Below are 60,948 nucleotides of genomic sequence, written 5' to 3' on the forward strand. Positions count from 1 at the left end.
GCAGGTATGATATCTGATCAACAGATTACTTTCAGACTAGTTTTCTGTGTCCTGGCTTTTGCTAACACTACAATTTTATCATCGTCCGTTTGGTCAATACGCATGCCGCTGTTTCGAAACCTTGGAAACAATCCTAGAGTCTACAGGGATTTTTTCTGGTGAATTATGTGTGTCCAACTGGGTCAGTTTCTCAACCTACATCAAACTGATCCATGCGTGTCAGAAGAAATATGAGTAAATATTGCTCTCCTCTATTTTTCTTGTATGAAGGTACTATCAGTAAATCGAAATGGCCAGTCAATAGGGATAATGAATTGTAAGCAGCTGCAAAAGCATCAGCTGCAGCCACTACATCAACGAAGGCTCTTGAATCTATTCTTGAATTCTAGTTTGAATTTAAGTTCCACTCCACCCTACTCTTCGACTAGATTGCCATCAGAAGAGAGAATTTGAATGATCAGATCTCCTAGGATCCGATCTTGGCAGTTATGAGGGTCGAGGCTTGATTGGAGGTATGAGCGACTTGACTGCATTATATGGGTCAAGCTGGAGCATGGTTTTCGTGGGTATGTGTATTAGTGCAATTGCATTACAATCCCGTATGAGTGAGTTTCTCTCAGGTTCTGTTTCCTTAAAGCATTATTTCAATGCCTATGAATAAACAGAATGGTGGAAACTGGAATGCTGTCAGTAATGGACACTCATCAACAGCAATCCACTCTTTCCTGTAAAGAACAGCAGCTCAAGTTGCAGCCAGAAGAAATGCCTTGGGATATCTATAAAATGTTTCTAATTTTGATGGTTGTTTGCAAATCTAGATGTGGAGAATGCATAACACTATCCCTTGGCTATTTGGAAGGTAATTACATGCGAACACCTTTCCTATTAAGTTCTTGAAAGTATATTTTGGCTGAACAGGTTTTTGCTGTGGCCATTCATCCAGGTTAGTATATTTATATTGTTGGCGTGGATTTTACTGCTCATCAGCATACTGACGGAGTTTTTGATAGCGTATTCGTAAAGTGAAGCTTAGCTGTCTGAGTTCTCAAATGAGGCGGAAGTTAAAGCAATAAAACTCCATAATTGTGTAACATTTTCGTAAGTCCTATCTTGTTGACTTCTGCATATTCAGAAGTAACTAAGTTTAGTGTACATCGATCCATCCAACTTTGACAGGTTTATATTAGACGCTTAGATTTTCTTAATCATGGTAGGGGATTAGTAATTGGAAAGATCGCTGTTTTTGGCGATTATATGTCGATGCTACAGGTATTTGAAATGGTCCCTCTTCTTAATAAAAATTGGTAACGGCATATTGAAAAAGAAAAAGATCTGTCTTTGAACAATTAGTTAGTTTGTATCTCGCTCTTAGAAAGAGTACAATGCTTACATTGGACAAACCCTTCGCTTAGGTGTGCAAATTTTTGTTCTACAGCTGTTTTAGATCTTCTGAAGTGGGTGAGATGTCAACGATTTTTATGGATGCTCGGTATTGCTGTGTGCTTTGTATGCTATGAACTTGTCTCAAGCTCGTAGGGAACATTGGTAATGGCAACGTTTTTGACAGCGTGTCACAATTGGAGCAACAGGTAAAGATGCAGAAAACCGACATCCTAAGATACAAGAGGGAGTACTTGATGTTTGGGCAACAATTCTTGGAAATATTGTGTTCGGCCAGGGAGCAATGGTTGCAGCAGGATCTCTTGTGTTGAAGGATGTCCCAGCTCACAGGTCAACCCCCATGTTTCTTTTCTTTTATGGATGTCATCATGTGAATGTTACACATGTAAATTCCATTGTGCTTTGTTTTTCTTCATTGAATAAAGGACTGTTTGTGATGATTTGCACAATGGGCAACGGTTACATACATGGTGGACTGCAGTCTGGCCGCTGGAACTCCTGCAAAAGCGGTTGGTTTCTTGGAGGAATTAACTCCTAAGACTATGAAGCATAGTCTTGTCGTTTTTTGTTTTATTTTATTTTATTTTGAAATTTAAAATTTAAAATTCTCTGTGTTTTTAAAATTCTCGTTGTCTTTACTGTCCTCGTGTAACTCGATGTCCCATTCTGGATAAATCAATTTGTTGTATCTCATACGAGTAGTTATGGAATCAAAATTTTCTGACTTATAGCTTTGTGCAGATGCTGCTCAATTTTTGGTTAGGAGCTTGAAGAGGCAGTGCGTCGGAAGTTGGGAGAACCTGTGTGGAGGTGCTTACATTTGAGCTGTCGAGAGATTTCGACTGTGATCATCAAATGCGCTTCTGAGCCTTGGTTTCTGATAGATCAAGCCACGTTCTCTCTATGGGGGAATTTAGGTCTAGAATCCGAAAACTTGTACTCGATCACGCTTTTGAGTGAATCCTTGACATGATCGAGATTAGATTTTGCCTGCTGCTATCAGTTTTTACTTTTGGATTGGGGTAATAGTTCACTACAATCAAACCTCAATAAAGTTTACCTTAATATAAGTTATTTTACTTTGTAAGGTAACTTTTTTGAAGCTTAAGTGTAACTTGATAGAGTGTATTGCTCTTATTTCCAATAAAACAATATTGTAAGTTATACATCTCTATCTATATGATTTGATGTTTAATTTATTTTTTTTGTCTAAATTTTCTTGTGAATACAGATTATCCAAACTAACTCTATCATTTCAAGTCCAAATCTGCAAAAAAGTTGCCAATTGGAGTTGTATTTTAATAGATATGAGTACCATAAATTTAAAACAATGTTGATTTTTATTTTTGGAGTGCATACATCTACCAAAAAATAATTCCAGTTGGAGATTTTTTTGCTGATTTGGATTCAAAATGGTCCAATTAATCTACCATGTGCTGAGTTGAAGTCTTTTTTTTTTTTTTTTTTTTTTTTTTTTTTAAAAAAAACTAAATTTTTTTTCTATCTATTATTATTGCAATACTTATTGCATGCTTATTTTGATTATAGATTTGATTTTTTTGGAGGATAATTAGTTTAGTAGGATGTTGTATAAATTAAATCATTAAAATAAAGTATTAAATTGGTATATAATTCATGGTGTAAAGTTAGAATTTAAAGTAGAATTCTTTTATGAAACTATTGTATAATATTGTAATTTATATTTCTATCAATTCTTGACTTAATTTAGTTTTAAGTCAAATTTAAATTCATGATTATAATAGTATTATGTATTCATAATTATATTTTGAATAAAATGATTCAAGAATATTTTTAACATGTCACTTCCAGTGAATGCAGCACTTGGATATGATAATAGAGTGAAGTATTGAGAATTGACTTTTGAATAGAATCAATTGATTTGAAATCATTATAAGTGTCATAGATATACTATACAAGAGACCAAACAAGAAGTTGAACAAAAGGGTTCAATAAGATAGCTAAGAAGAACTTGATTAAATCAGATGAATACAAGATCAACATTAAGAAAAGTGAGCTAGAACTCCAAGAGATGTATTGTCAAGATTGAGAATCCTCTCAGCCTTGATTCTAATATATACTAAGTATAAAGAAGCTTCTTGAGAAATTTCAATATTACTTGAAGATGAAGCAACCTTAGAAAGCTTCTTAGATAACTTCTTTAATCTTCTTAGAACTTTCTAGAATCTATTAGAATATTTTAATAACATATCATAATATTTTAAAATATTCTAAAAATATTTCTAAAATCTTCTATTAAAATATCTTAAGAATATTTTAAGATATCTTATTAGAATATTCTAAGAATATTTAAATCTTTCTAAAACTTAATAGAATATTTTAAAAATATCCTTAAAATCTTCTTGTTGGATGTCTATAAAAATTAGAGAGAAAAAAATTGTATAAATCCTATGACTAATTGTGCATTGGTAATGTAGGCATCTTCTAAGGTGAGATTTTTAATTGAAAAAATAGCTATTTTAAAACTTTTCAAATAGAAATAAAAGTTTCTCACTATATCAAAGTCTTTCAATGATAAAAGGAGGAAGAAAAAAACTTGAATGTCTACTTATTAAAGAAGCTACTTAAAGGTGAATTCTTGTGATGCAAGAAAGATATGCCACATTAATAGGAGACATAATTATTGTAGCAACTAAGAGGTTTTATATTAGAATTGAGAAGAGAAAAGCAAAAAGGGAGTTTTTTTTTTTTTTTTTTTTTTTTTTTTTTTTTCTAAAAAATGATTAGAGAATTTTAAAAAGCATTATGACATTAAATCTTATACAAAGCATGGTAAATATCTCTCTACAAATAAATCAAAATGAATTCAATTTGAAATGATTGTGATTGAGAATTTGATACAAGAATATTATCTAATTGATGTTTATAATATGGATGAAGCTGAATTATTTTATTGTATGGAGCCAAATTGATTTTTAGCAATCCATTGATTGATTAGTATTGTATTATGTGGATTCTTACTTGAAAATGCACCAAACACCTAGCTATGGAATATAAATAGGAATTTGTAACAACAAGGTCTTAATAAATTTAATAGAATTATAAATAAACTCCACTTAAACATTAACAATATTAATCAAACTTTAATAAATTCTAAAAATATTTTAAAAGAAATTACAAAAGAAACATAAAAAATTATAAATAAATATTTTAAAAAACTTAAAATACTAAAAATAGAAATTCTAAATAAATCCTAAATAATCCTAATTAAATTCTAATTAATTCTTATAAAATCTTAAAAATTCCTAAATAAATCCAAGTAAATTCTAAGTAAATCATAACCAATTCCTATAGCTATTTTAAAATCTCAATAGCTATTAATTGAACCATTGCTTTTGATCAAAATTTTATTTGTATTTAATTTATAAGAAAAAAATAAGCACACAATTTTTGAGGAAAATCAAACTTACTAAATGAAAGAAAGAACTTCTAAAATCCTTAGATATTGGCCATCCTTCTTTTCCAATATAGATGTTGATTTTTTAGCAGCAATTGTTCTTTGTTGAACCATTCAATTGCTTTCTTATTTTATAAATGTATAGATACTAAAGCCAAATATGCTTTCATAAATTTTTAGAATCATAGAAGACTTCACCAATCCTAAAATTTAAATATCTAAGACTTCAATCCAATAAAACTTTCATATCCCTCAATCTAATTATTTGATTGACATCAAATTTATAGAGCACACACAAGATAAGCACAATAAAAAAAAATTATAATATTTCAATTGTAAATTTGCTATAATAATTGCAAATTCTGCAAATATATGAGCCTCTTTTTATTTCTCAAAATCTAAAACCTTTGAATACATCTTTTACTTTGAAAAGCTCTCAAAAACTTGATATGCCTCCAAATTACTTGAAATCAAAGTTAAAACAACTTTCTTAAAGTTTTCTCTTATATCTTACTCTCTAAGCAACAAAAAATCTTGAAATTGCAATAGATGCACAGTTTTATATTTCAAGATCTAAATTTGACATTGGTTTGCAATTAGTCCTCTTTGGATATCAATTCTTGGTTTCTTAATGTAATTTCTTTTAAAAACTAATCTTAATTAATCTCTAAAGGTGTCTATATCATTTATTTTTTTAATATATTTTGATTGTTTTACTTATAGTTGTACAAAGTAAGTAGAAGCCTTTTTTAATAGAAAGATAGTATTAATATTAAAAGTTTTTATTAACTTCCTACATTTTATTCATGTTTTGCTACTATGTCTTTCTACTAGGCTCTTCTACAATAAAACCAATATTTTTATCTTTTACCAATAGTTAAGTTTTAACACAATAATGGTAAAAAAATAATATAAAGAATAAATTACTATCATTTAAAAAAAAATATGGATGGTAGTTTTAAATTGCCTCTTTTTGTTATCAATGAAAGTTTAAATCTAAGAGCTTTTAGTGTGATGAATGTTATAAGGCCTAAAAATTTTAAATTTTATGGAGAGCAAATTCTTGAGCATGGATGACAATATCAATGTTCAAAATATTTCTTTTAAACTTTAAAGAAAAGATGTGTCTTGCACAAAAGAAAAAAATATATAAATATTGCTTGATAATTTTTTAGGACATAAAATTATGACTATTAGAGCAAAAATTAATATTACAAGACTGGAATTTTTACCACCAAATACTACAATCTATTACCAATCAATGGATATAAGTATTATAGCATTATTTAAAGCATAATATCAAAATAATTTTATACAAATATCAATTAATGCTTTGATATCAAATGTAGAGCCTAAAATTGATGTGTATGATGTAGTTACTATAATAATAAAAGCATGGCATAGTAATATCTTAGTTAATACTATATGCCATTGTTAGAGACACATTGGTTTATATCAACACTCCCTTTTAAGCGTGTTCACGTCTAAATGGCAGGTATGTTATTCCCATCATCTCTTCTGGTGGAGGGATTGTGGAGACACCGGACCAAAAGGGTGTGTTTTTAAATTATTTATACTGTTCCATTAAGTGTTGCAGAACGTTCAGCTCTTGTGAACAAAGGTAACGGGTAAATCATTTTAACAGCGCTCCGGGAATTCAACTTTCAATCTCACTCCCACTTCTATTACTTGTGAAACGACACCGTCAGGATTGTTTGTGAAGAAAGTGACGACAAACTTTTTGAAAATGGTAGGATGATATGGCAGAACCACGCAGAAAAGATGAGCTCAAAATACCAGTGAGGATCGTATCTAGCGCTGGCCGTATTCCTTGATCAGTAGTTCAACACACTTACTAGCAGCAAAATGTATTGGTACACACATCAAGATGATAGATGATTCTAGTTGAACCGTCTGCTATCTTGCACATTGTGAAATGTGATTGCAATTCTCAGATTGGAGCACTTGCAAGAGTGCCTGCGAACTCTCTAAGATCTGCACAAGAAAGAGATCCAGGTGATCAAACCAAGATTTTCATCTTTCTTCATCATGTTGCTGATTTCTTACCTAAAAGGTATTCCCAATATGCTAAGTGGTAACTTTGTCGAAGATATAATCTGGATAAATCTCAGTCGTACACCCTAGCAGAGGCAAATCAACATTTAAATGTTTGTCAGTTGTGCATGTTCATAGAGCAGTTTCTATACTTGCCACGGATAGTTGCCTGGAAGGGTTCCTAGGGCCTGTGATCATGACATTGTCCCGTGCTGCAAGGTTCATCTGTTCAGTGCCAGTTTGGAACCTAGTGTTGTGTACCGCTAAAATGATAAGTTTTCTTCATGGTTGTAAATACTGACTTATTCTCACAGTCAATCAGGAGGAGAGCAGTGTTTGGATTATTCGGTTTTCTCATTCGAAGATAGCCATCTCGCTTTATCATTTAAGAAAAACCTCCCTCTTAGATGCCAAAATGATAAAGAGATGCTAAAGATATGGGCTGAGTCAGTGTCAATGTTAATTCCGGGAACAAGGAAAGTCTTTTTTTGCAAGAACATCAATTTGAAGGTAAAATGACTTACCTTCGAATAAGCGGATTCGACGTTGTGAATGGTATTTTCATAGTCTTCCACACACGCATATTTTCGAGACAGAGACTCGTCTATCTCGGTCAAGCGTTTGGTTAGCGCAGTTAAGTCCCTCTGAATGTTTGCTTTCTCTTCCTCCTCGAGTTGCACCACCCTCTTCATACTGTCCCTCTTTTTCATGAGCTCCTCAATGCCTAGGTCAACTACAATGACAACGCTATCATGTTTTCAGAGTAAGACTGTCCAGCAGCACTTGATAGTCATGGTTTATCTATCTTCTCTATTAGATCACTAAAATTTCATGCTACTCTGGTTTTAGGACATATAACGTCTCATTGACACTCGCTGCTCTCATTCGTTCTTGAACGTTGATTGCAAAACAACATCCCATTAAAGTTATCAAACGTTATTGTTGATTCCAGAACTGAGTGATGAGAATAAATTAGACATGGATCGTTTTAGTACTCTCCTTTCTTGTGTGTAACTCAGCTAATTGGATGCTATACGAACAGCAAGAACTTGCTCAAAAGTGATCCACAGAAATTGATGAACAAGGTTCTTTCCCTCTAATGAGGACCTGTGTGCCTCTCACAGTGATAAGATGACACGGAGAATGAGCTCACTATTGTAAACCTTCATAGCTGACAGCTTTCCTTGCAATTCCATGCCAGGCTTCGCAGATGAGCTGCCTTCGGGTCCGCTGGAAATGCTCACTTAAACCTCTTAACGTTTCTACAAGCAACATCAAACAGATGACCTTGAATTAAGCGCATCGCAGATTAATGGAATGACAATAGGAGCCACTTACTTCAAAGCAAATGTCACTTCGATGTCTTTGTGAGTCAAGGAATGCTACATGAGAATCAACAATGATTCACCATAATGCATTCAACTGTGGTAAAGAGTCATCTTCACGTACTTAGAAACACATATCATCCAATAGCGTAATCCTCCCAACATAACTTCGAACTCCATGTGACGCGAGTGCAGAAAAAACCAAGTTCGTGATCTTAAAATGCACTCAGTCCGCAGCTAATAAACTCGCTGCACATGCTATTCGGCGCTTATCACCACAAAAGAATTTGCTAATCAAAGAACTCATGTCAACCAAGATCTCCTCAAATCACCATCTCTTCGTGTCTCGCGGCAATCATCAGCCTCATCCGTAAGTGGTGGTGATAGAATTGTATGCGCACTGCATTGTATCTGCTTGGTCTTCGCAACCTCTACCAACCTCACAGATGAAGACCTTTTAAACCTACCTTTGCCATTTTGGAGGTGCGCGACGTCAGAAATTGAAGCGCAAGCCATAAGCCCAAGAAAGCCTGAATGCTACCGCATTATCCTACTTTTCGAAGAACTTTCAGTTGCTATGTCAAAAGTTATCACCATGGATTAAAACATCGTGGAGAAAGTTCCTAACTCAATGAAAAGCTCTTCAAGTTCTCATGTTCGTTCGAAAACTACAACAGCATTTAATTAACCCCTTAACGAGACTAAGCCTATGAACTTCAGGGGATAACTGTTCACCCTAAAACTCGCTACGAGAAATTAAATGTTGAACCTCATGAAGTAATGCAGCGCAATTGTTCGTATGACTAATGGAAGACCGAAACGTATTCGCGACGCATTGTGCAAGATTGATCAGTCAGCAAAAGAAGGTAGCGATTAGTACGAAAGGTAGCAATTGAACGCGATTGCCTTGGACCAAACATACCTGCTGCAAAAAGTTAAATGTTGTGTTGGCCGAGGAAGTAATCTGATGACGCTGGCGAACTATTGGAAATAAGGCTTGCTCGCCTTTTCAGTCATTTTTCTACCGTAAATCACACATGCAAGTAAAGTGGGCTTTCGCCTAGTCTGTACGATCGTCGACTTCGTACTTCGCAGCGCAGTGCTCACCAACGTCAATTTCGACTGAAATCGCTCCACCACGCACAAAAAACACCAACTCGTTTGCTACAGTGCGCCTGGTAAACTAGAACGCATCAAAACAATGACGTGCAAAGAATTCATTGAGGCCATAGAAATGTGCTTAACTACTAGGTTAGAAGCGGTTACGACGGTGTGGTCAAGGGTTGAGGGTAGCGATGGTGCTCACGCGACATCCCAGGCCTCAGTTGCACTCTCCTAGAAGATTTCGCGTAATTATAAATATTACGCTCCTGGCAATTGATGCTATGCTTTAGCATGCGTTTACACACCAAGGAGAATCAACAACAACTGAAAATCCTCTACGGTGAGAAACAGCACACTCAGAGCGTGAAAACCAGGGGTGACGCCTCTCTTCTTTCATAGGACCAAGAACAATAGCTAGAAAGGAGGTTCAATGTCTGAGAGGGTCTGATGTGGTCTCTTACGTCCAGAAGTAATACGGCGGAATCAGTTGGCTTGTTTTAGTGTAAGAGGCAGGGGAGGAAAACCCGCGCAGCCTGCACATAGGATTCGGATATTGGAGAGATGAAGCCTACTTCCGCTGCCTAATGGGTGAGATCTATTGGCTTAGACATGAAGATAGTGGTTCCGCCATCGAGGTACACATACGAAGAAGTAAACGTGCCACAGTGATAATGTCGCAAGCATACAACACATTTATAGTTATAATAGGTTCCTTGCTGCCAACTTCAGTTTGAGGTAACGTAAAGACCGTCAATGATTGAGCATTCTGATTTCATTGAAATAAAGACGGAGTGGAGGAGAAAAAAAGATGAAAGATTTTCGTCATTGTTAGGTGTTTGCAATATTCTTATGAGAACACCAACTAAAGTTTGCTTCTACTTCACGAAAATACAAGGTTTTTATGTCGGAGCCCTAATTCCATGACGCACTCTGATTTCTAACCAGACTTGAAAAGTAGCACAGCCACCTGGCCTAGGTAGAAATAAACGAAATGCCTTGTTTCGTGAGTGACATATGAGCCTGCAAGGGCACAATCACATGCGTTGGTTGCGATACGGAAGATAATACCGATTCATTAACCATGTAGCCAATGTAATAACAGCTTACTGCGCTCACTTGCATCGAACTGCATATCCTAGACCTACTAGCATCAAAGCGGTGACATTAAACGGGCAGTTGCAATTCCATTCACCAATAACCATCTATTCGATTCAACGACTCACAGATCTATCCTCCTTTCTAGAATTCTAGGCATAAAAAAAAGTGATTTGCGTAAAACAAACTCTCACCGAAGTTGCGCCCGACGATGCAGTGCCAGGTTGGATTATACTTCTTATCGAACTCCTTTTTGATGTAGGCTGCTATATCTTTTTCCACATTGTACTTGTCGAGAGCCTTTACTCACACCCATTCCAACCCTTCCCAAATTCAATTACATGGAGGCTTATTATGTGCCAGTAGCTAAATCAAGTACAAAGCAAGCAAAGGAATACACGTTCCCATACAGCCATCAATCGAAATGCATGAAGAAACAGTGGTTTTTAAATAACGGCTAGAGCTTATTTAAAACTGCAATCTTGTTACTACATCCTCAGAAGCCAACGCACTCGCACCCAAAGAACATACGAAAGATTTTTCATTTCTCAACAGGAAGTGGTCATAACAGATGTCTGGAACCGGAAGCTTGAGGAGCAGATGACTTTCAGACTGCCAAGCGAGAGGAAGTCTAAGCCTCGCAATTTGTTGCAATGCTACCTAATGAAACTATTAAAGTGACTGATATCTAAACCCTGATCGAGACAAACCCGTATTATGCATAAATAAATTTTCCAGAGAATCAGCAGATCAGAGGAACAAAGATCAATCACCACAAGCAGGAAGAAGAGTAAACACTTGAGAATCTGCTCATACCGCAGTTGCACATTCAATGGCATCCTGCTGCATGTCTTCAGTCATGTCGGCATTCTTTATGATGGCCTTCCTCTCCAAAATGCTAGATTTCTCCACTGTTTTCTCCGCCATTATTTAAGTAGTACGTCCGCCTAAGGTACCATCAAAAACATGCCGAAGTCAGAACGTCCACATAAGGTACTCCTTGCGAGACCATCAGCCTAAAACTTCAACATTATCGCCAAAACAAAGATAGGAATAATTTCAGTAGATGCTTCGAAAAGGTGCAGCATGAGCATAGCGGCGGAAGCAAGGGACTGGAGGAACATAACAAAACATGAAAAATTATAAGAAGGTGAAACTGGAAAGAGCTTGGGACTTCGCCACTCGTTGTGTAATCCACATATTTGATCAATCATCAACAGTAGCCGGTGAACATAAATGATTCAGTGCAAAGTAGAAACGGATTGAAAAAATGTGCTGTAGAGAAACCTTTGGCACCATGGCGTAGGTGCATCTGAACTAAAGTGTGCAAAAGGCTCAGTCACGAAGTGCTTAGGCACAAATGGATACCTCCAACAATAACAATGTGAAGACAGGAGTCCAAACAATAAACATGGAACGCGACTTGGACTCAGATTACTACGTGTGCCATTTCCAGGAGAAGATTCTCAAAGACGGTTAAGAAACGCAGCGACGAAACCCTAGAACTCAGAACAGATATTGAAATCATCGCATAATTTCAAACGCCAGTCAAAATTGCGTGTAATTCTCCCTAGCACACTTCAAGACCAGCAACTACAATTCCTAACCAATGAACAAAGATATCGTGCCGAGCACGATTTCTGGCAATTGCAAGTTGCAGTTCCACGAATCTACAACGAAACCGTACACATAGCAGATAACATCGATTCACATCACATCATACCATATCACCAGCCTCCAATGATACCATCAACAAATCTCCCTCAGCAAGGGGAAAAACTAACAAACAGAATAACAGAACGAAAATATGGAAAAAAAAAAACAAAACAATACCAAACAAAACGTCGCACGTAACCATCGTTACATCAGCACCTGAAGTTACCGAAAACGACATAAGAAAAGCAATACGAAACCCGTCGACGTCTATGACAGGATGGTTTATTTCACACAACTTGGGATGAACCTTGGAATTCAATGACAATGCGTAGGAATGGAAATGAGAAGCACGTTTGGGTAGAATGCGGGGCTGCGAGAGAAGCAAGGAATTGGCCGCGGTGATCGCGGTGGTGGCTGCGCAGTGAAGCTACAGTTGGTTAGGCGCGGTTGGAGAGAGAGAGAAAGAGAAGCAAAATGAGGCGCGCAGGGAGTGACGGACGCTCAGAATGGAGGCCAAGGCGATGTGCTCGGACAATATCATAGTTCCATTCTATAGTTTCTGTCAAGGCATCGGAGTCATGACTAATCATCTCGGTCTGACTCCTACTTAAGGCAGGACCATAAGGGCGCCTGCGCACATCTAGTTGACCTGGTTGTGTAGCCTTCACTCATCCATTAGTACTGATCACATGCATACGAATCAGCATAATAAGCCATGGATGAACTCTTTGAGGAGGTTCCCGGTTTCTTAGGGTTGCCATTGCCACTCCGACCGCTTTGGTAGCTTGCTTATCTCAAATTCCAAGTGATACCTACATCTGTACGATTTCATTTTCTCGGAACGGTTCTCGACGGTTCTGAATCGTGACACCTTTTGTTCACTTCGTATGTTGTGTACGAGTACTAGGGTCTTTACAGTGTTTTTCGAGCTGGTGTTGCAGGGTACGATTGACAGACTTTACTGCAAATTTTCCATGTTGTCCAACACAAATGTAGACGAATAGGCAGTTTGAACGACCTCATAATGAGACAGAGACTAATGGAGTTTGCTGTGGGAATGTTGTTGCGGTTCAGAGGCATAGTATGCTGTCAGGAGATATACAGACGGATAATACAAATACCATCATATATTATGTCACTTTGTGGAAAACTCAGCAACCGATCTCGTTGCATACCTTCCGTTCCGTGCATTGCAGATGCACACAACGGCACAGGAGAAAAAACATAAGAATCTTGAATCGATGTCATGAGAAGAGCTGATTTCACTCAGCTGCCTTCTTGCAGGGTTGTAATGGATATATCCATGAAGAAATTGTGGAAGAAACGCAAGCCATCAGCACCATCATCTCGACAAAGAATCCCTGCCAAAGCACAACGAAGACACCGTGAGAGCCAGCTCTCGTGCAATAAACTTCAACTGGTTATACCTTGACGCACGGGCACGAATAAACTTGCTTGCCTTCACAGCAAATAAGGTGCAATTGATAGTGAGAAGATCAACAATCATTCGAGCAGAATTTCAAAATGTTCTCACTAGCATGATTCCCATACAAAAATTTGATACTTCGATCACAGAAGACCCAAATCTGAGTTTCCTTCCTAATCCAAGTTGAATTGAGAAGAACAAACCTCGACTCTCAGCTGCTAGAAGTTGTTCTTTCGCAAGAGCAGGAGCCATTCCCAAAGCGCGAGCTGCTTCAGTTGCACCTATGCCCATTTTTGCGGCTTCTCCACTTTTTACTAATGCAGTCAGTCTCATGAAAACCTGCATAAGGGTAGATGAGCACATTTTGCAAGCTACTTAAAAATGCATAGAATGAGAGAGAGCGCTGAATGAGCAACAAAGATACGTTCCCACATAACTGGAAATGGAGACAACTTTGTACTATGTTCTTTGCAAAGGAGGTTATGGTGATAGGCTTCTTAGAATGAATACAACGGATACCACAGCAACATGGAATGAGAATCACCTCCTCGTCACTCTGACTCACAGACTGAATGACCATCACTCCACTGTCAAACTTGCGTAACCTGAAAGGTCTGCATTTCAACATCTAAATTAGCAATCCAATTCTACTGAAACAGCAATCAACGAGAGCCACAAAAGCATATACCAGCTCCAGGTGGGAGCCACTATAGTTGAATTGTAGGCGGGTTTTGACGTTAGTGAAAAGAGTAACAGAGCAGACCCACTTTTAAAATAGAAGGATAAAGAGCTAAAAGGTAACCATGCACTCATAATAAAAACCCTAGATTTATTTTAAACTAAATGCGAATTCCGTGGAGTACATTTTATCTAACGGTTTACTTACACGTCTATAGTAGCCCACACTGTACAAGCTGTTAGCAGATCCTCCGGAGATATAAGCTCTGTATTCACCCACCATGAGCTCATTTTAGTAACTATTGGCAGCTAAAAGATTTCACGAAAACAAAGAGCATAAGCCACTAATCCGAACACAACCATTAATTCAGTTATTGATAATGCCTCTCTAAGGAAACAATGAATAAGAAACAAGATGGAATTTAGTTAGCAAAGTTGCAATATTATGTACCTGTACCACGAGCTCGATTAAATAAACAATAGGCATCTATCAAGGCAAGCATGCCTCCTGCTCGTTGCACAGGATCCTTCACAAAATCAGCTAGCTGACACGCACCAACAATCCAATCTGCTACATGTAGTCAGAACTTGAGAAAAGCATTTGGAGTTAGATGATATATGTTAAAGTACTTCTAGCATCAATATTCACTTGCAAATACAAGATTACAACCAAAGAATTCCATTTGCATAAACAGAGGTGGTGGATGTCCAAATGTTGATAATAATGCACCTGGCGAGACAACTGCTGATGATAAAGTGCCCCTGCCGATTCTTTGGTCACCGGAGAAGCAATTCCTACACTAAGCATCCAGTCTTGCATCTCTTGCTTAGTACCCATACCCTCCTCATCTGTTCCTGCCGATTGACCTTGCAGAAGCCTCGCCCTCATTTTCTCAGCCAATTGTACCATCTCCTTTGCTTTACTCTGCGTAAATAGCAAACGCCTAGTAAATCCCTTAAACTGATAAAAATTTGCATCAAATCTTTATCGACATGGGTCCATTTATTCGTAAACAGCACTTTCACGATAATCTTTAATTGTAGGAACAAATTGACAACTTTCACTCATAGTGATGAAGTTGTGAGAGCACGTGATCAAAAAACGTACCATAAGACCATTTAAGTCTTGGAAGGCCTCTTTCATGTTCTTGTCAACTTCTTCTTGTTGCTCTTGTTCCTTTCGGAGAATGCCCGATACTCCTGCCATTGCTGGATTAATTTTCGTAGGAGGTGGTCTCCTAGGAATATTTGCTGTACCAGAGCTGGGGCCTGCCTCCCCAGCTGGAACAGACTCGTCCAATGAGGACCGGATTTGAGGAGCCATATTCACCTGGGATTTCAACTGATTTCAGAGAGAGTTGCAAGAAATCCATTATGTGACCTCCAACAAACGAAGCATACAGGACAATGAGGATCTACATACACTTGGGCACGCATGCCTTAAACCTCACCTTAGACATCCCAAAATTTGAGACATCTAGACCCTAAGCTGCACTATTTAAAGAAAAGCTCCGACAGTCAAACCTTCCAGGCCTGAGCTTTCACAACTTCTCCGAATCGCTGAACAAATGAATCCGGCCCTGTCCTTCCCTTAAACAGGATCGAGAGTACAATAGAACCCGCGGCCCCATCTTGTCCCTGCGATGACACTCGTCCATCCTTTTGAGTCCAGACTTGAAACTTCAATCGAGGCGTTGAGAACATACTCTTCAGACTCTTTTTTGAAGCATACACTTGCCCAATAGATCCCAAAGGCACTGCCGATGCTTTCATCAATCTCTCGTCAAGCCACAGCAATCGATGCGTGGTCAAGCTTAGAATTCCTGACTTCAAAGCCCACTTTCCTGAATCCTCTTCCAAGTCGATTCCATCAAGGAGCTGGCATTCCACCTCCCCAGACTCCAGCCGCGGCCTTCCACTGGCTGTCAGCTGCACTAATTGCAACACTCTTGCACAGGCCTCCATGTAATATGCGCACACAAAACAGAAAGTCCACGTCCAGACTGATAACAGGAACGCCTCGTACACTGAGTTTCTCCACAATAAAACTCCAAACCCTCCCTTGACTCCACTACATGCGCCTTAATCAAATAAATTCACAGCAGGCTGAATCATTTCAGCCACTGTACAAACCCCCGCTAATTTCAAGCTACAAATATACACACTTCTTTAAATGCGACTTCAAATAAGGTTGGGAAAAGATGGTTGTAAAGGAAGCTACAACCAGAGGAGTGAGGACCGGGTACAGAAGAATCATTGGGCATATATATACATAGGCACGTACGTGAACCAGATATCAATATGAGGAACATTCGTCTCCCTCGCTCTCGTAAAATTAGGGTTAGGGGTTGGCCGCAGGGGCCTCTTCAAATCCTAAGGAAGACCTCTGATATTTCCCCTTCCGCCCTCGCTCCTTGCACCGCGTGGGAGTTTCAGTGTCTCGGATCGGGACGAAATGGTGAAGTTTCTGAAGCCTAACAAGGTGGTCGTGCTCTTGCAGGGCCGCTACGCCGGTCGCAAGGCCGTCATTGTTAAGAACTTCGACGATGGCACCAAGGAGCGCCCCTACGGCCATGCCATCATCTGCGGCATCGCCAAATATCCTCGCAAGGTGTGCTAGCAGCTGTGCTTAATTTGCTTGTTTATGTTTCCTCTTTCGTGTGCTTGCACTTAGTAGGCCAATTTTTTACTGAGACATTTATTCTACTTGCATTGGAAGATTGAGTTAGACCAGTGTGAGTAGTTTTACGTGGGCATTAGTTAGGAGTCAGTTTTTTCCTTCTGTGAGTGAAGTCAGAAGATAGAATTTCTGCTTTGTTCGTACAGATTTTTGCACCTCTATTCATGCCAAAGGTTCTCCTGGTGGTTTTTTGACTGATCGGAACCGTTTAGCCCCTTCTTCTAACAACAGCGCATCTAGGGCAACGTTGGGGATTGGTCTTTTAGATTCCCTAGTATTTCTTCTTTGTCGATGCTTATTATTGAGATAATCAGCTGCATCAAACATAGCTGTGCGGTGTGAGTCTCTGTGGCACAGATCTTGCATTTTAGATGATTGGGAATATGATTGTTAGAAGTATCACAGATTGACGAAGAAGAGTATTATACTTTACTTATTCCATTTTCTGGTTCTTTACGGTTTTAGGTGATCAAGAAAGCTTCACAGAAGACCATTGCCAAGCGTTCAAGGCTGAAAGCTTTCACGAAAGTTGTGAACTACAACCACATTATGCCCACCAGGTATTTGTCTTGATTAACTTGATACCTGAAACACTTGGACACACGTCCTAATTGTGGACTCGCATGGCAAGGACGACTTATCTAGCTTTGAGATTTGGCTCGTCTAATTTGCATCGAACAAGATAAAATTCGTCTGATTTATGAGTGCCTGATACTGCACATGGAAGTTTTGGTGGCAATACACCTATTTCTGGCGAGTTGGCCTCAATTCACGAGGAATGGTTGAGTGCTAAGTTTTATTTGACGAGATCGACAAAACCGGGTCAGTGACTTGAATGAGCCAAAATCGTTGTTTAATTATTATGTGCCTACTTCAATAATTCCAGGTATTCGTTGGACGTGGATTTGAAGAGCACTTTGACCGCGGACAAGTTGGAATCTACTGCTGGCCGTGTTGAGGCTAGAAAGGTAATCAACCACTACCTTGAACTCCCTCAACTCCCTCATGTGTAGTCATCATGCAAGCTATTCAATCTTATTACACTGTCGGTCTGGTTACCAGTGATCACTAAGTTGTAGTGCTAGTTTTTTAGTACTGAACATTTTCCTTCTGATTGAAAGCATGCCGTCTTTTAAGTTTACCTTCACCCTGCATTCTGTACAAGGTTAACATGTAGAATTCTTGACTACAAGCTTCATTAAGCGATTGATGGCTTCTGTTGACAGGGGGCGAAAGCAGTGTTGGAAGAGAGGTTTAAGACTGGCAAGAATAGGTGGTTCTTCTCCAAGCTTAGGTTTTGAGAGTTTTCACCGTCTTTCAGACGATGGTAAGAGTTCTCCCATGTATTGGACTGCTACTTTCGTTGACAGGTTCTCTTGCAATGAGTTTACTTCACTGTGGTGTAAGGGAATACTCTACCAGCATTTGTACAATCGTTTTCGACATTTTCAAGTTTGTGTATCGATCCTTCCAACGCGTCCATGGTTTCGACAGCGAATCTTAAGGATGAAGTAGCTGGTATTTTCTCTTTCGAGTCATTCAGTAATCGTTCATAGTTCAACAGATTTGTCTCCGGAGTTGTTGATGAAAATGAAGTAATCACGGGAACATGTTTCGCAAAGCTTGACATATTACATCCGAAAGTCCTCAGCGCACCTCAGTAGGGGCAGAAAAAAGAAACTTGCATCAACAGGGTTGAAAACTTTTCTCCCGGCAGGAGTAGTGATGACCAAGTATATCTTCCGCAGTTCAGGCTGGCTGTGGCAAAGCCACCGCTGTCTAAGTTCCACTTTTTGCATGTCCTTGCAGTCTTTCCTTCAAGCAATGCAAATCAGTAGGTCAATGTCCTGAAATGTTTGAATCTTATGTAAATAGTCATCGATTGTTCTTATGGCACATCTGCTGATTCAAAAGTAATGAATACTTCATCTTAGGTATATGCTGACTGGTCTGCGGAACAAACCGTGGCGAAACATACTACTTTTGCTCTCCTCTAAATGCAATGTTCTTGCCGAACCCGAACATAAAATTCGGGCTCTAGATGGAAAGGCTTTCAATACTTGCCGAGTAAGCATATATAACATTAAAACTATTGCCCACAATTGAAGAGTAACAGCCATCAATCACAGCTATTTACGCAATTAGATCGAACACTGGAAAATGTGAGAGTCTTGTGCAATTTGTTCATGCGCAGACATGTCAAGGGCACTCAGAAGGTCCCTTACTCACCAGAATACGAGATAAGTGACACTCATGTATACGTAATATAAACAGTGCGTCAATTGTGCTTGACGCCCTCGCTCCTCAGAATGAACTAATCTTTACTAACTAAACGAACACGCCGGTACCAAGGTGTATGAATTTGTCTCTAATCTTCAATACGAAAGAGGCAGCGGAGTCAAGGGGAGCAGCTGAAAGAGAAGATTAATCAGCCGTGTCAGTGTTCATCGGAAACGACAGACAGTTATATATATATATATATATATATACTCGATTTTTGCCAAAAAAAATACTCAGACACCATAGTTTTTACCACAACGTCCTTAACTGCCAAATGAATGTCGACTCGGCTTTAGCGGTGGATATGTGCAGGCAACTTTCACTATCAAAGTCGGCAAATAGTAGATTCAACTGATCGATGTCGTGCAATACACCAGAAGCAGAATTGCCACTATATTATCCTCGAGCAATCTTTGAAATTATGCATCTACTAGCAAGGATATCAACGTCGGCGAGACAGGTCTACACCACCAAATTGTCAGGTGATAACAAACCTGCAAATCAGCAAAGTTTGAGGGCTTCGGCGCAACTGCAATCCTCGTCTATTTATCAAAAGAGAGGAAATCAAATCAAGAGCCAAAGATGCAAGAGTGGAAGAGGATGGTGAGTACCTGACAGAAGAGCTTGAAAAGGTTTGACGGAAAATGCAGGCAGTTGGTCACCATCGTCACTCTCATTATGGGATCCGACATCTTCAAGATTATTCTTTCTTACAAACGTCATGCGCTCCTGAAAACAATCATCCCAACACAAGAGTGGCCCGATCGCCTCCTGGTAGCTTTGTCACAAAAACCTCTCGCCCAGATAACAAATACTGAAAAAGCTCATCGAAGGTGGATGAATGCAGTATATTTATGCCCCAGAAAGACCAGCCTGACGACACCAGGCCGAAATTCTCGTGTTTCACAACAGGTATCAGCCCAGCAAGCATCCTCTCGAGGTCGAATAACCTGTTTGGAAACACACATTTGTATATTTTCTTTCCAGACTTCGTCAACACCTCGCACATGCTTAGGTCTGCGTCGACATCTTGGAAAACAAGATGATAATCGGTTGTGCACATTATCCAAGCCCCAGGCAAAATTACGCCCTTGTCCCAGATGCGCACTGGCGCAAGCAGCTCCCTCCTCCTCGGAACAAGAAGCTCAGAGAAACCTTCCTTGAACCTAATCAATTGAGTTATCTGACAAAAACACAAACATTTAATATACTCGGAGAATCCAATATCAAATGGTTCAAGGAAACCCTAACTAAGGTTGATAGCACGTTGCTACCTGTTTAAAGACTTGCTGGCACTCTGTCGTGAAATCCGAATGCTCATCGTAGTGAATCTTCACCCCTTTCCCGGTGCTCGATCTCAACATGTTAATATAATCCCGCAGAAACCCAAGCTCACGGCTCGCGAGGGGAGAATAATCCTCGTCGAATCTGTGAAGGGATCGCGTGCACGGGCGGATGCTCTGCGCCCTGTACCGATCCGTGCATGCAAATGGCAACTCCTCGCCCTTCGTAAAATAAAGTCCGCTTTTCAAGCAATTGCAGAAGCGGAGACGACAGAGAGCTACAAGCTCGCTCTCGTAGTAACGCTTACAATTTTCTTCGCCACAGTAATCGATAAGCGTGATCCACAGAGCAGCCCTGAACGACAGAGAAATGAACTCGAAAAACGAGGACACACGCTCAGGGAAGGTTCTGTATATCTGGAGCACTGTGGCTATGAGCGCACAGCGCTCCAGCATTCGGAGATAGCAGATGTAGAGAAAGAAAACAACACTTAAAGCTATGTAGATTCTTGAAGCTACAATCAGGTCATTCGTTACCTTCATGGACACGAAATGGGGATTGTTATTCATGATTAACACCTACACCTGCCGATGTTCATAACCAAAATCGAAACTGATCAAGCCGCTTGTGAACCTCTTGAAAGGACGATTCCAAATGGAATTTTCAACCTAACTCGGTCTTCAATAACCAAGTGCACAGAGATAGAGAGAGAGCATCGTCGACCTCTTCCCAAGAAATCCTTCATTCAACACGCAGCGAAGCACAAGCGTGCGTAGCAAGGGACTGGACCGAAACCTGACACCACCGGCGCCTCGGTCGTTGTGCTTGCAGAACTCTACTGAACCATAATCCTACTCTTTCATCCACGTCCAGGACAAAACCAGATAACAAAACAATCACGATACAGACACGCACAACTTATCAATCACCGTCGACCAATTCAACGGAGAAAGTAGGAAAACAAAATTCTGATATGCGCAGTCATCTAGAAAGAAATGTAAGGAATTGGAACTTGTTAGCTAATATATGATTCATCCTGAAACTTACCACTGATGCGGGACTTGGCCAGTGGACGACAGCAACTTGCAAGTCGCGGAAAGCTCTTAAACAACGACACCTCAGAGGGGGGGAAAAAGAAAACGAACGTGGCAACGACATCGTGATGCCATCTTTGCAGTCCTTCAAGATTTGTTGTTTCGGAGCTCGAATTCGACGTCGAGGTAGGTCTCTGATTCTCCGAGTCATGGCTAGACCACGACGGACATGCATCGAAGGTCCACGGACGCCCAATTCTCCTTGCAAATGCAACAGTCCACGGATTTGGCACAGGAAAAAAAACACGCAACTCGGCACAGATTCAGGCAGATGAGAAAGAAGTTCCGCAAGTATCACCGTAACAAGAGAGCGTTTCACGAAGACTGAGGAGAGTGATTGATTAGCTTGGACATGATCGGCATTCTGCTTCAAGCGCCGAAAAACTGCTTCGACGTCGAACATCCATGAATCTAATATATACTTTCCCTTTGATGTGATGGCCCAGACAAAGCCCGCCCAAACTTTTGAACACTTGAATTCGAATCAGTGTCTTCATATATTTGTGTTTCCCCTTGTGTGAAACTTCACATCTGAAAACTTTGAAAGTCTTTCTGTGGATCAGTTCTTTCAGTAGAGACCTAACGTTGTACACTCTTAACAATAGGCAATCAAAATCAGTAAAATTTTTAAAGTGATTAGTAAGTAAAGAAATTTTGAAAACACAGAGGTAATGTATGCATTAGGATTTCATATCCAAACTTCAAAAATACTGAATATGGTGTTTGAATAACACAAAAAGCAGAAAAGTAAAGCAAAAACTAATAAAAAGGAAAAAAGAAAACAAAATTGCAACCTTGTGCATATGGAATTGACTTTATAAGTGTAGGATTGTGATGCTATTAATATCTTTTAGGTTATTTTGCATTTGCATATATATGGAATCAATAATTAATATCCATAAATATTTTAAAAATTAAAAAAATATATAGTGTTCTTTCAAAACATTGTTTACTTCCATTATATTAATTTTCAAAATTCACAAATGTCAATCATAATCTATGTACATGTATGTTATATATATATATATATATATATATATATATACTAGTGGAACCCTATGCCATAGAAAAGCAATAAAATGATATGTTGTATAGATAGTAAATTGGAGATCTTTCTAATTGTTAAGCAAGACTTTATTGTTGGTTAGCAATTTCTTTTATTTTGGCCAATAAGAAGGCTTCTAATTGTCTTTGTCTTATAATTATAATTAAGCTTCCTTATTATATAGATATTCTAAATTCAAAGTATTATCAAATTATAAAAATCATTCAATAATATCATGCATATGATTTTATTTTTTAAAATCACAAATTTATATATATACCCTTATTTTGTGTTTAAAAAATATGGATTATTTAGATTAAAAACAGAAAAATAATATAAGGTTTTACTTTAATTGAATTCATATCTTTGATTGTGCTGAGCAGTATACCAAAACTAAGTTTCATGTAAATTATCATTGACTAATATTAAAACTGAATATTTTTTAAAATATTTGTATGTATATTATATAATAAATCAAATGCCAGGATAAATCTAGATAGGGTTTTTTATGAAAATTATTATAAGAAATTATATATATATATATATATATATATATATTCATACATACATACATTGTATTTTTTTTTTTAATAAGCAAGAGAAATTGAAAAAGAAATCTAGAGTATAACATTGATATATCCTTTGAATTACAAATAATTCATTAAAATTTTTAAATCCCAAATATTTCTAAATATAGTATGTGTAAAAAATATTTAATTCTTTTGAAGTTAATAAATTAAAAAGAAAATTATCATGGATTTTGTAGGTGGTCATGGTTGAGGAAATATCAACCAACCCATAATTCTTTAATTCTTTCCACCTTTTGATTATTTTTGGTCTTTATTTATTTATTTATTCCATCTTGTAGTTACTTCTTCATGATCATTAGAAATATCAATTCGTGTTTTCTTTTTCTTTTGCATTCCGATGAAAACTTAAAAGGTTCAGCACACTGCCATTTAGTTGCAGTTACAAACTTTACTTTTGTTCTTTGACTTTTCTTTTTTCTTTTTCTTTGACCTATACTGTCTTTTTTCTTTAACATTTTCAATTTATTAATTCTTGGATATGTTATCAATGACTGTTATTCTTCGCAGCTTAGCAAATTTCATACAAATGTGAGTCTTTAAAACGCTTGTAAAATACCAAAAATAATGTGTTCATCAAAATTGAATGAGAATATGCTATTTTTGAGGTTTTATACACATTCACATAAACCTTACGTATTGAAATATTTATTTTGCATTATAACTAGTACAAGCATTCATAGCAGTGTATTGCACACCTACAAAAAGGTCTCTGATTGGTTCAACTTCTTCACAGTAAGTAAAGAGATTTAGACACTCAAAAAACATCACAAGTGTAATTGTTTGACTTTGGGGAAAAAAAAATAAAAAATAAAAAATAACTGTCTACGATAAAATTTAAGTATTTTGAGAAATATGATCATGTGTGTGTTTGTATATATATGTGTGTATTTTGGCTCTAAAATTAAAAAAATAATTCCATGAAAAAAAAAATAATTCAACTTCAGTAAAGATTTATAGTTGTTTAAATATAAAAATCGGATGAACTTATATTTTTTTGAATCTCTTTTCAAAGAATATTTACAGCAGTGTAAGAAAAATTTATGATTGTAACGTTTTAGTTAAAACCTTATTTTCATTTTTCATGCATGATGTTAAAAAAGAAAGTTAATACATGAGGATAGATGTATCCTACATGCTTGGTTTTGTGAAATTCAAATTGACTTGGCCAATGTAAACAAGAAATTGTGAAATTGTTCATAGAATTTATGAGGTTTTAGAATTATAAAACAAACCTAAAATAATATGGAAAAACTGGATGAAGCAAAGGGGCAAAAAGAAGAATTGAAAGTAGGAGAATTTGAAAACCTATCTAATTCTTCATCTCCAAAAACAAAAGAAGAAATATGGAAGAAAGAAGTGCCAATACCTCCTTTTTATTTTCAACCCACATTGGTTGATATGCTTGTGCCTATTAAAGCACTTCACTACAAAGATTACCCATATTTTGCTGATATGCCTGAAGAAATTCGGGAGCGCATTGTTGCATTATTACCAATTGATTTACCATTAGATCTTATTTCCGATGTAAGGTGATTGTATGGAAATAATTTTGTACAAATGAACGTCTTAATTTGATGTGCCTGCACAAGGTTTTACATGAATTTTTATGGGTTTTATGCTTTAATATTGCAGTCTTCAATTTTAATATACCATATTCTATTTTTTTTTTCTTCCGGTACTATTAGAACTGCATGTCTACAAAATGAATTATAAATCATAACAAATTATTTCATACCATTTGAGTTTTTTGCTTATATGAAAATATAAAAATGTCCTGGGCACAATCAATGATATTTCATTGATTAATGTGATATTTGATTGAATAGTTGATTACAGAAGAGAGTTATTGGAAGAGAAGATCACTTTCTAGATGGCGTAATGTTGATATTGCTTGTCATGGAGACTCATGGAAACAGCTATATTTTGAACGTAATTTGAGTGAATTTATTGAAAGGTGGTTTTATATTTCTTTTAAATTTTTAAATTTTTTTGAATAAAAAGAAAAGGAAGTTAGAAAAAGTGTTTTTAAAACCCAACTTAAGTGAAATACATATAAATAATATATAAGCTTTGTTGCTACTTCTATACTAATGTTTGTTATCATTTTTTAATGTAATGCTAGCTACGAGTTAACGAAGGATTTAAAGAAAGATCTGCAAGACCTCTTAAGACTAAGTGCAGCTTATGTACATAATATCAATTTGCAAAAACTTCCTTCACATTTGCAGTTACTTCTAATAAATGAAGAATTGCAATGGCAAGTTCACATGTCTCATTCAAGAATGCTTGGTTAAATTTCATTAATTATTTTTAAAAACCTATCAGATTTGTTTGAGAGATCTTTAAAATCTCCATACTGCATCACTAGACATATTTTATAAGTAAAAATAATAACATGTATATATTTACATGTATAAAGAATCAAAATTATGTAAGGAATTTATTCCATGAATAAAAAAATGAACATTTCAATGACACATAGGAATCTAAGTACATTAAAGATTGAATATGGAGATCCAAATGCATGTATGAGTTATGATATCAAAAAAATTGGAATGCTTAATTCTGATTGTATTTCTATGGCGGCATTTTGTTCTGTTACCCACACCTTAACGGAGCTGAACTTATCTTCAAATGCTCTTTGTGATGATCATGTGTGATCCCACCAGCTACTGATCATGCACTTTTAAGTTTAGTTTTTCTAAGTATATATATATATATATATATATAGTTGATTTTATGAATGGTTGATAGGAAATGTTAATCAAATTGAACTGATTTCACTCACAGGTGCTTGCACTTGTGGATGGAATGGTTCAAAACCCTACAATTGTTAATTTGGATCTCTCACACAACATGATTTCTGATGTTGGATGTGAGCATCTTGCTCGACTGCTCAATGCAAAAAATTGTATTCTCTTGTTTCTCAACCTTTGCAATAATCAAATTAAAAAAATGGGTACATCAAATAAAAAATATTAAATTTTTATTTGTTTTATTTAAAAATAATAAGTATGCATTGTAATAACCAGCTAATTAACAATGAGCTTGTTTATGAACTTAAGGCATTGACACAACATTATGAACCACATATTGAAAAAAATTCACTTTGTATAAAATAGGCATCATATTCGAGCTTGATTTTTATTTTTATTTTTATTGTCTCTCTCTCTTTCTCTAAATATTTATTACTACATTTTCAATTAATAGGAACACAAGCCATAGGATATTCTCTATCTACAAACAAGAGTTTGTTATCTTTGAATTTACGTTTGAATGATCTTGGAGATTATGGTGGTCATCGTGTTTTTGAGTATATGATGGACAATCAAGTTATCCAGGTTTGAAAAATAATGCTTCATTGTATTCATCGGCTACCAGTTATTAACTTGTAATATATATATATTTACAAACTTTCAATAAAAAGTTGGTTTAATGCAGAGGTTGAGTATGTCAGCAACTGGATTTAGTGTGGAAGGTGTGGAGGCATTGACAAAGTTGCTTCATTTACCACAATCAGAACTTCAATATTTAGATATCTCAGCCAATCCAGGAATTGGTCCTGCTCAAGGACAGACCATATATGCTGCATTGGTTGCAAAGAAAAAAATGAAAGAATTACATATCAAAAAATGTGGCATTGGAGTGGAATTGGAAGCACAATTTGATGGCTTGTTACAAGCTCGTAAATTTGATATGGAAGATTTGTTTTTAAATCCAGAGGCACATGGATAATTCATAAGGCTGTTTTATTTTATTTTGTTTTGATCCTTATTCTTACTTTCACCTTTTTCATTATATATATATGTATATATATATATATATATACATATACATGTATATATGTAGAAAATTAACAAACCTAATTTATGGTTGAAGTATCGTGTATTGATGGTTGGAAATTTATTGGTAGTGACTACATATTCTTGTAAAAGTTTTAGACGTTCTTGTATGAAATATTTAAAATTATACTTACAAGGGTTGAAACAGTGATTATTTGTAGACATATTTTGAATTTGTGAGGTCCCAATTACATTATTTTTCATAATGAAAGTCTTAAAATTGGGTTGATTTATACATTTGAAGAAAACTGTTATGTGTTAATTAGTTGATACTTAAAAATAAAAAGTTGGATCAACAGCAATATTTGGATTTTAAATATCTCATTTTAGTTTTGACTGTTGAACATGTAGTGAACAAAGGATTACCATCTTCAATCATAATAAAGCCTATTTCAACAATTTCAGTATCACATTATTATATGACTGCAAATTGTTGAAAATCGTTCTTGTTAAGGCAGCTGATAAGATAACAAATTTAATGTCACTCTCTATTACAAACAATGAAGTTACTAATTAGTAAAAAAAATTAAACAAATATTAATTATTGATGTTAGGTAAAATAATGTTTTTATAATGCGGTGTGGGAAGAAATACTTGTCTAGCACATGATAGAACAATATGAAAATTAAATTTAGAGGGTATTTAATTCCAGAGTTTAAGAAGAAGCTCTTCTAAAAAAAAAAAATTATGAAAAATGAGACACTATTAAATATTCAATTTGGACAAAGAAGCAAAAAAATTGACCTGCTAACAATGCAACAAGGTGATTTGCAAATATAAAAGAAGACATACCTTTAAAAGCCTCAACATTAGGGATGTGCATGTTTGATGCAATGTTTTGGTGAAGGAAATGTTAGAATTGAAATTTAAAGGAAAAGTAATAGAATTAAATGCAGAAAAATTGATGAAAATATTTTGAACTATAAAACAATGGAATTCTTTTTTATGAATAGTAATACAGAAATCTCTATCTATCTATAATGTAGAAGATAAATTCACTTAATTTGTTTACCACTTTATTTTGATAACTTAAGCATTTTCGTTCTCGTTGATTTTTTTTCGATTGAAGTGATCTAAAACGACAACCTAATTGTTTTGGATAATTCTACATGAATATACTTTTTTATCTTACCTCGAATTAATATTTTGAAACGAACCCACAAAGGATTCCACTGCTAACCTGCTTTCCAAAGCAGCTTCACACTATTCCCTGATTCCACGCCAAAACCGTCTTGCACAGTCTCAAGATTCCAGGCAGAATTTGTCTTGTAACCTGGCCATTGCCAGAGTGGGAGATTCTCCATGGCCTTGGAGCATGCTCCGGCGATTTGTGGCTCAGAGGGGAAAGATCTTCCCGTTGGCAATCACGAGGACAATCTGCGACCGAGAGATGCTCCACGAATGGTATGTAAGTCTAAGTGATTCGCTGCTCTCTCTCTCTCTCTGTCGGTGGGAATTGCGTTTCTGCGCACAATTTGGATTGAAGGTTTCGTTTCTTTGACCAGAACGATGGCGGTATTTTTTTTCTCATTGAAGATGCCATTGAGGAAACCTTGTTGACAGTGGCAGTGTCGTCCCTCTCGAACCGCGAGCTACGAATTGTGATGCTGTATCCGTAGGTGCTAGAATTCTATCTTTTCTCAGACGAGGTTGGCAGTTCCTTTGGAGGGGATGATATGTGATGACGAAATTTCTGTACATTATGATTGTGTTGTGACGAGACATTCAACAAGTTTCTGTGGATAAAGTTGCCATTAAATTTGTGGAATAGAGAATTTCTTGTGCCAAGTGTTGTTGACTAGTTTCAGCTCGTCTGCGAAGCTCGAATGCCGTGCTATTCTGCGCTGCCCTGACAATAGCTCTTCCCCTGCGCTTGTCCAGAGTAGGAGCAGATAATGGATAATTGCTCTTGATTTGTGAGGTTTAGATTACGCGGGTTGCTTCAATGCACGTATGAGATGCCGCCCTTGTAGATTTGCAGAATAGCATACATCCTCTTTATCTAGGAAGCACTTGGTCTAGCATTTCAGCAAGAATGTGGTTCAATCTCTAAACACAAGAATCTGCTCGTACTGCCTTGAATGCCGGGGACCGGGGAGGAAATGAGCAGCGGAGTAATGTACTCCAAGTCGCGAACGAAGGAACATGTTGTGCAGAGGAAACTTGGACATAGTCAATCCTGTCGCCAGTTATCGCCGCCGTCCACAATGCTGCCGCTTGGTCTTGGAACAGGTTAGTGCCTAATTTCCTTAGGAATTCTCCACTTTCCAAGCTACCTTATTTCATGACATTCTTCCTTGTGTTAGAGCTCGTGCTGGATTACATGGAACGTTTAGCCTTGCATATCCAGAATTCAGCGAATTATCGATTCCTGGTACAACTTTTTGGATCTTTACAACGTCGCGAACTGAAGACTCTTTTGAAAATTGATTAGGGCCGGGGCTTGGAAGCCAAAATGGCAAAGTACACAAAACACCACCATCCTCGTCAAGCACCGACTCAACGAAAGCCTCATATACGGAGCCACAGGACTGGGGAGTGAATGCACGGGATGAGAAGGGGCGAACAGCTCTGCATTTTGCATGTGGAATGGTTCCAGCAGATTGCGCGCGTCTTTTGTTGGATGCTGGTGCAGACGTACATGCTCGTGATAAGGATGGCTATACTCCCTTGCACATGGCAGCCGGCTATGGCCGATGCAACTGCGTTAAGCTTCTTCTGGATCACGGCAAGCTCACTGAATTATCGCATTGGTTATTCTTTTACTGCATGATTTGTAAATTTTGGTGCTAGAAATCTTGAATCTTGAACTTGACCTGATTATGTGTGATTGGAATCGAGTATCAGATTATTGATCCCAGTCTCTTTGATAATTTGACATATTTCTTGACTGTCTTGTTCCTGTTTGCGCTATCCTCTCAGGTGCAAATGTATTCGCTCGCGAACGAGCAGGGCGAACTCCTCGAGAACTAGCGGGGGAAATCCGTGATGACGGTAATCAAGCGCAGGAGGTGGTGAAAGTTCCTCGAGGAGACATTGACCAAACCATACAGTTACTGACTGAAGCAGAAAGCAAGTGCGTCGACAATGCTGCACAAGAGAGAAGTCGCAAGTTGTCAAAAATTTCCCATTCAGCTCCTACTCTGAGTAATTCTTACGAGTCCCATTCAATCGCTACGAACGAATTTGGTAAATCAAAGAAGTCACTATGTTCGGCGGCTCTAGAGAACGCTCTCACAGGTTTGTACTTTTGTCAAAATTGTAGCGAAGACATTGCTCCTCATGAATCCTGATTTCCTTCTGATTCTCGTCTCATCTAAGTCTACTAGCAGTAAGTTATGTGAATATTGTTAGAACTTCAACTTGTAGGTATTTAATATAATGTATGTAGTGGCTCGGATTGTGAACTCAATAATTCTCTTTATCATCTTTCTTTTATGGTTACTGAAGGAGTCTCTCAAATTATGAAGAGTGTAGCACAATTTTTGGTGAATTACGCGGTATTGAGGCTTGCATCGTGTTTGCTCCTTGAAAATATGAGATTTATTGTGAAAGTTTCAGGAGACGCAGTGTCCAGTTTCTGGAACAAAACACTAAAAAACGGCAACTATTCACTCTCATTTAAAGATCATCTCTTGCAGGATATTCTATATCAGATGCTCTTTGGCAACATTAATTTGAGAGTAGGTTAACAGTGGCAAGGGAGTGCAGTAGTAACAAATCTATTGAATATAAAGGATCGGAAAGGAGGGAACCTCAGTTTAGCCGATTTTTGCAGTGGCCTGCAGAGGTGGTCACGTCGATGTTGTGGAGCTATTGCTGTCCAGCGGTGCGCATGTAGATGCCCATGACCCAGATGGTGCGACACCCCTTCTGGCAGCAGCTGACAGCGGGTTTGCCAAGTAAGTTTTCGCTATTCAGCGGCTTAATGTTCAAATTACTAAGTTGTTCACTTGCTCTCAAGTGTATACCATCTTCGGGACATGTGTTAAAACATCAAGATAGAGTAGGCCTGAAAAGAGCGTTCAAATACTTTCTGTAGCGAGTTTCGTGTAAAATCTCTCGAGTGCCAACCTGGAATGCCACTGGTTCCTCTTGCTACACTTGGTCTGCGTAAATTGTAGTGAATTATATCAACATGTCGGATTGAACTGTTTTTCTGAGACCAAATATAGGATATGGTGGTGAAACAGATGGCCTTTTATCGCCATCGTATATTTGGCGAGAAACTCATCCCGAAATCCTCTACATTGAAATCTTTCCTTAGTCAACTCACTTAGATGTTACGATGAAGCTGTAGCTTTGAAAGGCGTTATGTTGGATCAATGTGAAGACTGAGGTGGGAAATGACAGTTGTGTCCAGTTGCTACTCAAGCATGGAGCCAATGCAGATGCCAAAGATCGTGTGGGTGTTACAGCACTCATTGCTGCAGTAAGTGTTGCTTGACCTTGCATCCTTGACTGGTTCTTGCGTGATTAGTAGGATCATAGAACTCAGTCTTCGCACACCACTTTAATTTCCTGAAGTAGAAGAGACTACTCACGTTCTAGATCTCTACTCTGAGTACAATTCTGGTCTTCACTCCAACTGTTTATGTTCTTCTCGAAAAGTTCAGGTACCAGAGGTTGAGATCCGTGTGAGGTTTTGAACCACTGTTTGTGAGCCTAACTCCGCCAATATATGAATTTGTGTCTCATAAATTAGATCCCTGTCATTTGCTTGCATGGTTGCAGCGAATGACGACTTGTACCCCATGATTTGTGTGATATGATGGCGTAAAGCGATCACTATGCTTAGCAGTCCGAATTTCACCATCAAAGATTTAAACTATATCCTGCTTCTTAGGTATGATTTACTGAAAGTTCTTTTTTTTCTTTTCTTTTTACATATATATTTTTAAAAAGAATTTCGGGGTTTCTCGTTTTCTGATGGCCAGGCATACAATGGTCACTCCGACTGTTTGGAAGTTCTTCTCGGTTACAAAGCTTCGGTGGATGCAAAATCTCATGGGGGCGTAACACCTCTCATTGCTGCTGCCGAGGGCTGTAATGCTGATTGCACTCAAGTTCTTCTTCTGGTAAGCATTTCCCACACTGTGCTTCACGTACTGTACTCTTAAAGGGGTCGAGACGTCCGTGCAAACTTCCGTAGATCTTTTTTTTCTCATATAAATTATCTGACTTGAAAATACGGAATTGCATTCCTCTTTCCTGTGCAATACATTCAGGCCGGCGCACAGGTAAATGCAAGGACCTCAGAGGGCAAAACCGCTCTTATGCACGCTGTCAGTCGCAACTGCGTAGAAGCTACAGAATCTTTGTTGAATGGAGGCGCTGAAATCAATGCTGGTGATGGCGAAGGCTTCACAGCACTTCATCATGGAGCACGAAACAACTCTGCCGAGTGCCTGTAAGAATTCTCTTCAGCCATGTTGTCCTTTTTGATCCCTCATTTGGAGGAAAAAATGGAGAGTGGGACAAGAGCAGAACAAGGACCTTTAAGTCAGATTTAACCAGGGTCAATTACATTCTCATCTGCGTTACAAGGACATCTCGAATGATTGTTACAGTATGAATTTTAAACGTATTTATGTCAATGGGTTTCTTGCGTGACAAAGATGTTTTGGCCACTTTCACAGACGAATTTTGCTGGAAAAAGGGGCAGATGTCACTCGAAAGTGTCGGCGAGGTCGAACGCCACTTCAAGAAGCTCCGAAAGACAGTGAAGCTGCTAAGCTACTGGTATTGAACGCAAAAAACTGCTCTTAAATTTGCCTAGACATTGAGACAAATCAATGAATTTGGTCATCCCATTCTTTATTGCCCATATAAATATGTGAAAGATAAGTTTCACAATGTAATTTCCTTTTTCTTTATTTTTTTATTCTGCAATTAAGTAGAATTACGGTTTGTCAAGGATGGCTGATGACTTGCATTCAGACTATTCGTCGCGACAAGTTCGATTCTAAAGCAGCTGGTTCAATACATGCATTTAGGAGGAAAGGTGGAAAATGCTGGAATCTGAGATTGCAATGCGGCAGATGGAAGTTCTCAACCTTTTTGAACAAGACAGAAATATGCATAAGTCCAACACATCTAAAAAGTCAAGCACACGGCAGGCACGAGAGAAAAAGAACGGAAGGAGGAAGAAAGAGCCAGTTGAAAAGGCTGACCTCGCTAAGCAAGCGCTTCCAAAGTTGACTTCAACAGTGAAAGCTGGTGATGAACCCGTTTCTGTGGATGTTTTATCTTCATCTCCAGGGTCAGAAGTTGCAATGGAGCAACCCTCTCCAAATCTTGTGTTGGGAAATGAGGAGGATTCTGCTTCTGATAAAAGTACACATCTTTCTTGCGGAGGAGGCCAAGACAACGATACGCTTGGGGGCCTCTTCAAAACTGAGAAAGAATCAAGCTTAAAGTCCCCACTGATTGTCACCAATACCATGAGTTGCAGCTCTGGGGCCTCTGCACCTTCCTCAGCGGAGAATGTTTGCAACAATCTAGACGAGTGGATAAGAGTCGACGGAAAGCGGACGGCAGCTGTTGGTTCTTCTCCAAAGACTAATGCATCTCAGTCAAAACCACAAGGAAGCGCAGCAAGTACCGTATCATCATTAAGACCTGCTGATCATCTTTCCATCGAAACAAAGATATCTGGAGGTCAGAGCATTAAGCACATTCAAGGATCATCTAAAATTTTGAAAGAGATTGATGGTAAGGATGACGAGTCTTCACCCTGGGTACAGGTTCTTCTGAGAAGAACGCACTCCATTGGAGACGGAACAAGTGCAAGACCTATTGTTGAGGTTCCCTCGAAACCTAACTCTCCCCTGGAATCCAAAGCAGAGGATCATATATGGGAGACTGCAATCGAGTTCTCCGGCAATACAGAGGAGAAACTATCCGATCGTGTGCATCGTATTGAGATAGAACTGAATCAGGCAAGACTAGCTGCTCGTGCTCATATGCAAAGGGTTAGTAATTGCTACACATTTTGACTTAGTCAGCTACTTCACTATGTAATGGTTTCTTCTGAATTTTTTCTATAGTTCAATTTTAGAGTACTCTGAAAATCTGAATCTTTTGGGATTTATCTAGAACGGTGCTTACTGGATCTGATTGGAATCTGTCGTGAAGGTGAAGGAACTTGAAATGTTAGTTTCTACACGCCAAGTGGAAAAATCAGATGCAAACTCGGCTCAAGTAACGGAATTGACCCACGCATTAGAATTTCAAATAAGGGCACGTGTACAAGCTGAGAATGCGAAGACGGTGCTGGAGTTTCGCATTCGCGATTTGGAAGCAGTTGTTTCGTCTCAAAGCAAGGCGCTTGAAACCGCACAGGTATGAATTGTCGTCTATCAGTAGCAACATTTTAAGGAAGGTTCAGAGCACCATTTACTTTTCAATTGGATGCATCGATCTCGGTTTACCAGATAAACGTGCTCTCTCTTCTGTGGACGCAGGCGGAAATAGAGGAGCTCAAATTGCAAATGCTACGAAGGGAAGAAAGACACAAACAAGAGTGCGAAGTCCAACACAGAGAGTCTATTGCAGCTGCACTAGCAGCAGCTGCAGGCAGTTGTCGAGCCTGGGAGTTTTATCACTCTCGAGAAAGTTTGCGAGGATGGATTCCAGAGTGTGCAGAAACATCACGAAGTGAGTTTGCCCCGTCATTGCTTCGCTCAGCCTCAGCATCAAGCTACAAGATGGATGAACATCTCTCGACACTCGATTCTCCTAGGACCCGAAAGCTAAAAGGAGACCAAGAAGTCAGGGAAGAGAGCTTCGAATGGAAATCTACAGCCGCCGCCGCAGCTATAGCTGCAGCATCTATGATTCGAAGCAAGAGTTGCACATTTTGTTCGGCATTGAATTCACATCTCTCATGTCTCCCGCATAATGTTTCTAGCATCAACTCAGTTTCCGAGGCTCTGTCAAAACTAGACTCTCCAGAATGCACTTTAAACGACCATGAAGTAGATGGCAAGGGAGCTCTGGAAGATTCGGCCAACCAGGAGCCAAGTAAAATTGGTAAAGGCATCGTTCGTTCTGCAAGTGAAGGCTCGCTACATTCTACAGGAAGTGGGGCTGATCAACGGGTACAACAAGATCTTCTACCATTCATACCCATGGCAGGCCCTAAGACAGACCCAGTGAACGGATGGTTCAGCCTCGTTCCCAGCCCTGTGGATTAATGCTTACATCGCCCTTTTTGGCAGCAAATCTTCTGTAGTACCAATTATATACCTACTTTCGTCCTCTTCAGCGCTAGCATTCGGAGCAAGCCATCAAAGCTTTTCATGAGGATGCAATTACCTGGAATTTGTGAACCCTGCTGCCGCCATAATGTGATGAACCTCGCTGAGGGGATCCTTTTTTGGTCGAAACCACAAAGTGCGTCTGCTCCTGGGCAATTGATTTTGGAGACGAAGTTGCTGGATGCAAAGGAGGAATTGGACAAGCAAGTTCTTGCCTCATTGGAACATGTCACATGGCAGGATGTGTACACGTCTTCTCCACTCACTTCGAGATTTACTGTGTTCGAGCGAGCTTGGACTATCTTGAAAAGCATGAACCACTGTTTACTAGGAACACCGACCGGAGTACTTCAACTACACCGGATGCGCAAAGGATTCTCCAGTCATCATGTTCGGCCTGAATGTACAGTAGTTGGGAGATAACACATTATTCAGCTATGTGTGACGGACTCAATATCTTGTCATGGACATTGTTTCATGAAAGTAATCGTCATACTCGCATTCTCACTCTAGGAAAACCGCCTAGTAGGATCAAAACCGCTACCATCTGAGTTTGGCGGTGATAACATAGTTGTCAATACTGCCGTCTTCCTCCTACCTTTGGGTGGACACACGTGCATTATATACTCGTGTGCCTGTGGCAGCACACTGAAAGGTTAGTAAAATCTTTTGTTTATAGTTTGCAGCATTGTGCAGAGATTAAAACGTCCTATGGATATCTCTGTATCTTAGTACATTTCAATAATCATTGATACTCATGCGAGATTATTTTCTTAGAATTTCTTGCTCCATTGATTAGTGGAGCTGCTGTACCTCCAGTTGCTCGCTAACTGCGTGACAATATGGGAGACTTCAAGGGCTGATTGCGTAAGATAAATATCATAGACTCTGATGCAGATTGAAAAAATTCGCACCTCACGAGATCGCAAGAAAAGATTGTCACGGTATATGGTAAGAAACCGCTTCGTATCACCATGGTCGAGTAATTTGTCAAATTGTCTCATCGCGCAGCACTTTTTCACTATCATCAATGAGTTCTCCAATTCTGCTTTTAGACCACCGAATACCTTCCTGCCTATCCACATTCATGCGCATTTTCACGATTTCACCAATCCATAAGAATGGGAAAAGAAAAATAAAATCTCATTAGTAATTGGGCGAAGTGTAGTATGCTCTGGTGTTGCAGTTGAGAATGATCAATGTACATAGGAATCTGTTGCGACAGACTAGTATAGTCCCATACTTCGACATTTCCACAAGCTGAAGTTGACAATAGATGTGGTAAAATTTGCCAGCTCAGGGCGAAAGGGCCAAGACGAATATTCATTCAATGGCAACGGAGTATATCTGCACAATTTGAGATTGCCAGGAATTGGACGACCTAATCTCATATGCACATTACCTGGCTGGTTAGTTGGTTAATTTCGTACATTGTGTTTCTAGCCACTGAAAGCTTTTACTGACCTAGACAGAGTAAGGAGCGCTTTCTGGAGGATGCCGTGAACTTATTGAAAGATATTCCAAGATTCTATTGTCACACGAAATTCTTATTTTCAATGACAACCCTTTGTTTGCGTGAGAGGTATAATGTCGTACATGCTATTTAGGCAATCACATGATGCGGTGAAATGCAAAAGTACTTACTCTGCCCCGGCAACGTCGCACAGATTCGGATTCCGCTCTTGTAACGTTTCCACTAAAGTCGGCCACAATTTGCTCACAATCAAGGTGATGTCATGGCAGTGCGTGCGGTATGCGCGAGTCTTCATTTGACTCCAGTAGATTGATTCCATCAAATTAACGCACTTCTGACACACGTCTACAGTTTCCATCTTGTCGCCAGGACAACAGCGCTACTGCTCCACCACTTCGATTTGATTCTCTGGCGATTTGTTGGCGGGCTGCAAGGTCAGTCTCCCCACTGTTCTTCTCTGTTTTGAAATCCCATTATACTGGCGGGCTTACCAAAAGATGCCAATGTGCTGCGGCCTTGAGTTGCCCCATGTGTAACGGTTGAGCGTGCACTTCGTCCGCTCGGGGATGTGAATGGGACAGAGAAAGCAGTTGTTGACAGTTGAGAATGGTAGCGAACCTCCTGATACGTAATAGTTGAGGGAGACTCCCAAACGACTCGAATCAAAGAGATGAATTCCACACATGGATTAGTAGAATTTGAGGGGATTTTGGAATGAATCGGTAGGACTTGAGGCTAGCAACTTTGCAGCGTAAACCTTGCAAACCTCCAATTATCAATTTCATACGTATGCAATCCAAGTTAGATGCAAGTTAACCATCCTAAATACAGTAGTCACTTTGGTAGATGTTTCAGAACATCCAAGTGGAGGGTAAAATTCTAATGTACAAAGTTTTTATGTAAATGAAACTTGGATCAGCTGTCACTTTGTAAAATCTCATCACTCAGGCAGAGTGGGGAAGTTCGGGCCACATCATATTGGGTTCTCGTAATGTGCAAAACTAAGCTCTTGAGTAACTAACATTGCAGGAATGGTGCATGATGGCGGCAATGAATGATAAGAAGCATAATGCTCAGAGAATGGTTGTAGACTATCTAACACCTAATTATGTATCAAATGTTTACACTGACGTAGTGCATGCTAATGCACAGGTACGCGCGTCTTGATGGGTTTCAGCTTCAATCCAAGGCTCTCCGGAGAGAGGAGCTCAGGAGCCATGCAGGGTGGGCTCAACGGACTTCTAGGACTAGAAAGCGCAGATTTTAATGACCGTTCGTAGAAAGCATAGCCCATGAGGAATAACTCGATTGGAACCAACATAGATTGCGGTCGCTCCTCTGTTACTATAGATCCGCATCCTTCAACCTGAAAAACATGAATGGGACAGGCAGTCAGATGACCATTTATTTCACAACATCCAAGCGAATGAAACGAGACTAAATTTGAGTGCTGCATTGTAGGACCAAGAGTGGCATGGTTAATCTCACCTCAATCAACGCATTGTAACGTCTATTCATGACTTCACTTATGTGCATAGCTTCCGGGTGAAAGGGCGACTGATCACCAACTAGTATGAGGGTTCGGCACTTCAATTTCTTCAATTCCTCAGTCAAGCCCCGCCTGTGATGAATGGCTTGCAGATAATGCATGAAGCATTTACTGCGTCCTTGGTCCATGAACTACACAGGTCACGAAACACTCGACGATCAGGTCCCAAGTAAGAAAAGTGGTGCAGAAGAGGACAAAACAACCTCTCTAAGCAGATGGCACTTGCTTTGCCCTCAGACATTCGTTCTCATCAGAAACTAATGTCGCTTACCCCGCGGATAGTTGCTAGCTTGTATGTCCCTCCTACAGAAGCAGCAGCATCACGAACTCCCTGGAAAATGATATTCAAATCCTGTTATTTCTCTATATAGCCTGAATGGAATGTTCAGCATCTAACATTAGATCAACTATACAAAAAAAATAAAAATAAAAATAAAAAAAATCGATTCGTGCTTGATAAACAAGAATGCTCACCGAACTGAAGTAACGCTGAAGAAGCCTTTGCTTGACGAACTCGGTCATGCCACAGAAGTAAAGGAGGCTAATCATAGCCTGATTGTGCAGCCATTCAGTCCACGATGGACTTCGGGCAAGAGGTGATACTAGAATCAACCCTAATGCACGTTCTGCGTGCTTGCACTGCGCACCACCAAGAAATTTTTTATGAGACTTTATTCAGACTAAAATTGGCGTAACTAGCAACATCGCTGGCGTTCTAAAAGTTGCAGACATTTTCAACGAAACAGAGGAAAATCAAAGATGTGGTTTAAACACGCACAGCGAATAAACTCAGGATATATGCTCCACCAGTGACTCCCAAACCGATGACCTCGTCCAGTCTGCACTTCTCAAAACATAATCGAAATGGTTACCCCTAACTGCTCAGCTAATCACGTTTTCCTTCATAAAATGCTGCAAATGACAGAGAAAATAAAACTAAAGGATACAGGACAAAACTAAAGATTCTGACGAACGTACCCAAAATAATCCAAGACTTCAGCCACTTGATCAGCTAAATCATCAGCGGATAGTGATGAATGCTCAGAAGCGTTTTCGGGTGCCCCAAACTCGTGACCGGGTGGGTCAATGTGGAAAATACAAAAATGGTGAAAGAGCACCGATTCAGCTTCGGGGCAAGAGAGCAGCCCCTCAAAGCAAGATAAATCTGCATCCAGATTTCAGTGTCAGAAGCTAATGCAGATACTCACTGGAACTTTATTAGCCAATGTCGTGTGTGTATGGGTGTTTGTGCGGGAAAAGAAATTCGAGTCGTACAATTCAGTGCAACGTCCGGGTAGGTGATGAGAGCAGGCTTGTCTTGATCTCCGCAAACGGTAACGGATATTTGACCGAACGATGTGGGTACCATATACACCTGTAAACGTACCAATTGTCAGTAAAAGCGAACAGGCCCCTGATACACGACACAGTAATGAGTTATACGAACAATTCGCTGGGCCCTCGGCTCTAGGAAGGATTAAAAGCGCTATTCAAGAAACGCAACTGTGCCACCTTCTAAACATTTCGTTCGAGCAGGACCTCCCGGTTGATCAAAGTTCTAAACGCTACTACTCAACACCCTCAATATCAAAAAAATGAAACAGCCGGTAGACTGCAAAATTCATACTCCTGTAACATCTTCCGCATTGCGCACCCCAAACGCAAAGATCTAACAACGGAATGTAACGATCGTCATGCATCCGTCATCCCTTGTACACATAATTTGTGCTGTGTCTAACCCATCCAACTGACGTGTTAACTTCGGTATAAACCCACAGACTACACGCACCCAAGGGAATACCATACCTGTCCATCCCAAGGTGCAAGATCCATGTCCAAAGCAACCGAATCAAGTCCCTCCTCCATCACTTCAAGCGGCGAAAACACCATCGCACCTTTCAGCTCATAACATCCACCTTTCAGGCTTCTTTTCACTCTTTTGGCACCAAATTAAGAAACGTCAAGCACACCTCCTCACTCACGAAGCCCCACAATCGCACACACAGACAGACAGACACACACCCTCTTTCAGCTTCTAGTTACCGAAGATCGAGCCTAAAAATCTGTCACCGACACAATACTTCCACCAACTCGGCACCCCAAACACCCCTAAAGAAAATCCCAAAACCTCATGACGACGATTGCTCGGATCATCTGAGCCATCAGGGGAAGAAAACCAAAACTACACCTATACCACCCAGCTACCATAACTTGATTTGGCCCCATTTTTTTTTATGTCAATTAGGGGGTACAACTGTGAGTTAGCGCGTCGATGAGCAACGCTGAGGGCTACCGCTGCTGATGCTCAATTGGGCGCACTCTGACGCGGATGATGGCGAGGACGGCGAGCGGAGGAGCAATCGCGGTGCGGGTGCTGACCTCGTAGAGTCGGCTGGCTCGCCAGTTAAGCGACACCGCTACCAACCCTGGGGTATAGTTTCCGACCCTCCTATATCCGAACCTTCCAACCATGAGGTAGGGTTTCCGACCCTCCTGTCTCCGAACCTTCCAACCTAGGTAGGGAGAGCTAGGTAGGCCATGAGACCTCATCACCTGTAGCTGCGAGGTGGAAGGTCTCACGTTGTGCTTGGTTCCATACTTTTTATTCGCCCTTCTTTTCTTCTTCTCATTGCGTTGTTATGGATCAGTATAAACCCTAGTAATATATATATATATATATATATATGACCTAAAACTTAAAAAAAGAGAAAAAGCCATCCTCGAATGTGTTAAAATATTATACATTTAGTTTGGTGAGAAGAAGCCCTAATATCCAGCTTATAATACTCTTTCACTGTCCTGTTGCAGGACACTGTAATGAATGGATTCTAAACAATGGCTTTCTATGTATATTCATATGTATGTTTATGTTTTTTTTTAAATTCCAGGCTGGTTGCCATGTGGGTCCCACATTTTGAAACATTTGGCAGGATTTGAAAGTTTTGGGATTCCCAGTGGAGCTGAGGTGTCATGGATTGACCAACATGGAGTACATGGATCATAATAAAAGCCTTGAAACAGACTTTAGTGGGCAGTCTTTTGAAGATCCCATTAAACAATTCTAATATTTCATCTCATTTAGAAAGGCATCCAGGCATCCAAGCATCCAGCCTATTCCAAGATAGAGGAACAGTGCTGAAGTCCTTATAACATAGATGCATGTGTCAGAAAAACACCACAAGAAGGAGCAATAGAGGGTCATAGAAGAGAAGAATGAGAAACCATGAATCCATGTTGTCTCTGCTCCTCCCCATCATTGACATTCCTAGTTCATTTCTTCCAAAAATAATGCATCTAAGAAGATAAAGTTGAAGAAATTTCAAGCACTTTCCTTGTGACACACCTCCTCCTTTGCATTCAGCAGGTGGAAGTTGGTTGTATCACATTTCTTGGAGTGTGTAAGAGCTTGGGTACATGACAAGGATAGTTTCGGCTGGAATGGAAAATGAGGGTACACTGGGAATAGACCCAGGCAATTCTGAGGCATTCTTTGGTGGACACCAGTTTTCTCTCTGAATTAAATTTGATGTTAGATTCCAGCATGAGATGTGAAAAATAAAAATAACAAATAACAAATGTAATGTTGTAGGGAGTGTGTAGAAGCAATGATTTGGACATGTGGGTCATGCAGAATGTCATCCATCTTCACACATTCGTCCATATTTTTTCATTCATTCAGCCTGTAACCCAGTCAAAACTTCTGGAACCTGAGGGGTGTCCCATAACGGCAGTGGATTTTGCATGGTTTAGATTAGCATTATGCTTTTTTCTGGTCGGAATGTGCATGTCCAAGAGGACTCACAAGCTCAGTTCCTGACTGGAATGGTCACCCTCCTCTTTAAAAGCGGTCATTCCTCTGCCCACATTTTGTTGGTGGTGCATTGGCCTCAATCAAATTCAGGATGGTTGTTAGCAATCTCCATTCTTGAACTAAATAAATAAAAATTGAAAAGAATTATGTCTATTCTTTTCAACAGCTTATTAAACTCTATTGCTTTCATCACATGAAACCATACAAATGAGAATATTGTGGTTAAATGGAAATTTGAACCAAACACAAAAAGAAAAGAAATAAAGTATTATGAAGAATATAGAAAATGTTTATACAATATTATTGTGGTATAATTTTCATGAATATTTTATACGTTACTTTATTTGGTGTGAAAATGATAGGAACACAACAATACTAATATTTTCTATGGAGCCCACTAACAAGCATTTATTATTAATATTGATATTTGTTTTTTGGATTATCATGATCTGTTTTTTTATTTAATCTACTTATTTTATTCCGTTCATATTACAAATAAAATAATCTGTTCAGTTATATGACAGATCAAACATTGTATATTCAATTCTTGCATGCTAAATGCTAATCCTAAGCCAATTCTGACGTTCTATTAGTATGTTAACTTCCAAAATCTGTTTGATTTTAACAAAATCTTCATATATATATATATATATATATATTTAGCTGTTTTATATATTTTAAACTGATAGTCAAGCTTAACTTTCAGTTTAAATAACTCAAATACTGGTCAGGCTTCAACGTGTTATAGCCATAAAATGATGGTACCATAATTTATACAATCAAAATTAAAAGTCAAATTATGGTGCCATAATATTTTAATGTAACTAAAATATCTAATATATCTTACAAAACACTGAGAATTTTCTGTATGTTAATTATTTAAAGAATTGCCTACTACAATTGTATCAAGAGTCTTTATACTGATTACAAAAGTCAAGGTTCCAAATGCATGTCTTCAAAACCGTTTATCCAGATTTTGAATCAAATGACATGTCAACTCAATGCTTGTTGTAGTTGAATTCTAATTTTACAGCTCAGATAACTGATATATATATATATATATATATAAGTCTTCACTCATGTTAATTTTGCAATGAGTATTTATTTGAATACTTGTACGATTTTTTTTGTAGAATATACTTAAGCAAAGATTTCAAATTTTCAGAAAAATAAAATAAATAAATATATATATATATATATATATATATATGTAATTTTTGTTATTTTATTTTTTCAAAAGCTAAAAGTAACATTCAAATGTGTGATTATAACGTGCATTTGTATCTTTAATCTGAATGAATGTGTCTTTTAGTTAGACTATAGTAAGTATATATGTTGGTTTAAATTGTTTCACAACAATATTTGTGAGCTCCCAATTCACAATTTGATGTTCTTTTGTGTGATTTCAATATAAAACCACTATTCCTCAAAATTCCTGAATACATTTTTCAAATGCATCTTTTTGGCTCTATCATGCATTTAGTACCTTCTCCTCATTAAAATGAACTTACTAGAGCCCATTTACAAACACTCAAATTAACTTAGAAGGAAACATAACCATAAACATAATATTTGTTGGTTCTAGTTACTGTCCTTCACATTTGTAGTATCTACCAAGCTTATCAAAATTATAATAATAAGCAAGTAGAAAAGTGATAGAAATGAAAAAGGAATAAAAAAATAAGAAATAATGAGATAGATTAACAAGATAATCCAAGTTGGTTAGAAAGATTGTGCAATATAAAAATGATAATTAAACCTATGGAAACAATGGAATGCAAGAAAGTGCAAATGGAAGCTTAAATGCATGTCTAGGCTAACTAGTAGTATAAATGTTGCATGCTCATGTATTTTAAGCTAGCAAAAAAGGAAAAAAAAAATTAAAAATTAAAAATTAAAACCAAACAAGAACAAACAATAAGTTCTGATTGACATAAGATTAGGATACTACCTTACTTTTTATAATAACCACAAGTAAACCTATAATTTTTTATATAAAAATAAAATAAATTCAAAAGAAGTGTAATAATTGGTTTGGAAGAAATAGAGTTGGCAATTGACTAAAAGGTTTTTTAAAAATAAAAAATCCTAATAAACTACACATGCTTGGATCTAGTAAGAGAATAAATAATAAAAAAATATATACATAGAAAAGATTAAAAATAATGTATTAAGAAAACTAAAAGGAAAATTAGACCAACTTATTAAGTAGAATAGTTGAAAAAAAATAAAAAATAAAACCTCTTCAATCAATAATCATTAGAAGTAATACAAAAAATAATATCTATTATCTTAAGCTTGGCTTCTCTTCATATAATTATAAAATACTAAGGTTCTTTAAACATATTGTGCACATGCCTTATGAATTACTTTATAGAGAAGTATTATTGGATACAAAACATCAACCTCAACTAACAAAAAAAATACAAAGAATTAAAATCTTTAAGTCAATTAGAGCAATTCTTCTATGATATATGTAAGACGCCTAAAAGATGTTCTTCAACAAGCTCTTTTTTAAACTTAAATAGAAAAAAGTGAATCTAAAAAAAAATCTAAGTAAAAAAAAAATATATATATATATATATAAATTAAAATCTATAAGCAATAAGAAAAATAAGAAGAATAGAAAGAGATAATAAAGTTGTAATTTTTTTTGTTGATATCAATTGTAATATACAATTTCTACTTACATCTAAAAAACGTTTTTTAAAAAATAAAAACAATGCCTACCAAAGAATTTGATAAAATTGGCTCCAACCACCTAATCTATAATATACTATATACTTCTACCATTCATAGCTACAAAAAGCTTGAGAGAAAAAATAACGATGTTATATAATGTAAGAACTAATAGGCAAAATATCTTAATATAATGTATCTTTGGATAAGAAATTAATAATAAAAATAATTAGAATAAGTTCAATAAAATAAGATTTGAGTGATGTTGAAAAAAGAGACAAAACAATTAGAGGCAATTAGATCACATAAACTTGAGAAGAAAATGGAGATAATAAATCTAAGTAGAATTATAAAGAAGGTTAAAGAAATTAGATGAAATGGTGTTAGCAAGGAAGAATAAGAGTATATTAATATAGACTACTAATAGCTACCATTTATCATGACATAAAATAAGAAAGGACTTTAACAACATAACTATAGTAATATACCATTACAATTTATTTTCAAGTTAGTGGCTAATAGCTTTTTTTTCCTATTGAATCAAATAGAAGCTATTTTTAATGTATAAAAATATCTATACATAGAATGGACTTCAAAAAAATAGAGGTTATATATTTTTATTTTTATAAATATTAAACACATGATTAATAATATGGACACTTGAATTAACAAAAAATCCTTTAAATTATCTTTAAGTTTTTATATGAGAATATTTTATACGAAAAAAATATATGTGCATAAAAAGAAATATGACAAATAGAGACGATTATAAGAAGATATAATAAAAAAATATTAAAATATGGATATTATTAATTATTAAAAGAAAATGAAGTATGACATAGAATAAAGAAGTTAAGTCCTACAATTGTAGAAGAGCAGTAAAAGAAAAAGAAAAAGAAAAAGAAAAACATAGAATCTAATCAATGCTAGAATCCATATAGAAAATAGTTTTTTAATAAGTAGCTATCAAAAAAAAATATAAGATAATAAAAAAGATAGAATCAAGGTTATCATGAGGTTGGATAATTTCTTCAATGATAAAAATAATAAAAATCTTAAATAAATTTAAATAAAATTTGGAAAATAAAAAGAATAAAAAACACAAGAATAAGATAAGGATCTTTATTTAGGTAAAAGATACAAAATAAAAATTAGACTTAATATTTTTAAAATTTTGTCAAAAGAAAATATTTTAAAATCTAAATTATTGAAATTAAAAATGATATTAGAGCTTAAAAATGCAAGCTGGAGGATTTTAAAAGCCTTTGTATAGATTTTTGTATCAACTTCTATTTAATGCAAAACCATACTATAATTGACACTTTAGCTTTGAATTCAATGGTAGAAACAATTTCTTCTAAAATTACTAAAGAAATAAAATTAAACCTAAATAGCTCTATAATTAAGAAAAAAAAATTATAGAATAAAAGAAAAAAAAAAAAAATATATATATATATATATATATATACATACATACATACATACATACATATAGATGTATGGAGATTTAATCAAAAACATTTTTGTTTCAAAGAAGAGTCAAACAAAGGTGTTTTTATTCTTCATTGTTGAATTAGTGTTTAGTCAGACAAATAAAATTGTAATAAAATATAAAAGAATAAAAGAAATGATTTCATCTAAATATAAAGACAACAAATCTTAAGCCAACATGCAAATAAATCTGCTTTGATAATTCATAAAAATATAAATTAGTTATTAACATAGTCAATATTTTATTAAATTAAACTAATAGTTAAGTCTAGAAATGAACTGACCTAAGTTTATGTTATGTAAAAAATATGTTTAAACTACAATAAAAATAAATCTTAAAAATTTAAAAGATAAAATTAGGGTAAGAAACGTGCACCCAAAATGGGAGGCAATGTTTGGCGGGTATCGTTGAACATACCCGTCCGGTTCCATCGTCATCAATCTTCATCCACATCCAAACGAATACCGATTTAAATCCGTTCGTTGACACATCCATCCACCATCCGTTCGGCGAGGGAGTGGTGGAGCCCGAAAGCCGTGTGACGACTTCGACGGTGTCGGCGAAGTGGAGCAAGTGAGCGCGGCGTACTTTGCAGCATCCTTTTCGAGGCTTTTGTGGACTAAATGGTCCGCTTTTGCGACGACTTTGCATCATCTACGCATGGCGTCTACTTGCCTATTTGGGTACGCTTCGCACGCTGCAGTCGTCACAGGCACCGTGTCCCCACAGGCACTCCGAACCTCACCCCTCGACAAAGAACCCCATATTCAGAATGCGGATTCAGAGCTGGTTTTCTGACCCGAATGGAAAGCACGCGTGCGCTTGCGTTCCATTCGCTGAACGTGTTCCAATTTCCCTTTGACTGATTCGCTGTTTTTGCCGCCGGAAACAGTAATGACGTTCTCTGGTGGACTTCTCATGCAGTCCATGCATATCTCTGATTTTTGGCTGTTGGTCTTGTCACTGGTGGCTTTGGAATCCGATGACACAGTTTGCTTTTATTTCTTTTTAATAATTTGGGAACCGTGCCGAAGAATCACACAGGTGTTCGTTTTCGTCCTTTTTATATGTGCGTGTTTTTTTTTTGTTTTTTGGTTTGTCGACACAAATAGAGATTGTTCTCCGTTGCATAAGAATAATTTTCAATATCCCAGACATGTCCGCCCAGGTGTGTGAAACAAAAACTATGAACTGGCATTATCTCAATAACCTAGAATTAGGGATGAGACGAAGCTCCGGAACACCCGGCTCTGTAGCATGAGGAGCATTCAAGAGTAGGAGCACTGCTTTCATTTTATCCTATGATTAAGTAACTGTTCAAACACAGTAGTTAGGGGGCACTTAACCTCTCACTGATCTCTTTGTCATTCACATCGCAAAACAGAGGGTAACACTGTGGTGGAACTACAATGTAATTAGGATTTTTACTAGGATTACTCTGAATTGGTTCCACGAGTGATTTGACAGGATCCTTATAGTTAGTACTCAACATGGTTTTGTATGCGGAGGTACTCAACGTGAGAATGGATCATGCTCCAATGGCACCTACTACCTCAAAGGAGAGAAGGCAGGTGGAAATTGCATGTAAGCATAATCAAGTAGAGAGAGGGTTAATAACTACAAGTAGCGACAACAATAAGTCTAAGCAAGTTTGCATCCATCAATCCAACTTGCACAACTCCAAGTAAAGTTCTTTTTGAGGACTTATTCCACAATAGTATTAGTTTTTTTATTAAATATTTGTATGATTGAGAAGAGAAAAAAATAAAGGCAAAAATAAATCACTTATAGTGATGCATCATCATTGTCTATATTGTCAAATGACAATTTCTTAACAAAAACTTACAAATCTAACTTGGGCAGCTAAGAATAGAGGTAGAAAATGATGTGCAATTCAATCGAGAGCTTGAGTATAGGTTTTTTTAATTAATGAGCAAGAACAAAGCTACATCTTAGAAGATTCTTATATGAACCTTATATATTTCATAGTGGAGCACATGCATTTTTAATCATGGATAACGGGATTCAGTCCAAGCCACCTTTCTAGCATAAAAATATTAATAGAGATTATATTCAAATCAATTCTAGATAAATTTTTGAATAATGCTAGAGACGTTGTACAAAGTCTTAAGCTAATCTTGAAAAGAGACAAATGTAGTCAAGTAGGGGCATATAAAAAGTTCTATATTACTTTGACAAACGGCAGCTTATATAAATTATAATTGATACTTTTAACCCTATTATTGATATGACTACAAAAATTCAAGTAGATAATAATAATTTATCAATATGATACAGATATTGTTTATCAATTTTGCACTTGATATAAGAGTGTTTAGCAATCCAACACTAGTAGCAAGTTGAACCAGGAGTCATACAACCTTGAACAATACTGCTAAGAAAATATACAAACAAGTAAGAAAAATTGAATTCATAGGAAGAAACCATCTCTTCTAACCAAAAAGATTTGGTACTATTGTTGATTCTAAATGCGTAAAGAATAGCAAAGTTGATAGGAGAGACTCCAATAATTAGTTTTGTCACTAGTTGCAACAATTTGATGAGAAGAAATGAACACAATTATAATTAAAAAAATAAGATTAGCAAAGATAGAGTGTACTCTAAGAATTTGAAATAAAATATTGTAAGTAGGTGATATGGCATAGCCGCAAAGAAGATAGATGTTGAAAATCATCATCAAATATTAATGAATTTTTTAATATCAATGATTTTATTAAGATGCAAAATGACTAAATTAATTGGCAACACAAGAATTTAGATAGAGAAGTAACACTTGCACTACTAGAAAAGATTAATTTCATGCATATATCTCTAATAGTGGAAACAAACAAGTCAAATAGAGGACATACAACTACCCTTTCTAATTGTACTAAATCACAATCCTTGCATCTACAAAAGATCAAAAGTTAGTAAAGAGTATTACAAAAAGTTACTTTGATCCAGTTCAAGGTAAATCTTTAAAAAAAATTGAGCCTTCTTCTAACTTTAATCTAGATGGATTTAGTTGAGAAAGAGCCAGCTTTAAACAAGATAGAAAGAAGAAACATACTAATTCTCTTGCTAAGACTATTTACATAGAAACAATCAAGAATATTATTTGAATTTAAGGTTGTCTAATCAAATATAGACCCTAACAAAGACCTTATTTTGTAATCCATTTCAGCATGTACATATTGTAATAATATATATGGCATAATCAAGACCTCGCTTGTTTAACCCAAGAAAAAATGAAGTGAGGTCCAAAGAGACCCTCTAATCTTTCAATATTACTAGTTGTCCATTGAGGTGCACAAGTTGGGAATTAACTAACTATCTAACTCCAATATTTACCAAGTAGCTACAAGGATAAGAAATTTTTGCTAAGCAAACAAACTCCTTCACCAACAATTGATTATCAATAAAGTTGTTAGTAAGACAAAACTAATGACTAAGTTTTTTAAGATACCAATGCTCTCTATACTTCAACAAGTAAAGAAAAATGAGCCATCTATTCTTGAAACTTAATGAGAGTAACAATTAAGATAAAAAATATCTTTTTTTATTTTAATTAATAAAAATCTCAATATTAATATAAAATGTGTAAGGTTTAAATGACTGAGATAAATTTAAGGTTGTATAAAACTACTTCAAAAGATATATGAATAAAATAAATTTGATTTACATCTAAATATATAGATTAAAAGGCACAAAGTTAGTAGCAATCCAAAACCATTTTTGGTTAGAGGTGGGCTTCTTTGGCTAAGAAATTGAGATAATATACAATTATTATTGAAAAATTAGGATTTTGAAGTTACAATACTTAGCATAAGCAAGGTTACACACAAAGAGAGTATGGAGTAAGATATATCTCACTTCCAATATCCAATACTTATAGATAGTGATTGCTGCCTAAAAAGATAACTTTCATTCTTTGACTTTTGTACACAAGGTTTTAGGATCCTTTTGGCATCTTACTAATCTCAAGAATATCCTATGCCATGCACTAATTCTTTTTATCTAGTCTTTGAATATTTCGAAGTTAATACTTTATCCTCTTTATTTTGACTCTTGGTCCTTAACATCGACCTATATCCATAAGATTTCCTTTTTATATACCAAGAGTCGGTCCTTTGACCATTAGCAACTTATCTAAGGTAATAGCTTCTACTAGATAACTTATTCTACTTTTATTTTTATTTCAACACTCTCATTTTGATATTGGTCAAAAGACTTTCAATCCTAATACCTTTGTCAACATGTGGTGCCTATCCTTTAGTAATGCCTTTATTAACAAATCAACAAGCATGTCTTCCATTGTACAATACTTCATATCAATCACTCTCATTTCAATCTTCTCTCTTATGAAGTGATGTTGAATGTCAATGTGCTTGGTTCTTGAATGATGCTTGGAATTCTTTGCAAATACAAAACATCCTTGATTGTCACACTCCATTGAAGTTTCTTCCATTTTCACATCTCTAATGTCTTACAAAAGTTGTCTTAGCCATATTGCCTCTATTGCGCCATGGCTTGCTGCCATATACTCTACCTCCATTGTTGACCTTGCAATTATTGGTTGTCTCTTTCAATTTCATGATATAGCTCCCATTCCAACAAAAAATACATATCATGTTATTGATCTTCTATTATTTACATCTCTAGTCCAATCCGCATCACAATAACCATGCATAATAATGTTATTACCTCCAAGGTACAATTTGAAGTTCAAAGTGCCTTTTAAGTACCTCATGATCCTTTTGATAGTTGCTCAATGGATTGATCCAGCCTTTGACATGTGTTGGCTCACAACACTCATCGCATATACAAGATCCATCCTTGTGCTAACCATTGCATATATTAGTGAGCCTATTTTTGCCTTGTATAGAATTCCTTACATTTAACCTTTAACTTCAATAAATTCTTCATTCATGAACTTCATCAACTTTAAATTGGCTTCCAAAGGTGTTCCAATAGGCTTACACTCCTCCATATTGAATCGTTTCAATACGTCTTCAATGTACTTATTTTGGCTCATTGTAATGGTCTTCTTAATACGATTTCTCACAAATTCCACTCCTAAACAATAATAAAGTTCTTCCAAATCACTCATCTCATACTTCTTTTCTAACTTTACCTTCAATTGATCCATCATCTTCATAGTATTGGTTAAAATATCAAATCATCTATATATAAGATGACAATCAATATGAACTCATTTGATTGTATCACATACAAGGAATGATCAGCCTCACTTCTTACAAATCCTTCATTCACAAAGAATGTATCAATGCATTGGTACCATGTCCTTGGAGATTTCTTGAATTCATACAAAGATTTCTTCAACTTATAAACAAAATGTTGATTGCTTTCTTGTACAAATCTTTGAAATTGATCCATGTAGATGTCTTCTTTCAAGCTTCTATTCAAGAATGTTGTCTTCACATTCATTTGATGCATTTTCAATTCCATTGTTGCCTCAATTGCCACAATGGTTCTAATGGTGGTGAATTTGGCCATAAGAGCAAATATTTCATTAAAATCAATACCAACAACTTGTTAGTAGCCTTTGGCAACCAATTTAGACTTGTATCTCATAATATTGTCCATTGCTTCCTTTTTGGTTCTAAATATCTACTTACAACCAATTGAAGATTGATTTGATAGAAGTTGAGTCAATTCTCATGTTCCATTATTTATGAGTGATTTGTATTCTTCTTCCATAGAATTTTTTTACTTCATAGCATCCGTGGACTTCATTGCATCACACAAATTCAATGAATTAGTAAGAAGAGAAATATTGGCATATTCTTCACTTATTTGAAGAAAAATGTGGTCCTTCTACCATTTATCAAGTGGTTTTCTTTCTTTCAAAGGATATCTCCTTTCATTTGGAGAAGATCATCTTCTGGCACTTCATGCTCTCTTCCAAGCTTCTTCTTCCTTAAAACTTGACTTTTCTCACTTAAAGGTTGATACTCCTCATTATTATTATTACCATCAATATCTTCATTGTATTCATTGCTGGTTCTAATAATTGAAGGTACACTAGAGTCTACATTCTTTGGTACTTCACCTTGATTTGTATTTCTTCCATCTTCATTGTCACCATCATCTTCTTCTTCTTTCTTTGCTGAAATTGATGATGTGTCTACAAACATACCATTACTCCTACTTGGATACATCTCCAAGTGCTCAAAAGTATTTTTTTGCTCCAAAAACTCAACATCACGACTTTTGATGATCTTCATGGTTTCTAAACATAATAGTCTATATGCCTTTATACCTTCACAATATCCAACAAATATACATTTTGTACTCTTTGTATCAAATTTGGACCTCATGCAATCTGATACCTTTGCATAAGCAATGCTTACAAAGATCCTCATGTATAAAACATAAGGTTTCTTGCCACTCCAAGCTTCTTGGGAAGTCATTGATGTGAGTGCACTTATAAGGCATCTATCCCTTATGTACAGTGAAGTAACCATGGCTTCAGTCCAATATTCATGCCCTAGGTGTTGTACATGAAGTATACTCCTTGCTATCTCCACAATGGTGTGATTTGCTCTTTTAGCAACTCCATTTTGTTGTGGAATATAAGGAGTAGAGGTTTGTCTTACAACACTTTAATCTTACACTCACATTGTTTCTTTACAAGAACCTTAAACTCTTTAGACCTTAAAAAATACTCACTCTTAGCTTTAATGATGTAAATCTACACTTTTCTTGAAAAATCATTAATGAATGTGACAAAGTACCTTGTTCCTCCAAATGATGGTATCTTCATTGGTCCACAAACATTAGAATGAACCATCTCCAACAATTTGGTTGCACGTATTGTAAGTCCATTTGGAAATGAACCCTTTTGTTATTTGCTTTGCATACAACCTTCACAAGCAAGTGTCATAGCATTGTGGTTGAAATGTCCAAGATTCAAGCCACTTACCATGGATTGAAGCTCTTTCATGCATTTGGCATTCAAATGACAAAGTTGTTGATGCCAAATTTCAAACTTGTCTTAGTCTTGTGAAAAATCAACAAATGTCACCACTTCAATTTCATTCACCTTCTTACAATTGATGAAGTAGAGATTTCCATCTCTAAGGCCTTTGGCAACATGTTGTCCATCCAATGTCTTCACAAAACATCCATTCATATCAAATTGAACTTTACAACCATGTGATATAAGTTTGTTCACCGAAAGGAGGTTCTTCTTCATCTTTGGCATATGTAAGACTCTCTTCAATCTGATCTTCTTCATTTAGTCCTTCACAACAATGTCCACAATAATTGAGCCAATTCTAATGGTTTGTACCATGCTATTATCTCCCAAACAAACTTTGGTTGCTAGAATTTCTTCATCAATGTCAAATGAATACTTGTATGGTATCATGTGCTTAGTAGCACCCGAATCTATAATCCACTTAGACATTGCAACCATAGAAGCTCCTTCACTTGCCATGAAAATATAGTCTTCTTCACCAAAGTTATCACAATCATTGTTTCCATTCTCTCTATTTCTTTTCTTGGCTTTGTAGTAATTTCTAGCAAAGTGACCGGATTTTCTACAAATATAGTAATTTTTTATGTTATTCTTTAAACTATCACGTTGGTGAGAATAGCTACCTTTACTTTGTCTTAAGAATAGAGCCAAATCTTCACTTTGATGCTCTTTTTCTTTCCTCTTAGTTACTTCATGGACAAGTCTTGACGTGACATGGTTCACAATAAGCTCTTTCATGTTGATGGACTCTAATGCCACAATGAGATAGTTGTAAGACTGAGGAAGGCTCATGAGTAATGTCAACATAATTTCTTTATCATCAACTAGAGTGTCAACAATTGTTAGTTGGTTTGTAAGTGCTTTTATCTTGTTGATATGAACCATGAGATCATCTCCTTCTTCCATCTTTACTATTAAGAACTTCCTTCATGTGCATAGAATGTTAGCAAGGTTTCTACTCTCATAGATGTTGCAAATAGTCTTCTACGCTTCTGTTAGTCCAGTACAAGCAATTACGTGTGAAAAATTGACATTATCAAGATTTGTTGCAATCATGCCAAAAGCCTTCCTTTCACGTTGTTTGTACTCCTTCTTCACCTTCACATCAGCATTGTCACTTAGAGGGTCTTTACTTTTATCAACAATATTCCAAAGATCCAATAAAGCCAATAAAAGTTCCATTTTTTTCTTCCAATGGTAGAAGTTGTCACTCCTAAACTTCTCAATCACTTTCAATTCTTCACCGTCACTTGAAGCCATGTCTAAAAAAGAAGTGTATTAAAAATAATCAATAAAAGGGAAGAATGAACTCTCAAAATCAACAAGAAGATGTTGCTGCTTTAAAAATCCAGAATGCCCTCTTAATAAGTAAACTATTGTTTACACTCTTCAATCACTCTCAACTTCATTTATAAGACTTTTTGCAAGTCTAATATTCTATCATAACTTCTTGTATAAGCTTTACCTCTCTTTAATCACCTCTCTTCTTTCACAAAATACTTCTAACATTACAAATCACCTCTTATTACAATAAGTGGATCTCTTAAAGAGATTAGTGCATAAAAGCACAAAGTTAGAACAAAAATGATAAAACTCAGCAAAGAAATACAACACAAGTGTCCTAAAACATCAATCTAAGGTGTCTAAAAACCTCCAAGATTATGAATGCACTTAACAACAAATAAGAGCAATAACAACATCAACAATTAGATGCAAAAGTAGGTTTAGAAGATATCAAATCCTAATATCAACAACAACCATAAGTTCTATTCTTAACACCAACAAAGACTTCAAAGAACTTCAAAATTAACAACTAAAGGTGAGTAGATCCATAACCTATTGAAAAATAAGCACTTTGAAGTCACAACACTTAGCATCAGCAAGGTTGCACACAAAGAGAGTATGGAGTAAGATATGTCTCACTTTCAACATCCAATACTTATAGGTAATAGTTGCTGCTCAAAAAGATAACTTCTACTCTTTGACTTTTGTATACATGGTCCTAGGATCCTTTTGGCATCTCACTAATCTTGAAGGTATCCTATGCCATATACTAATTACTCATACATAGTCTTTGGATATTTCTTAATTAATACTTTATCCTCTTGACTTTCACTCTTGGTCCTTGACCTCAACCTATATCTATAGGATTTCCTTTCTATATATCAAGAATCAATCTTTTGACCATTAATAACTTACTTAAAGTAATATCCTCTACAAGGTAACTTATTCTACTTTTACTTTTATTTCAACAACCATTGATGATACAAGAATCAGCAATAGTAAGGGGAGAGAAGGATGTAGATTTCTCCTTGCATGTTGTACTTTGTAGCATCTATGAATTACTCCCAATTTGTGAAAGTCCACTAGATTAAGTTTTAGGAATTAAAAAAAATTGATATTTTAATTTTAAATATTACAATCCTTATTTGATTAAAAAATAATGTAAGCTTTGAGAAGAACTACTAAAAATACTAATTATATATTATAAATAAATTTTGAAGGATAATTATAATTTTATAGAGTAATTGAATAACAAAACTAATATCTATAAAAAAAATGATTTCAAGAATAAAAAAGTAACTATTTTATTTCCTCATTATTTACTTACAAATTGAGAAAAAATTCTTCGCATCCCATATTTTACAGTTTAGTTGGAACAATAAGTAAAGAAATAGTACTTGCATACTAGTTCAATTAGATTGTACGTATGTATTCAATTCTCATGCAAGTATGACATTAAACTTTAAATAAATGATCTTAAGAAATAATTTGCATTTGAATCACCTTGCAATGAAGTGAAAGATGAAGGTCAAATTTGATGTAAAGAAGAAATTGATGTATATGATGAATGTTGCTCATCTTGTAGATTCAATAATTTAAAATCAAATTTGTAAGATGTGATCCTTAAATCCCTCATTATTGTGATTTAGCAGACTTTGATACTATGTATAATTTTACTAAATTTAATATATGAATAAAGTTGCAACTAAGAACTAAAAGAAAAAAGATCTATAAAAGAAACTAGCCATGGTTGTTGATAACCTCCAAAGTAACCTCAAAGATGTTGTCCATCACTCCTAACTTGCCATTTGTGTTGATTATTTTAAGTAGATGGAATATCAAAAAATAGTCAGATAATAGATTTGAATCCATCTCAAATAGATGAGTGAAGGCAATAAATGCTCATTTGAATTTTTTTGGATCCACAAGCACTACTCAATTGTGGTACAGATGATAGAATTTATAGAAAAGGGAAGACAACTACATAGCCACCTTAAGGTATTTGGCCACATGAACCATATTTTCTATAATAAGATCTATAAAGATTGATCTTTTTCATTTTTTTTTAGAAGAATTAGTGACCATGTTCTACTTGAGGTCATGGATTGGCTTAGCTTGGAAAAAAACATTATATTGATTAAGTCTTTTATTTTAGTAGAATTTATATAAGCATTTGAAGATATGGAGAAAGATAAATTTTTTAGCTTAGATAGAATTATTATAGAATTTTGCTTGATATTTTGGAATTTAATGAGGTTTAATTATGTAGTGATGATAGAAGAGAGCATTTTAAAGGAGGCAACTCCCTCTAGAAGTGATGTAAGGGCTTATTGCATTGATTCATAAAGAAAAGATTAGACATGATTTATCCAATTAGAAGCTAATCACATTAGTCAATGTTGGATGTAAAATAAATATAAAGGCACTATAATTTAGATTCCAATCAATTCTTATGAATCTTATTATTTTAGAAAAATCTACATTTTTATTCAACCAATTCATTCTTAACAACATTTTATTGATACATAAGATCATTGTATAGGTAGAGAAATCAAAGCAACTACTTTTCTTTGTAAAACTTGATTTTTTAAAAGCATATGATATGGTTCATTAGGACTTCTTCTTTCTTACTATAACATTTATGAGATTCTCTCAAGAATTAAAAAATATATTCTATATACTATTTAATGATACTAAAGCTTGTATAAAGATTAATAGAGTCCTCTTTGAACCTTTTTATATAATAAGAAGGATACAATATCATACTAAAAAGTAATATATTATATAAAAATAATATGAAATGTTATAAAAGTTTGGATTTGAAGTTTGGAAGTTGGATTTGAAAAGCTTGTCTTTTGGACCAGAAGTTGGATGAAAGAAATATATGATTTAGATAGTAATCCAGATATAGATGCTCTTAATCATCTATATTTCTTTTGGGCTAGAAGTTAGTACTTCAAAATTGAGATTTGTAAGGGAGTTTTTTTTTTAATGGAGGTTTCAATTAGGGCCATATCTTGAGTTTTTGGACAAATTTTAGCTAAAAATTTCTACAAATATAGATGATTATGTTTAAAAATTGTACATAAAAAATTCATGATATTTGAGCATTGGATTTTTGAAATATTATGGAATTAGTATGTAGGTGCCTAAAAATTGACATATGTAGTACTTGCTAGAAATTAGTCAATATCCAAATACTTATAATGAATTTATAATTGATTTTTTGTATGGAGATAGTTAAAGATATAAATTAACTTGTGGAGAATATTAAATCCAACTTGGCAATTAGATTAGAAGTTATTGAGTGATACATATATGGAAAGAATTCCTATAAAATTAGAAGTAATTTTAGAATATCTAATCACATCATGGAAATACTTATGAATTCTAGATTTTTATATTTGATGTAATTATTTACTTAAAGATGAGCTATGATTAATATTAGAATTTTATAAATTTGTCATTTTTTTGAGAGATTAGTAGCAACTAGAGGCCCAATGTTTTTTTGAGGCAAATTCTTTCTATTAAAACAACCGTAAAGTTATCCTCTTGCTCCATAATTATTTTTTGTTGTTGCAAATCTTCTTAATGCAATGATCATGTAAGAAGTAAGTTTAGAATGGTAAAACAAATTCAACTACTTATAGTCCACTAATGACAAATTATGGCACAATATATAGATGACACTTCTTTAACTTTGCTATGTAAAGAAGAAAATATATAGCATGTTATTTACATAAAAATATTTTGCTTAAGATTTGGATTAATTTTGAATTGGTCTTAATCAAATAGACATTGAAAAAATATTATACATAATTTTTTTCTATTATGGATAAGTAATTTAGGCATTTCATGGTTTGAAGATGATAAAGTAAGTAAGCTTCTAAGCACTATTTGGACTCTTATTAATTTCAGCAGATTTTTCCACTTTTTTATAACAAAAAATCAACACAAAACTGAACTATTAGAGCTTGTGTATGATTAATGCAATATAAAGAAGAATAATTATCAATACAATCTTATTTTCCATAATATTTTTTTTTTCATCTCTCTTTGGGGTAGGATAAAGAGAGGCATCTCCAAAAGTAAAGCATTTCTTAGCAATTACATAGCAAGTGATACAACATAAAGGGCTCATATTAAGATAGTTTGATTACAATGTTGTCAAGCCATCTACAAGAGAAGAATCAATCTCATAAATCTAGCAGGTATGATTATTGTCTTACTAGTCAAATGGATTTTCAAAGCAATAGAACTATTAGACTTAAATCTACATTTCTTATTGATGCACTACCTTGGTTCATTTCAATTATATGCAAAAAGGAGGTAGCATCAAAAATCAGAATTTTTTATCAAATCTAAACATCAAAATCAAAAAGGTTCTAAGATATGGAATAAAATTATATTAGCTTGGAAAGATCTCTACTTGAGGTATTGTACCTACCTCTCACTTATTAAAAAAAAGAAAAAAAATTGTAGCATTTGGAACAAACCAAAATTCATTGGCATTGGGCTCAAATTTTTTAAACAAAAATCAGCATAACTATATAAACAAGGTATGAAATTATATAATAATATTTGAAAAAATGACAACTTCTTAAATTTTGTAAAAATTAAAAAATTACTTCAAATTAATGTTAAGTAAAGAAGGAGTATGAAAAGCCTTAATTAATATAATACAACAGCAAAGACAACTAATTTCACTAAATCTACTTTATGAATTTAGAGAAGGTAAGTGGATTTGTTTTTTTTTTTTGGATGAAGTATCAAAGTTACTAAGTATAATTTGAAAATCTAAAGTGAATTATCAAACCAATCTAAGTCTTAAAAAGTTCTAAATTCTTTCTTATATTTCCTTATATAAATCCAAAAGGAGACAAAATAGACTCTTTAAACTTTCATTGGAAAAAAAGACAATGACATATTATATGTCTTCTTATTTAAAAATGCATCAAGCTCTTGATTGTGGAAGGTAAAGTTATATGTTGCAATTATTTAAGAAATCTTAATAGATTTCAACCATTAAAAAAAAAAAAAAAAAATTGAATTCCAATATAAAAGGATTTAAAGCCAATGCAAAGTATTAAAAAAATTCTTCTTAATTACTTCAAGTGAATACAAATCCTAATTGTCTTATTATTTACTTTTTCTTATAACTTCTAATTTTTTCTCTAAATCCTAATCTTAGGTAATAAGCTTCAACTTACTATAATTTTTTATTTAATAATTCAATTAGTACAAATTTTTTTATATTAGTGAAATAATACATCTTCTATATTTTCAAAAAATTTCAATCTAACTCAACTTACAAATTATGAAAAAAATGCAAAAAAACCATGCTAGTGTCTCTCAGCTACCAACTTGAAGATTGATGATGAAGTTTGAGCAACAATTTCTCCGTATTCAATCATTAACTTTACCTCCAAATTGGTGTATAGTTTATACATGAGTCTACTAAAATCACGCCAAATTTCTTCTTGTTCTAGTAAGTAGATCTTTAGATATCATAAAAATCCTATCTCTCCCTAAACTATCAACTTTTGGTACCTCGCACTAATAATTGAATATCTCTCAATTGCACCATAAGACTAATAAAAAAGTTTACACACAATCAGCTCACCTATTTAACTATGTATTAATAAAATTTAAACTATAGATGTCATATGCATCTCACAAACTAGCTAATAGTATAAGCCTTATTTTCATTACATAAATCCAAAGTCATTAACACAAATCCTAGCTTTGCACAACAATTGCAAAATCTTCTCAAAACCTATAAAATAAGCTTTACAACTTTAAAAGAAGCTCAAAGCGAGCTCTTTGATCCAACTCTTCTATCTCTAAAATTTCCCTTACTTTGCCCTAAGAAGTTGTTTTAAAGGATAGAGATCTGTTTTTGATCTCGACCTATAAATGGTTGTTCCTTGGATATCAATCCAATCTTTTTTAGGAGTTTTTTTAGTACGATTCTATCTTTAATTTTATCTTAGACTTAACTATATTAAATATTTATTTAATCTATTTTATTTTTATTAATTTATGGCCTTTTTAAAGCACTAGTAGAATTTTTTTACAACCTAAAAGATAATTTGCTAACTAATCTTTAATCTACTAGCTATTAAAATTTTTAAAAATAAACTAAAAGACTTTTATATAAGCCTTGTTTAAATATCTATCATTATTATTGAACCAAGATGATAGTTTACAAATGATAACATCATTTTTATTCATATTTTTATCATATAATTATATTATAACATGACAACAGTCCTATCTTTTATAGACACATTAGAAAACAATAATATCACTTATCTTATCAATTTATCTAGGAGAATCCACATCACAACAACAAAGACCAGACAATCTAAGAAAATAACTTATTTTTGCTAGGACTAGATTGA

The 60,948-nt window shown here is 35.8% G+C and overlaps 8 protein-coding genes and 2 long non-coding RNA genes across 54 annotated transcripts in view; 3 read left to right on the top strand and 7 right to left on the bottom strand.

Moving 5' to 3' along the window:
- LOC112275489 (serine acetyltransferase 2) overlaps positions 1-2,565 on the top strand; it is a 3,642-nt gene extending 1,077 nt beyond the window's left edge. For 3 of the 7 annotated variants that reach the window (XM_090246639.1, XM_090246640.1, XM_073530700.2), the window contains exons 2-5: positions 1-4; positions 819-859; positions 1,590-1,731; positions 2,143-2,565. The exon at positions 1-4 is cut by the window's left edge and continues 304 nt beyond it. In XM_090246639.1, the coding sequence (XP_090102765.1) occupies positions 1-4; positions 819-859; positions 1,590-1,731; positions 2,143-2,164 (209 nt within the window). In that variant the 3' untranslated portion in view covers positions 2,165-2,565. Of the gene's footprint in view, positions 860-1,589; positions 1,732-2,142 lie in introns of all 7 variants that reach the window. The other 4 variants (XM_090246636.1, XM_090246637.1, XR_016500300.1 and 1 more) reach the window with 3 other exon arrangements.
- A 3,983-nt stretch (positions 2,566-6,548) lies between these two features.
- LOC112275680 (microtubule nucleation factor SSNA1) lies at positions 6,549-9,905 on the bottom strand. Of its 6 annotated transcripts, none has more exons than XM_073530776.2 (4): positions 9,783-9,905; positions 8,046-8,154; positions 7,417-7,625; positions 6,549-6,832 (listed from the first exon to the last, which is right to left on the bottom strand). In XM_073530776.2, the coding sequence occupies exons 2-4, from the start codon at positions 8,086-8,088 to the stop codon at positions 6,755-6,757; spliced, it is 330 nt and encodes a 109-aa protein (XP_073386877.1). In that variant the 5' UTR covers positions 8,089-8,154; positions 9,783-9,905; the 3' UTR covers positions 6,549-6,754. The 6 variants fall into 6 exon arrangements, with proteins under 6 accessions (XP_073386877.1, XP_073386873.1, XP_073386876.1 ...); XM_073530772.2 differs by lacking the exon at positions 9,783-9,905 and adding an exon at positions 9,524-9,755 and having other exon boundaries at positions 8,056-8,154; XM_073530775.2 differs by lacking the exon at positions 9,783-9,905 and adding an exon at positions 9,524-9,644.
- Positions 9,906-10,066: 161 nt separating this feature from the next.
- On the bottom strand, positions 10,067-12,780 carry LOC112275681 (uncharacterized). 6 transcript variants are annotated; one of them, XM_024506252.3, is made up of 4 exons: positions 12,424-12,780; positions 11,233-11,363; positions 10,611-10,716; positions 10,067-10,341 (listed from the first exon to the last, which is right to left on the bottom strand). In XM_024506252.3, the coding sequence occupies exons 2-4, from the start codon at positions 11,341-11,343 to the stop codon at positions 10,259-10,261; spliced, it is 300 nt and encodes a 99-aa protein (XP_024362020.1). In that variant the 5' UTR covers positions 11,344-11,363; positions 12,424-12,780; the 3' UTR covers positions 10,067-10,258. The 6 variants fall into 6 exon arrangements, with proteins under 6 accessions (XP_024362020.1, XP_024362021.1, XP_024362023.1 ...); XM_024506253.3 differs by having other exon boundaries at positions 12,380-12,708; XM_024506255.3 differs by lacking the exon at positions 12,424-12,780 and adding an exon at positions 12,289-12,410.
- A 401-nt stretch (positions 12,781-13,181) lies between these two features.
- LOC112275677 (vacuolar protein sorting-associated protein 36) lies at positions 13,182-16,496 on the bottom strand. The gene is made up of 8 exons (XM_024506238.3): positions 15,701-16,496; positions 15,285-15,506; positions 14,907-15,101; positions 14,628-14,721; positions 14,385-14,442; positions 14,043-14,112; positions 13,702-13,837; positions 13,182-13,433 (listed from the first exon to the last, which is right to left on the bottom strand). Exons 1-8 carry the CDS (start codon positions 16,139-16,141, stop codon positions 13,339-13,341), a joined length of 1,311 nt encoding a protein of 436 aa, XP_024362006.1. The 5' UTR covers positions 16,142-16,496; the 3' UTR covers positions 13,182-13,338.
- A 91-nt stretch (positions 16,497-16,587) lies between these two features.
- On the top strand, positions 16,588-18,958 carry LOC112275679 (large ribosomal subunit protein eL27). Of its 3 annotated transcripts, none has more exons than XM_073530777.2 (5): positions 16,588-16,787; positions 17,322-17,416; positions 17,743-17,824; positions 18,083-18,183; positions 18,791-18,958. In XM_073530777.2, exons 1-4 carry the CDS (start codon positions 16,632-16,634, stop codon positions 18,155-18,157), a joined length of 408 nt encoding a protein of 135 aa, XP_073386878.1. In that variant the 5' UTR covers positions 16,588-16,631; the 3' UTR covers positions 18,158-18,183; positions 18,791-18,958. The 3 variants fall into 3 exon arrangements, with proteins under 3 accessions (XP_073386878.1, XP_024362014.1, XP_024362013.1); XM_024506246.3 differs by lacking the exon at positions 18,791-18,958 and adding an exon at positions 18,421-18,722; XM_024506245.3 differs by lacking the exon at positions 18,791-18,958 and having other exon boundaries at positions 18,083-18,330.
- LOC141044361 (uncharacterized) lies at positions 17,693-21,407 on the bottom strand. 4 transcript variants are annotated; one of them, XM_090246629.1, is made up of 4 exons: positions 20,411-21,406; positions 19,748-20,319; positions 19,405-19,630; positions 18,998-19,267 (listed from the first exon to the last, which is right to left on the bottom strand). In XM_090246629.1, the coding sequence occupies exons 1-2, from the start codon at positions 20,987-20,989 to the stop codon at positions 19,876-19,878; spliced, it is 1,023 nt and encodes a 340-aa protein (XP_090102755.1). In that variant the 5' UTR covers positions 20,990-21,406; the 3' UTR covers positions 18,998-19,267; positions 19,405-19,630; positions 19,748-19,875. The 4 variants fall into 4 exon arrangements, with proteins under 4 accessions (XP_024362007.1, XP_024362010.1, XP_090102755.1 ...); XM_024506239.3 differs by having other exon boundaries at positions 17,693-19,630; positions 20,411-21,407; XM_024506242.3 differs by lacking the exons at positions 18,998-19,267; positions 19,405-19,630 and adding an exon at positions 18,517-18,666.
- Positions 18,239-19,215, bottom strand: LOC112275678 (uncharacterized). The gene is made up of 2 exons (XR_016500299.1): positions 19,086-19,215; positions 18,239-18,671 (listed from the first exon to the last, which is right to left on the bottom strand). It is a non-coding gene; the product is annotated as an uncharacterized LOC112275678 (long non-coding RNA).
- Positions 21,408-23,627: 2,220 nt separating the features above from the next.
- Positions 23,628-36,031, top strand: LOC112275880 (uncharacterized). 22 transcript variants are annotated; one of them, XM_090246853.1, is made up of 18 exons: positions 23,628-23,677; positions 24,411-24,673; positions 24,976-25,103; positions 25,272-25,406; positions 25,632-25,803; positions 25,940-26,108; positions 26,360-26,490; positions 26,591-29,223; positions 29,426-29,719; positions 29,914-30,231; positions 30,770-30,893; positions 31,345-31,423; positions 31,929-32,069; positions 32,220-32,401; positions 32,631-32,733; positions 32,988-33,965; positions 34,129-34,335; positions 34,458-36,031. In XM_090246853.1, exons 8-18 carry the CDS (start codon positions 29,073-29,075, stop codon positions 35,187-35,189), a joined length of 3,309 nt encoding a protein of 1,102 aa, XP_090102979.1. In that variant the 5' UTR covers positions 23,628-23,677; positions 24,411-24,673; positions 24,976-25,103; positions 25,272-25,406; positions 25,632-25,803; positions 25,940-26,108; positions 26,360-26,490; positions 26,591-29,072; the 3' UTR covers positions 35,190-36,031. The 22 variants fall into 22 exon arrangements, with proteins under 22 accessions (XP_090102979.1, XP_090102978.1, XP_024362362.1 ...); XM_090246852.1 differs by having other exon boundaries at positions 23,633-23,754; XM_024506594.3 differs by having other exon boundaries at positions 23,662-24,673; positions 26,591-28,395; positions 28,497-29,223.
- On the bottom strand, positions 24,310-25,009 carry LOC149986585 (uncharacterized). The gene is made up of 2 exons (XR_016500430.1): positions 24,885-25,009; positions 24,310-24,729 (listed from the first exon to the last, which is right to left on the bottom strand). It is a non-coding gene; the product is annotated as an uncharacterized LOC149986585 (long non-coding RNA).
- LOC112275882 (protein NDL2) lies at positions 35,384-40,658 on the bottom strand. 3 transcript variants are annotated; one of them, XM_073530545.2, is made up of 10 exons: positions 40,082-40,658; positions 39,551-39,650; positions 39,254-39,440; positions 39,054-39,114; positions 38,750-38,914; positions 38,547-38,606; positions 38,215-38,406; positions 36,897-38,092; positions 36,167-36,323; positions 35,384-35,887 (listed from the first exon to the last, which is right to left on the bottom strand). In XM_073530545.2, exons 1-8 carry the CDS (start codon positions 40,163-40,165, stop codon positions 37,868-37,870), a joined length of 1,074 nt encoding a protein of 357 aa, XP_073386646.1. In that variant the 5' UTR covers positions 40,166-40,658; the 3' UTR covers positions 35,384-35,887; positions 36,167-36,323; positions 36,897-37,867. The 3 variants fall into 3 exon arrangements, with proteins under 3 accessions (XP_073386646.1, XP_024362366.1, XP_073386647.1); XM_024506598.3 differs by having other exon boundaries at positions 36,167-36,327; XM_073530546.2 differs by having other exon boundaries at positions 36,066-36,327.
- Positions 40,659-60,948: the final 20,290 nt, after the last annotated feature.

This window comes from Physcomitrium patens, chromosome 23 (assembly GCF_059467195.1).
Source record: "Physcomitrium patens ecotype Gransden chromosome 23, ASM5946719v1, whole genome shotgun sequence".
Taxonomy (NCBI): domain Eukaryota; kingdom Viridiplantae; phylum Streptophyta; class Bryopsida; order Funariales; family Funariaceae; genus Physcomitrium; species Physcomitrium patens.

What these genes read in the sequence shown, in the direction of transcription:
- LOC112275880 (XM_090246853.1), top strand. Translation starts at nt 29,073, where the DNA reads ATGCCGGGGACCGGGGAGGAAATGAGCAGCGGAGTAATGTACTCCAAG. An exon ending in TCTAGAGAACGCTCTCACAG is followed by an intron (nt 30,232 to 30,769) that starts GTTTGTACTTTT and finishes CGATTTTTGCAG; the next exon opens with TGGCCTGCAGAGGTGGTCAC. An exon ending in GCTGACAGCGGGTTTGCCAA is followed by an intron (nt 30,894 to 31,344) that starts GTAAGTTTTCGC and finishes GGGAAATGACAG; the next exon opens with TTGTGTCCAGTTGCTACTCA.
- LOC141044361 (XM_024506239.3), bottom strand. Translation starts at nt 20,989, where the DNA reads ATGAATAACAATCCCCATTTCGTGTCCATGAAGGTAACGAATGACCTG. An exon ending in GCCAGCAAGTCTTTAAACAG is followed by an intron (nt 20,320 to 20,410) that starts GTAGCAACGTGC and finishes TGTTTTTGTCAG; the next exon opens with ATAACTCAATTGATTAGGTT.
- LOC112275677 (XM_024506238.3), bottom strand. Translation starts at nt 16,141, where the DNA reads ATGGAGGCCTGTGCAAGAGTGTTGCAATTAGTGCAGCTGACAGCCAGT. An exon ending in TGAAAGCTCAGGCCTGGAAG is followed by an intron (nt 15,507 to 15,700) that starts GTTTGACTGTCG and finishes TTGAAATCCCAG; the next exon opens with GTGAATATGGCTCCTCAAAT. An exon ending in AAGACTTAAATGGTCTTATG is followed by an intron (nt 15,102 to 15,284) that starts GTACGTTTTTTG and finishes CTATTTACGCAG; the next exon opens with AGTAAAGCAAAGGAGATGGT.
- LOC112275679 (XM_073530777.2), top strand. Translation starts at nt 16,632, where the DNA reads ATGGTGAAGTTTCTGAAGCCTAACAAGGTGGTCGTGCTCTTGCAGGGC. An exon ending in TCGCCAAATATCCTCGCAAG is followed by an intron (nt 16,788 to 17,321) that starts GTGTGCTAGCAG and finishes TTACGGTTTTAG; the next exon opens with GTGATCAAGAAAGCTTCACA. An exon ending in AACCACATTATGCCCACCAG is followed by an intron (nt 17,417 to 17,742) that starts GTATTTGTCTTG and finishes CAATAATTCCAG; the next exon opens with GTATTCGTTGGACGTGGATT.
- LOC112275681 (XM_024506252.3), bottom strand. Translation starts at nt 11,343, where the DNA reads ATGGCGGAGAAAACAGTGGAGAAATCTAGCATTTTGGAGAGGAAGGCC. An exon ending in CCATTGAATGTGCAACTGCG is followed by an intron (nt 10,717 to 11,232) that starts GTATGAGCAGAT and finishes GTGTGAGTAAAG; the next exon opens with GCTCTCGACAAGTACAATGT. An exon ending in CATCGTCGGGCGCAACTTCG is followed by an intron (nt 10,342 to 10,610) that starts GTGAGAGTTTGT and finishes GTGCCCTTGCAG; the next exon opens with GCTCATATGTCACTCACGAA.
- LOC112275680 (XM_073530772.2), bottom strand. Translation starts at nt 9,614, where the DNA reads ATGCTAAAGCATAGCATCAATTGCCAGGAGCGTAATATTTATAATTAC. An exon ending in ACTGAGGCCTGGGATGTCGC is followed by an intron (nt 8,155 to 9,523) that starts GTGAGCACCATC and finishes TGTTGCTTGTAG; the next exon opens with AAACGTTAAGAGGTTTAAGT. An exon ending in GAAAGCTGTCAGCTATGAAG is followed by an intron (nt 7,626 to 8,055) that starts GTTTACAATAGT and finishes TTGTCATTGTAG; the next exon opens with TTGACCTAGGCATTGAGGAG.
- LOC112275882 (XM_073530545.2), bottom strand. Translation starts at nt 40,165, where the DNA reads ATGGTGTTTTCGCCGCTTGAAGTGATGGAGGAGGGACTTGATTCGGTT. An exon ending in ATATCCTGAGTTTATTCGCT is followed by an intron (nt 38,915 to 39,053) that starts GTGCGTGTTTAA and finishes GGTGGTGCGCAG; the next exon opens with TGCAAGCACGCAGAACGTGC. An exon ending in TTCAGCGTTACTTCAGTTCG is followed by an intron (nt 38,607 to 38,749) that starts GTGAGCATTCTT and finishes ATCATTTTCCAG; the next exon opens with GGAGTTCGTGATGCTGCTGC.